The sequence below is a fragment of the Ursus americanus genome, chromosome X (assembly GCF_024610735.1).
Source record: "Ursus americanus isolate L20-20 chromosome X, mUrsAme1.1.p, whole genome shotgun sequence".
Taxonomy (NCBI): Eukaryota; Metazoa; Chordata; class Mammalia; order Carnivora; family Ursidae; genus Ursus; species Ursus americanus.
In genome coordinates this window covers 15320374-15392462 of record NC_142164.1, presented here as the reverse complement: position 1 = coordinate 15392462, position 72089 = coordinate 15320374, and the positions used below count along the sequence as shown (strand labels likewise).

The following is a 72089-nucleotide window of genomic DNA, read 5'->3' as shown; positions in this document are numbered from 1 at the left end:
GGCTTTAGAGTAGGCAAAGCTTTTGAAAACAATGAAAGCCCTGACCATGAAGGATAGAATGATTAGACTTAATTAAACCGAGAACTTCTTTTCATCAAAAAGACACTTCTACTAAGAAAGTGACATACAGGGCATCTGAGTGGCTAAACTGGTTAATGTCTGCTTTCGGCTCAGGTCATGGTCCCCGGATCCTGGCATGGAGCCCAGCATTTGGCTCCCTACTCACTGGGGAGGCTGCTTCTCCATCTGCCTCTCTCTCCTGCTCGTGCTCTCTGTTGCGCTCTCTCTCTCTCTCTCTCTCTCTCTCTCTCTCTCTCTCTCTCTCTCACGTGTGCCTGGATTCTACCTCTAATAAATAAATGAAAATTAAAAACAGAGAGAGAGACATGGGGCACCTGTATGGCCCAATTGTTTAAGCATCTGACTTTTGATTTTAGCTCAGGTTATGATCTCAGGGTGGTGAGATCAAGCCCCATATTGGGCTCACACTGGGCTGGAAGCCTAATGGAGATTCTCTGTTTCCCTCTCCCGCTACCACACCCCTCCCCCACTCGTGTGTCCACACTCTCTCTCTTTTAGAAAAAAAAGAGTGTGACCAAAAAACAAAAAAAACAGATCAGGAAAAGACACACAAAATTATATATTTAAATATGTGTTAGAATGAATATATATTGAACTACAAATCAATTTTAAAAATACAAGTATCTCAATAAAATATAGGTGAAAGTCCTGGAAAGGCTCTTCATAAAAGACATATATGAATGGCCAATAAACCACATTATTCAGTACAAAATTCACATTTAGACATAATGAAAGATCCCTGCACAGCCCCCAGGGTGACTGAGATTAAAGACTCCCTATATAGCAAGTGTACGTGAGTACAGAATGCAACCAACTCTCACACATTGTCAGCCCCAGATTCCCACCTTGATGACCAAGGTCACACATAAAAGGTTAGAAATAGAACCCCTGCAAGACTGACATACAGAAATCAAGGAAAATGACTCCACCCCAGGGTGAGCATCCAAGTAAGAACAGGCCACCCCACAGTGCATTAGAGCAGCCAACTACGACCTCACCACAAAGGCTGAGACAGAACACACTAGGGACAATCCACCCCTTGAGGCAGAGCCAGAGCCCCCAAAATGCTCCCCAGCCACAGCTGAGTCAGCAGCCAGGAAAGAGTAGCCCCCCCTACATCAGGGAGGGGAAGTGCCCAAGGAACCCTCCTCACCCAGGGCTGAGAGAGCTCTCAAGGCACAATCCTCCTGCTGGCAGAGATGGACCCTGAGGAAGAGTCTCAGCTCCCCAGACCTCAGAGGGAGCTTCCAGAAAGAGCCCAAACCCCCAGTGCTGAGAAGGCGCCCACGGTGAAGTTCTCCCCCTGCCCCTCGGCTCACACAGAGCCCCCCCTGGGAGAGTTTCCCTCTCGTCTTGAAGCATCAGAGGAACAGCACCCCCATTGGAAGGGACGGAGCACCCACGAAAGTCTCCGCGGGACTAAGAGTCCCCACCAGGGACCAGCGGAACAGCACGAAAGCCCAGCCCCAGCATGGCTGAGACAGAGCACCCAAGGCAAAGTGCGCCCTCGTGCCGAGCTAACCCCCAAGGAGAGTGTCTCACAGGCTGAGGCAGAAGCCCGCAGGGAGAGGAATCCCAGGGCTGAGGTGATGCACCCGAGGAAACATTCTCCCCACAGAGCCTGACATGAGAGCCAGGAAACATCCCCGCTCCTCCCCCACGCCTGCCCCGATCGCCGGAGCCCCTGCCGCCCCCCGAATCCCCACCCTCTGTGTTAGGACTCAGCACCCAAAGACGACCCCTCACCAGCGCTGAGAGCATTACACAAGGAACATCCTCACAGAACTCAAGGCACCACCAAGGACAGATTCCTCTCCAACATGGCGGAGAGAAGCCGCCCCGAAAATGCCTCGCCCTGTGCTGAGATCAGAACCCAACCACGTGTCTCCACAGACCGAGGCAGATTCCCCAGGAAGACACCGCAGCCAAGGGAGAGGCACCTGCAGGGCACAGAGACAGTCCCCAGGGAGATGAATCCGCACTCCCACGATTAAAATACAGACCTTGTTCCCGGAGCCTGGAAGCAACTCACACAGTGGCAGTGAAGTTGTGGCGCCTCTCAGGTGGAACTTTCTAGAAATGTGCCCCCTGGGAGTTGCTGGATATACGCCCCCTAGGGGGTCTGGGAGGGGTACGCACAGGGAGGTGTCTGACCAGAAGGCTCATCTATTATTACTGCCCCAGGGAGGGAGGTGTAAGGGCAGCTGGGGGCCATGGGGATGTTGCTGGCCACACCGTCCTGCAGCAGCCTGCCCCCCCCTCCCCCGAGAAGCTGTGTGCGGTGCGGAGCCTGGTGCTGGAGAAGCCCCATGCTTCCTGGGAGCCGGCTGTGCCAGAAGCAGGAAGCAAGTCTTCCCTGGACGCCTCTCTGGCGCCCCCTACAGGCAGAATTCGGTCACACACGGCACAGGAAAAACATTTATAGGAACCAGAATACTTTTTACATATCAGCGAAAGGGTTCGGTTTGAAGCTGAGAGCGGAGCAATCAAATACTGGCTGACTGTTTTAACAGAAGTAGAGGTGGATTATTTGGTCATCATAATCCTGAGGAAAGCTTAAGACCATTTGGTAAAAATTTGACTACACAAATCCACTTTGGAAGTTGTTCTTGGAGGAGAAACATATGATGTATTTCTTGCACATAAAATGAAAGCAAGACTGCATTGCTCACCGTCATCCCATCTATTCAACACTCCCCACAGCAGTCCTGCCTGGCACCTTAAGATGGTTAACAGGGCTGTGCCCACAGAGGAAGCTCTCAGATTGTTCAGTGACAGATGAGCCCCAGGAGAGGTGCTTTTCAGGGAGTCACCAGGCACATCAAATAGTGACAATTGTCTGGGAATAGAGATTTGTGGGGGACTCCAATCAGTTTAGTCCCCTCCAGTGGCCGACAGGTCGCTGGTGTTCAGAGCTTTGTAGACATGAGGTCATTGATTTCAAGGCCACCATGGAGCTGAAGAGAGGGCGGTGGGAACAGTTCTGGTCACAACAGCCCAGAGCTGACTGTCACTGTACGGATGGAGCCATCCTTCTTGAGTGAATGCTCTTCCAGTTGTTGCTGGGCATGGGTGAATTTGCACAGTTCCAAAACCAGTTATTAAGACAGGGTTTGCCTGTGTTCTCATTGCCTGTATGCTAGAGTGAATTTTCACAGGTCTTCCTCCACCAATGCAGAAGTGCCTCCTCTTACAGGTTACATTTTAAATAAGTTTTATATCCACTGCATCTGACTGTAAATTATTTATATTGCTTTCCTTTTTCTTCTGGAAAGGATCTACCATACACAGTACCCGCATACTGTGAAAACTACCTGTAAACCAGGCCTCCCGGATTGCTTCTCTAGCCAACCGGTTCCTTGAAATGCACATGAGGACGTGGGTGCAGATTCAGAGAATGTTATTGGTTTTTCATTTTGTGTAACAAATTACCCAGATTTGGTGGCTTCAAAAGTTCCCCCAAACACGGTGGCTGAAACAACACCCATTTCTTCTTTCTTCTATCACATTTCTGAAGCCCCGAATTCGGGTTCATCTTGACTGTGGTCTCTGCCTCGGGGCTTAAAAAGCTGACTCACGAGTGTGGCCAAGCCAAGCTGTCCTGTGAAAGGCCAGGGGTGACAGTGGCCTCCACACTCGGTCAGCATTGTTGGCACAACCCAGATTCCTGCCACGTGTGAGTATCGTCCCTGGGTTCTCGACGGCCGTGAGCTGCAGGCCACTCTCACCTTTCAGAGCCTGCCGTCAGGTCCCCCCTCGGGTGGCCCCGTCATCTTCAGGGTGGCGAGGGCACAGACCCCATCGTCCCCATGCAAAACTCTCCTTACTTGCAAACGTGTAGTTTCACACAGGAAGGTCGGCAGAAGGTGTCAAAGTAGAGAACAACGCGGTTGAATATTTTGGAATGAATTTGGTGGTTGATGTGTTTGTGCACAAAATGACTGACCTCTTAAAAGATCCCAGGAGATGACTGAACGTCCCAGTGCTTTCCTATTTTACAATTGAATTGAACTCAGAGGTCAATATGACGTTGGGGGTCATAATTCTATTGTAGACTGTTGATAGAGCTGCTAACTTAGCTGGTTATAAAGAACACTTCTGTGTCATCCTTCTCTTTAAAATTAGAATCAAATGTTTCATGCTTCTAGGAAAATACTTTAAATGTGGCACGTGTTGAGAATAAAAGAAGCAAAATGTGTGTTCTTGCCTCTTGATTATACACCAGATGTGGCTCTTCCCGACCAACATTTCTGATTATTCTGTATGTCCACACTAAAGATAACGTCACGACAGTAATTGACTTGGCTGAAATGAAGAGAAAAAGCTGGCTATAGCCTAGCGGATAAACATGTTTATACATTATAAGACGATGACATTGGGCTAAAATGCTCAGGCCAGGGACACGGTACGGGACCGAGTAGGACAGGTACATACAAGCGTACAGAAAGGCTATTATGCCTGCAAGCGTGATTGTGCCAAATTTGTATCTTGATGGGCTCATTTTTTGATGATAACAACTGGCCGAGTAATATTCTCTATGTCTGTGAGAAAACTATATTTAAGTACAAACTGAGACATGATAAGGCATCAGACCAAATGCAATCAGGACAGTATTGCACACCAATTAGAGACTTCCACCGAAATTTTTTAACATTTATTTATCTATTTGAGAGAGAGAGAGAGAGTACATAGCTGTGAGTGGGCGTGGGGGCGGGGGGGGTGGCAGGGGCAGAGGGAGAGGGTGAGAGAGTATCTCCATCCAACTCCCTGCTAAATGCAGAGCCTGTCCCGGGGTTCCATCTCATGACCCTGAGATCATAACCTGAGCCAAAACCAGGAGTAGTGCATTCAACCGACTGAGCGCCCAGGCACCCCGAGACTTGTACAAATGTTTAAAAGATATGATATCAAATGACATAAAGGCATTATACCAAAGCAAAAGCATATTGTGAAATGGACTACAGTTATCTTATGTAACTTATGTAGGTGGGATGGTATTATGAACAAAGCAGAGAAAGGTAATTTAGCTCTACAACCATAAATCATGACTGTATATAAAGCCGTTTGCTTAAAGGAAAGTCTATTCCCTTGCTTGCATGAATGAAAGAAAGTAACTGAAAGTGTGTTTGATGACCGTGTAGCCATAGCAAAGATGGGAACATATTTCTTGAGTATCCGGTGAAGGGAAGATAAATATAGACCTTAGAAATGCACAAATCACCAGATGCAAGTTTCAGTTTCAAAGGGGAAAGAGTACATATCAAATAGAAAATAAGGAGATTACAAATGTACTAATTTCACATTTGAAACAGAGATATTCCTGATTAAATGAAATGCCCTCGAGGCTTGGAGTTTTTAACGAGGAAAATGTTACTTTGCATGACTACATCCGATTTACAAAAGGAATCTACTAGTGTGATTCATAAATGTGCTGACGATATAAGTTCTTTAGAAATTTTATCGATAGTAATTAGTTTAAGGCAGAGTCAATGTCTAGACCCTGAAACACATCAAAATCGTATATGGATCTTATAAATCTGACTCATGAGTTTTCCTTTGTCCACTCTTGTCCAAACGTACAAGTAGCTTTGAGATTTTCTGAACACCAATCACAGCAGCATCCTGCAAAAGAACTGTCAGGAAGCTTAAGTTAAATAGAAATCATTAGAGATCATTAATTGGCAAGAGAAGTTGGCGCAGACGAAAATTTGCTCATCAAAAATGACTTTGGCAACAAAGCATACTTTGAAAATACGATTGATCGGTTTGCTACCACGAAAGCCAGAAAGTCAAATTATAATAAACTCTGTTTGGGTACAAGAATATTCAAATTGAAAATAAAATTGTAAGTTAAGCTACACCTACTTTTCATTTTTACAATATCTTTTCAATGACTTTTGAAAATATATTTACTTACTTATTTTAATTCCAATATAATTAACATAGTGTTATAATAGTTCCAGGTGTACAATATAGTGATTCAATGAATTTACACATTACTTAATGCTCATCATGGTAAGTGGGCTCCTAATCCCCTTCACCTATTTCACCCACCTCTGCACCCCCTCCCCTCTGGTAACCACCACTTTGTTCTCTATCCTTAAGAGTCTGCTCTTTTGTCTGTCCCTTTTTTCTTTGTTCATTTGCTTTGTGTCTTAACTTGTACATACGAGTGAAATCATATGTTATTTGTCTTTCTCTGCCAAATGAACAAAGAAGAGGTGGTACATACTACTGAGGGTCTTACTTTAGATGGCTGACACAGTGCCGCTCTGAGGAGGTGGCATTTAAGGAGAGAGGAGAAGGGTGACAAGACTTGGGAAGGGGAGTTGAGGCAGTGGGAAATCCAGCTGCAAGGGCCCCTGAATGGGCGCAGGATGCCACATGCAGGGAAGCAGGAGGCAGGGGTGGCTGCAGCGCAGGGATGGGGGAGAGGTGGGGGGTCCCAGGTGTGCTTGGCCAGCTGCACGGCTCTTTTCAACTGCACCTTCCGCGATTGCACTTGTCTGTCCTTCCCGGCTGAATGGTTCAATGTCATGGTTAAAGCAGTTTAAACAGGGGTCTGTGCATCCCACTGCTGCCCACACGAGGGACTTTTGCTAGAAGGGGATAACTCTATTTCTCTCTTTAAGTTCCCTGACCATCATGTTTAGTGATTATGTGAATTTAATAATGAACCCGTGGAAAGTCGGCTTGAACCAGATGATCAGGTGTAGGTGGAGGCCTGCTGCACATCCAAGGGCACAATAATGCGGGACCCTGATTTTCGATCTTCAGAGATGATCTACTTGTTATGCGAAAGCTCTTTCCTGAACCATCAGGGTAAGTTGTCCTAGAGGCAGGACTGGGAGATTAACATCCCAAGGTTAATTTCACACCCCTCATCAAGGCTCCTAAAACCATTCTCTGGCTCCAGAGGCCCTGCTGCTTGTCTGTTCCCGATCATTAGAGTTGGCCTTACCACTTCCTGAGAGGGCCACCATGCCTGTCCCCTCACCTGCCTTGGCCTGAATCTCCTCACGACACAAGGGCTAAATAATCTCTACTCCAAAAATCCTGTGCAGGAGTGGAAGAACTCAGACATTCTGAGTGTGCTCAGGGCCTGGACTCAGTGGCACCCAGAAATTTGTGGGTTCATGCTGAGGGTGATGAGGAGTCATCTCTGGCTTCCTTAATGCTGTGTGACCACTACAGGGAGTCGAACTTTGGGGAACCCAGAGTACAAGAGAGACACTGTCAATGTGCAGAGAGCTACACTACAGGCTGACATGCTCTTGGGGGGCAGGACCACCATCCCTAAGCGGATGTGGGCTTTAACTTTCAGCAGACTCTCTGATGTTAATGTGAACTGGTTTCCTGAGTCAGTCCCCTTGGAGGGAGACGTTGTTGTTCTAGGTGCAGGCGTTCAGAAGTAAGGCCATCCTTTTTTCCTTGATCCACTCCGTGTTGCAGAAACAGTCTGCCTAGGAGCACTCAGCCTTCTGTGCTGGTCTCTCGAACCCAGGAGGCCTCATGCTGTACTTGGAGATCAAAGAGAGTCTTGCCGTGCACTTCACGAAAATTAAAAAAGGAAAAGTTCACTAAGTTGAGGTCAAGAGTCCAGAAGGTGGAGCTCTCACACCCTACCATCTGTGGCTAATTGTGAATCCAACAGGAAGAGAGGACCCTTGCAAATTCGTACTACTTGAGCTACTGCTTTGTAATCACAGCAGAAGGAAGAAAGCTTTTCCTCCTTGCCCAAGCCGCCCAGCCAATGAGGAACAGTCACAGCTCAACCAATGAGGGACAGTCATAGCTTAACCACTGAAGAACAGTCACAGCCCCGCCACGAGGGACCCTCAGCCAAGCCAATGAGGGACAGGCACAACCCAGCCAATGAGGGACAGTCAAGCTCAGCCAAAGAAGGACAGTCAGAGCCTATCCAATGAGGGACATTCACAGCTTACCCAGTGAGAGACAGGCATACTTCAGCCAATGAGACACTGTCCCAGTTCAGACAATGATGGGCAGTCACAGCCCATCCAATGAGGACAGTCACAGCCAAGCCAATCAGGGAAAGGCACAGGCCATCCATTAAAGGATAGTCACAGCTCAGCCAATGAGGGACAGCCACACCCTAGCTAATGAGGAGCACTCAAGCTCACCCAACGAGGGACAGTCACAGGTCAGCCAATGAGGGACAGACCCACCCAACCATTAAGGAATAGTCACATCTCAGACAATGAGGGACAGTCACATCTCAGACAATGAGGGGCAGTCACAGTTCAGCCAATGAGGGACAGTCAGAGCATAGCCATTGAGAGATGGTCATAACTCAACCAATGAGGGACAGTCACAGCCCAGCCAATGAGGGATAATCACATCAAGCCAACGAGGGACGGTCATGCTCAGCCAATGAGAGACAGTACCAGCACAGTCAAAGAGGAACAATCACAGCCAAGCCAATGAGGGAGAGTCACAGCCCAGGCAATCAGGGAACGTCAAGCTCAGCCAATGAGGGAAAGTCACAATTCAGCCAGTGATGGACAGAGCCCAGCCAATAAGGGACATTCACAGCTCAGCCAATGAAGGACTGTCATGCTCAGCCAATGATGGACAGTCACAGCTCAAGGAAAGGGGGACAGTCACAGCTCAGCCAATGAAGGATAATCAGAGCCCAGCCAGTGAGGGACAACCACACCCAATCTAATGAGGGATAGTCAAGATCAGCCAATGAGGGATAGTCACAACTCAGCCAAGGAGAGAGAGTCATAGCCTAGTCAATGAAGAACAGTCAACCTTAGGCAAAGAGGTACAGTCACAGCTCAGCCAATGAGGGACAGTCATAGCACAGCCAGTGAAGCACAGCCACACCCAAGCCAATGAGGGACAGGCACAGACCGTCCATTCAGTAATAGTCACAGCTCAGCCAAGGAGCAACAGTCATAGCCCAGCAAATGAGGAGCAAGGAAGCTCAGCCAAAGAGGGACAGTTACACTAAGCCAATGAGGGAAAGTAACTGCCTAGCCATTGAGGGATAGTGACAGCTCAACAAATGACGGACAGACACACCCAAGCCAATGAGAGACAGTCATGTTCAGTCAAATAGGGATAGTTACAGCTCAGGCAATGAGGGACAGTCACAGCCTGCCAATGAATGATAGTCACAGCCCAGCCAATGAGGAACAGCAACATCCAAGCCAACGAGGGACAGTCATGTTCAGCCAATGAAGGACAGTCATATCCTAGCCAATGAGGAAGAGTCAGAGCCAAGCCAATGAGTGACAGGCAAGCTCAGCCAAGTTGGGACAGTTACAGCTCAACGAGAGAGGGACAGTCACAGCCCAGCCAATGAGGGACAGCCACACCCAATCAAATGAGGGACAGTCAAGCTCAGCCAATGAGGGACAGTCACAGCTCGGCCAATGAGGGACAGTGACAACTCAGCCAATGATGGACAGTCACAGCATAGCCATTGAGGGACTCTCACAGCCTTGCCAATGAGGGACAGTCACATTCTAGCCAATGAGATACCACTCTATTTCTAAAACCCAGCTTCTTCCAGTGGACCCTTCTTTACAGCTGCCCCCTCTCCTCTAACAAGAGCCGTCCTGTCTTTTGTTCTCTGGGCCCAGCGTGTGGTTTTGTGGTAGCTTGCTTGTCCTGGATTTTTATTCTCTGCTTTTCCCAAATAAATGCATTTTGCTGGCAAAATAGCTGACAGTTTTATTTTTAAGGTTCACAACTTCTTCAATTGGGAAGGAAAAGTCCTCGCCCTTGTTAGTCTTCAGATCTCAATTTACTAAGGAATTCAGGTTCCCCTTTTGAAACAAGGGCGCGGTATTGCACCCTTCTCAAGAGCACACGCCATGGAGTGAGGGACTCCCGGGTTTCACTCTGGCTTCAGCTCCCAGGCAGCTGTCTGACCTGGAGCAAGGCCATGCTCTCTGGGGGCTCAGTGTCCTCAGGTGTTCAGTGGAAATCGAGGCCTCTGCCTCATAAGGAGGCTGTGGGGTTCAGGGGAGCAGGATGGGAAGAAGCCATAGCCCACCTTGACACGTTTGAGGCACTCTGGGAAGGTTCTCCTCAGGCTCAGTGCTGCCTGTAGGAGACAGTCATGGCTCAGTACCTCAGGGATGTGAAGGATCTGGGCCAGAGAGAAGTGCCCGGTGGGTCATTCACTGATGGTGAGTGATGTCATTTGAGGAACACACAGAGAGCAGACTGCCCTCTGGGCCAGGGATCCCCTGAGGGACAGAAGTTTAGGCCTGTCTGACAGGTAGCTCTTCCTGGGAGTCCTCAGGGCTGAAGAGCTAAGGCAGCGGCTGAGGTAGATGAGAGCTAGGCCCTCCCGCCCCTGGCAGCTCCTGTCAGGGAGGGAGAGTGAGCAGAGAATGTCCCAGATCCAGAGTCAGATGACCAATAAGGACCAAGGCAGAGTGTGGGCCAGGGGCAGGCAGAGGCTGTGGAGTTCGGGGGCAGCACTTGGCCGAGGAGTGGAAAGAACTTGGCTGGGTGATGGGTATTAAGGAGGGCACGTGTTAAAATGAACACTGGGTGTTATACCCAACTAATGAATTGTCGAACACTACAACAAAAACTTATGATGTACTATATGCTGACTATCTGAACGTAACTAAAAAGAGAGAGAGAGAGAGAGAGAGAGAGAGAGAGAAGAAAAATAAATTGAAGAAAACAAAAGATAAAAAATAAATGAACTAAATGAAAATAAAAAAAAAAAAAGAACTTGGCTTCAAGCCAGAGCTGGCTGAGTGGTTGGTCTAGGTCCTTCCTTATTTGCACGTAACCTGAGGATATATACCTAACCTCTTTGTGTTTCCACATCCCCTCCTGCAAACTGAGGCTCCTGACAGCATCAACCTCCCAGGCCTGTCATGAGGATTAGAAATAATTCATTCGGTATTTGCTAGAAGCCATTTAAGTGCCAGCTGCTTATCTACGTGTGAAGGAACAGTGAACTGGACACTTTTTTCATAGCTCTTCCATGAGACACTAGACAAGCAGAGCAACTGTCAGGTAGTGGTAAGTACTCTGCCCAAACTTGAAATAGGATGGAGAGATGCAAAAGGGTGGACAATACTTTTGATGAGGCGGTCAGGGAAGGCCTCCCTGAGGAGACATCTAATGTGAATCAGACTAAAGGGCCTTGGGAGTTAGTCCTTTCTGGCCCTGACCCCTGCAGAACACCCTCTTCCCCAAGGTGGGAGGAAAATGAACAGGCATGGGCTTGAGCTGGTCTTCATGGGGCGTGAGGCTCATGTCTGTGGCTTCTAGCCTGCTCCTCATCTCTTGTTCCTGAATTTCTGCCCTGCTCCAGCATCAGATCAGGATGCGGCCTGACAGAGACCGCCAAATGAGCAAGGACCATTGCATGAAATCGTTTCCATGTAACAAATCCATACTAGCACACGCATCAACATGCATGTGCATGGACACATACAGACACGTGTCCATACGGTCTCCTACTGGTTCTCCTCAGGATGAAGCATCTCTGATACAGATTTGATACTGAGAGTGGTTCCAGAAAAACAGAATCTTGAACGTGAGACCTGTGAGTTGTTTCTGGGTTTCTGTAATTCCTTCTCTAATCTGATTCATAGAAAGGCATTATTGACCCTTTATCCAGTGGTAAATGGCACTGGTAGCTCATGCAAGAAATGATAAAGGAGTTTCTCGAATGATCACACTTAGAGACCTGTAGTCAAGACCAAGCGTCTGGGTGACCACGTGTGTGGTAGCAGTGAGCACTGTGGTCAAAATGAGGAGTATAGTGGAAATGAATGGTTGCTTCTAAACGTGCTGAAAAACTAGGGGACAAAATGTACATGCTCAGGTCCTTAAAGACCCAGCTAAGGTGCACAGAAAGGACCCGAAATAGTCTATGATTGCCTTGAAAACAAAGCATTCTCTTCTGTAGCCTAAGAGCTGAGATTCGGGGAAAGCCAACAAAAAATCTAATCCTACAAGTGGCTGAAACAAAACACACACTATATCCCCACCTCACATGACATTTTAAGTTAATGTGATGGCACCAACTGGGAAGGAATGGGATGCTGGAACTTAGAATGGGTCATATCTGCAGACTCTGGTGCAACTGGGTCTCTTGAACCCCAAAATTCTGTGAAATGCCTTTGCAAAGAGAAACATACTTTCCACTCCCGTCTGCAGAGGTTATTTTCCCTTTGTCTGCAGACATAGATGGTCTCCCCTGAGGGAAGTGCCATGGAGGGCACTGCTGATCCTGCTTCCAAGTGACACCCACCACCTCTCAGTCATTCTAAACTCTCTAACTACACTCAAGTTCCCCCATGCCCCAAAAGTGAGGTACAAATTGTGACCCATGAGGAGTGGCAATATTCACCAAAAGATCTACATGATTTTTTCAAATATGTTTACGTAAGAGCATGGAGAATTTGCGTAGAAATATTTTTAAGAGTGCTGTTTGCAGGTAGAAGGAAAGTAATTGTGAATAAGATCAGATTTATGTATACGGGATCATTAAGGGAGGATGTGGATTCAACGTTATCATTTTCAGAGTTAGGGATGCCTCTCATACTTTGCTTGGTTGGTTGACGAAAGAAGTCCAAAGTGGCCTATTGAAAATTAAGGAGAAATGCCAACAACTTCCTTGGTGGACTTCACAGGAAGATACCGTTAAGCAGACTAGAGTGTTACCCTGAGTTTATCATGTAGAAGTGATTACGTGGGTTGGGAAGTCCAGAAGACACGACATTCACCAAGGTGGTGGTAGGCTATTTTCTAAGGGGAGCCCACGCATCTGTAAAGAACTCTGTGTGACTCTTCTCTTCTCTGTTGGTCAGAAATTACGGTGGGCTTGCCCTTGAGGAAGGACCATGCTACACTGCCAAATATTTATGCTGTTAATTGTTATCCCAACCTTCCCCTGCGGACCTGTGGCCAAGTACTACCATGACAGTACACAGTGAAAAGTTTAGACAGTAATCAGAATTCTTGAAGATTACTCAATACTGGATCAGAATGACACTAATTCCAGGAGACCCAAAGCATCACGGTGGTCCCCCTGGCACAGTGAGGGTCATTAATGGATTTTTATTTCGGTACTGTCTCTCAGTGGTCTCAGGTTTTCTGCTAACCCACACAGTGCTGATTGGTGGCACCATCAAGAATTTGGAAGATGCATGGTGCTAATTCTGCACATGTCCTTTTCATCTTACCTATTTGGCCTGTTTTAACCAAGTTGAAAGCAAAAAGACTATTAATGAGATGCAATGAAAAATGGAGGCTCTAACAGCTAGGATAAATGAGGCAGAAGAGAGAATTAGTGATATAGAAGACAAAATGATGGGATCCCAGAAGAAGGGGGGGGCACAGAAGGTATACTGGAGTGGATTATAGTGCAGAACTTCCTTAATCTTGGAAAGGAAACAGGCATTCCAGTCCAGGAAGCACAGAAAATCCCCCTCAAAATCAATAAAAATAAGTGAACACCCTAACATATAATAGTGAAACTTGCAAATCTCAGAAACAAAGAGTAAATCCTGAAAGCAACCTGGGACAAGAGGTCTGTAACCAGAAGCGTAGAAACATTACACTGGCAGAAGACCTATCCTCAGTGACCTAACAGGCCAAAAAGGACTGGCATGATATACACAGCATGCTGAATGAGAAAAAAAAAATGCAGCCAAGAGTACTTTATCCAGCTAGGATGGCATTCAAACTAGAAGGAGAAATAAAATCTTCCAGGACAAACAGAAAGTAAAACAATTTGTGATCAGTAAACCAGCCCTGTAAGAAATATTAAAACAGATCCTTTAAGCAAAGAGAGAGCCCAAAAGTAACATAGACCAGAAAGGAACAGAGACAATATATAGAAACAGTGACTTTACAGGTAATACAGTGGCACTAGATTCATATCTTTCGATAGTTACCCTGAATGTAAGTGGGCTAAGTGCTCCAATCAAGAGACACAGGGTATCAGACTGAAAAGCAGCAAGACCCATCATTCTGTTGTCTGCAAGAGACTCATTTTAGACTCAAAGACACGTCCAGATTGAAAGTGAGGGGGTGGAAAACCACCGATCATCCTAATGGACATCAAAAGAAAGCTGGGGTGGCAATCCTTCTATCAGACAAATTAGATTTTAAACAAAACACTGGGTATTAAGGAGGGCACGTATTGCATGGTGCACTGGGTGTTATACGCAAGTAATGAATCATGGAACTTTACATCAAAAACTAGGGATGTACTGTATGGTGACTAACATAACATAATAAAAAATTATTATTAAGAAAACCCCAAACACTGTAATAAGACATGAGGAAGGACACTATATCATAATTAAAGGGTCTATCCAACAAGAAGATCTAACAATTACAAGTATTTATGCCCCTAATATGGGAGCAGCCAGTTATACTAAGGAATTAATAACAGAAGTAAAGAAACACACTGATAATAATACAATAATAGGACGGGACTTTAACACCCCACTAACTGAAATGGACAGATCATCTAAGCAGAAGATCAACAAGGAAACAAGGGCTTTGAATGACTTGCTGGACCAGATGGACTTCACAGACATATTCAGAGCATTCCATCCTAGAGCATCAGGATAGACATTCCTCTCCGGCACACATGGAACATTCTCCAGAATAGATCCCATCCTGGGTCACAAATCAGTTCTCCACTGGTACCAGAACTTTGGGATCATTCTCTGCATATTTTCAGGCCACAATGCTTTGAAGCTTGAACTCAATCACAAGAAGAAATTTGGAAAGAACTCAAATGCATGGAGGCTAAATATCATCCTAGTGAGGAATGAATTGGTGATCTCGGAAATTAAAGAAGAATTTTAAAAATTCATAGAAACAGGGGCGCCTGGGCGGCTCAGTCGTTAAGTGTCTGCCTTCGGCTCCGGGCGTGATCCCAGAGTTCTGGGATTGAGCCCCGCATCAGGCTCCCTGCTCCTCTGGGAGCCTGCTTCTTCGTCTCCCACTTCCCCTGCTTGTGTTACCTCGCTCGCTGGCCATCTCTCTCTCTCTCTGTCAAATAAATAAATAAAATCTTTAAAAATGTTTTAAAAAAATAAAAATTCATAGGAACAAATGAAAATGAAAACACAAATATTCAATACCTTGAGGATGTAGCAATGGCGGTCCCTAGAGGGACGTATATATCATTGCAAGCAATTCTCAAGAAACAAGAAAGGTCTCAAATACAAAACCTAACTTTTCACCTAAAGGATCTAGAGAAAAAAAAATTAAGGAAAGCCTAAATCCAGCAGGAGAAGAGAATTAATAAAGATTACAGCAGAAATCAATGAAATAGAACCCGAAAGAATAGTAGAAGAGATCAATGATGTAGGAGCTGGTTCTTTGAAAGAATTAATACGATTGATAAGGGCACATGTTGTGATGAGCACTGGGTGCGATAGGCAACTAATGAATCGTTGAACACTACATCAAAAACTAATGATGTACTGTATGCTGGCTAACTGAACATAATTAAAAAACAACAAAGACAACAAAAATAAAGTAAAATACAGCATGTACATTCAAAGTTTAAAACAGACAAACAAACAAAAAAAAAAGATTGATAAACAGCTGGACAGACTTATCCAAAAGAAAAGAGAAAGGACCCAAATAAATAAAATCATGAATGAAAGGAGAGCTCATAACCAACACCAAAGAAATACAGTTATAAGACCATATTATGAGCAACTATACACCATCAACATAGGCAATCTGGAAGAAATGGATGCATTCCTAGAGACATATAAACTGCCAAAACTGAAACACAAAGAACTAGAAAACCTGAACAGACCCACCACCACCAAGGAAATTGAAGCAGTAATCAAAAATCTCCCAACAAACAAAGAGTCCAGGGCCACTTGGCTTCCCAGGGACATTCTACCAAACATTTAAAGAAGAATTAACAGCTATTCTTCTGAAGCTGTTTCAAAAACATAGAAATGGAAGGAAAACTCCCAAACTCTTTCTATGAGGGCAGCATTACCTTGATCCCCAAACCAGATAAAGACCCCCACAAACAAGGAAATTTACAGACCCATGTCCCTGATGAACATGGATGCAAAAAGTCTCATCAAGATACTAGCCGATAGGATCCAACAGTACATTAAAAGGATTATTCACCATGACCAAGTGGGATTTATTCTTGGGTTGCAAGGTGGTTCAACATCTTCAAATCTATCAATGTGGTATGCTATATTAATAAAAGAAAGGACAAGAACCATATGAGCCTCTCAATAGATGCAGAAAAAGCATTGGACAAAGTGCAGCATCCTTTCTTGATTAAAAGTCTTCACAGTGTAGGGATAGAGGGAACATACCTCAATATCATAAAAGCCATATATGAAAAGCCCACAGCGAATATCATTCTCAATCAGGGAAAACTGAGAGCTTTTCCCCTATGGTCAGGGACAGGGCACGAATATCCAGTCTCAACACTGTTGTTCAGTATATTACTGGAAGTCCTAGCCTTAGCGATCAGACAACCAAAAGAAATAAAAGACATCTGAATAGGCAAAGAACAAGTCAAACTCTCAATTTTTGCAGATGACATGATACACTATGTGGAAAACTGAAAAGACTTCACCCCAAAATTGCTAGAACTCATACAGGAATTCAGCAAAGTGGCAGGATATAAAATCAATACACAAGAATCAGTTGCATTTCTATACACTAACAATGATACAGAAGAAAGAGAAATTAAGGAGTCGATCCCATTTACAATTACCCCTCAATACCAGAAGATATGTACGAATAAACCTAACCAAAGAGGCAAAGGGTCTGTACTCAGAGAACTATAGAACACTCATGAAACAAATTGAGGAAGACACAAAGAAATGGAAAAACATTCCATGTTCATGGGCTGGAAGAAGAAATATTGTTAAAATGTCTACACTACCTAGAGCAATGTCTACAATCAATGCAATCTCCATCAAAATGTCAACTTCTTTCACAGAACTGGAACCAATAATCTTAAAATTTGTATGGAACCAGAAAAGACACTGAATAAGGCAAGGAATGTTGACAAAAGAAAACCAAAGGTGGTGACATCACATTTCTGGACTTCAAGCTCTATTACAAAGCTGTAATCATCAGGACAGTATGGTACTGGCACAAAAACAGACACACAGAACAATGGAACAGAAGAGAGAACCCAGAAATGGACCCTCAACTCTATGGCCAACTAATCTTTGACAAAGCAGGAAAGAAGATCCAATGGAAAAAAGACAGTCTCTTCAACAAATGGTGTTGGAAAAATTGGATGGCCACATGCAGAGAAGAATGAAATTGGACCATTTCCTTACACCATACACAAAAATAGACTCAAAATGGATGAAAGACCTAAATGTGAGACACGAATCGATCAAAATGCTAGAGCAGAACACATGTAGGAACTTCTGTGTCCTTGGTCGCAGCAACTTCTTGCTGGACCCGTCTCCAAAGGTTAGGGAAACAAAGTCACAAATGAACTATCTGGATGTCATCAAGATAAAAAGCTTTTGCACAGTAAAGAAAAAAGTGGACAAAACCAAAAGACAACAGACAGAATGGTAGAAGATGCTTGCAAATGTCTTATCATACAAAGGGCTAGTGTCCAAACTCCATAAAGAACTTATCAAACTCAACAACTAAAGAACAAATAATCCAATCATGATATGGGCAGAATACATGAACAGACACTTCTCCAAAGAGGGCATACAAATGGGTAACAAGCATACGAAAAAAATGCTCCGCATCACCTGGCATCAGGGAAATACAAATCAAAACCACATTGAGATGCCACCTTACACCAATGAGAATGGCCAAAATTAGCAAGACAGGAAACAACAAGTGTTGGAGAGGATGTGGAGAAACGGGAAGCCTCTTACACTGTTGGTGGGAATGGAAGCTGGTGCACCCACTCTGGAAACCAGTATGGAGGTTCCTCAAGACATTAAAAATAGAGCTACCCTACAACCCAGCAATTGCACCACTAGGTATTTACCACAAAGATGCAGATGTAGTAAAAAGAAGGGGCACATGCACCTCAGTGTTCATAGCAGCAATGTCCACAATAGCCAAACTGTGGAAGGACCCGAGATGCCCTTCAACAGATGAATGGATAAAGATGTGGTCCATACATACAATGGAATATTACTCAGCCATCAGAAATACCCACCATTTGCATTGACATGGATGGAACTGGGGGGTATTACGTTAAGTGAAATAAGTCAAGCAGAGAGAGACAATTATTGTATGGTTTCACTTCTATGTGGAACATAAGGAAAAACATGTAGGACCACTGGGGAAGGGAGGGAAAACTGAATGGGAAGAAATCAGAGAGGGAAAAAAGAATGAGAGACCCTGGAATTTGGGAAACAAACTGATGGTTACAGAAGGGAGGGGGCAGGGGGTGGGGTAACTAGATGATGGGTATTAAGGAGGGCATGTGTTGTGATGAGCATTGGGTGTCACATGCAACTAATGAACCATTGAACACTACATCAAATCTTAGGATGTACTGTACGCTGGCTAACTGAACATAATAATAATAAAAAAGAATATCCATCAAGTAAAGCAAATAAATAAATAAATAAACAAACAAACAAATAAATGAAATTGCAGATGTCTAACTTCACATTTGAAATGGAGATATTTCAAATTATATGATGTGTCCCCAAGGCTTGGAATTTTTAACGAGAAAAATGGTACTTTGTATGACTACATCTGATTTACAAAAAGAAGCGAGTTATGTGATTTTACGTAAGTGTGCTCACAATATAAGTTCTGTAGAAGTTTCATTGATAGCCATTAGTTTAAAGCAGAGACAATATCTAGACTTTGTAACACATCCGAATTGTGTTTGTATCTGATAAATCTGACTCACAAATTTTCCTTTGTCTACTCTTGTCCAATGTAGGAGTACCCTTGAGATTTTTATTGAACAACACTAATCACAGAAGCATCCTGAAAAAGAACTTTCAGTAAGCTGAATTTAAATAAAAATCATTACAGACCATCAGTTGGCAAGAGAGGTTGGTGCACATGGCAGTTTGCTCATCAAAAAGGACATTGACAAAGAAGTATAGTTTGAAAATATGTTTGATGAGTTTGCTATCAGGAAAGCCAGAAAGTCAAATTATACTAAATTCTATTTGGGTACAAAAATGTTCAAATCCAAAATAATATTTTGAGTTAAAGTACACCTACTTTTTAATTTTACAAAATCTCTTTAATGACTTTTGGAAATATATTTTTACTTACTTATTTTGATTCCAATATACTTTATTTTTTTCAGGTGTCTTTGCATTTTATTATCTTTATTATGTTACGTTAGTCACCATACAGTAGTTCATTAGTTTTTGATGTAGTGTTCCATGATTCATTATTTGTGTACAACACCCAAGTGTTCATTGCAATACATGCCCTCCTTAATACCCATCACCGCCAAAGGATCCTCCCACCCTCCTCCCCTCTGAAACCCTCAGTCTGTTTCCTGGTATCCATAGTCTCTCATGGTTCGTCTCCTCCCCTGATTTCTTCCCCTTCATTTTTCCCTTCCTTCTCTTAATGTCCTCCATGCTATTCCTTATGTTCCACATATGAGCGAAAACATATGATAATTGTCTTTCCCTGCTTGACTTATTTCACTTAGAATAATCCCCTCCAGTTCCATCCATGTCAATGCAAATGGTGGGTACTCATTCTTTTATATGTCTGAGTACTATTCCATTGTATATATGGACCACATCTTCTTTATCCATTCGTCTGTTGAAGGGCATCTCGGGTCCTTCCACAGTTTGGCTATTGTGGACATTGCTGCTATGAACCTTGGGGTGCATGTGCCCCTTCTTTTCACTACATCTATATCTTTGGGATAAATATGCAGTAGTGCAATTGCTGGGTCGTAGGGTAGCTCTATTTTTAGTGTCTTGAGGAAGGTCCATACCGGTTTCTGAAGTGGCTGTACCAGCTTGCATTCCCACCACCAGTGTAAGAGGCTTCCCGTTTCTCCACATCCTCTCCAACACTTGTTGTTTCCTGCCTTGTTAATTTTTGCCATTCTAACTGGTGTAAGGTAGTATCTCAAGGTTGTATTGATTTGAATTTCCCTGATGGCTATTGATGTTGAACATTTTTTCACGTGTCTGTTAGCCATTCGTATGTCTTCTTTGGAGAAGTATCTGTTCATGTATTCTGCCCATTTTTGACTTGATTATTTGTTTTTTGGGTGTTGAGTTTGATAAGTTCTTTATAGGCCTTGGATACCAGCCCTTTATCTGTAGTGTGATTTGCAAGTATCTTCTCTTGTTCCGTGGGTTGCCTCTTTTTTTTTGTTGACTGCTTCTTTAATTAACATAGTGTTATATTAGTTCCAGGTGCACAATATAATGATTCAGCGATTCTATACATTACTCAGTGCTCATCATGATAAGTAGACTCTTAATCCCCTTCACCTATTTCACCCACCCCCACCTCTCACTTTTGGAAATCACCAGGTTGTTCTCTATCTTTAAGAATTTGTTCATGTTTTGTCTCTTTATTTCTTTGTTCGTTTTTTATGTCTTGTACATATGAGTGAAATCATGTTACCCGTCTTTCTCTGACAAATGGATAGAGAAAACGTGGTATATACTACTGAGGGTCTTACTTTAAATAGGGTTACACAGTGCCTCTCTGAGAAGGTGGCCTTTAAGGAGAGAGGGGAAGGGTGACAAGACTGACAAGACTTGGGAAGGGGAGTTGAGGCAGTGGGAAGTCCAGCTGCAAAGGTCCCCAAATGGGCGCAGGATGCCACGCGCAGGGAAGCAGGAGGCAGGGCGACTGCAGCACAGGGATGGGGAGAGAGGTGTGGATCCCAAGTGTACTTGGACGGATGCACAGCTCTTTTCCACTACCCCTTCCGTGATTGCACATGTCAGTCCTTCCCAGATGAATGGTTCAATGTCATGGTTAAAGCAGTTTAAACAGGGGTCTGTGCAGCCCACTCCTGCCCACACAAGGGACCTTTGCTAGAAGGGGATAACTATTTCTCTCTTTAAGTTCCCGACCATCACGCTTAGTGATTACGTGAATTGGATAATGAACCCGTGGAAAGTCGGCTTGAACCAGATGATCAGGTGTAGGTGGAGGCCTGCTGCACATCCAAGAGCACAATAATGTGGGACCCTGATTTTTGACCTTCAGAGATGATCTACTTGTTATGTGAAAGCTCTTCCCTGAACCATCAGGGTAAGTTGTCATAGAGGTAGGACCGGGAGATCAACATCCCAAGGTTAATTTCACACCCCTCATCAAGGCTCCTAAAATCATTCTCTGGTTCCAGAGGCCCTGCTGCTTGTCTGTCCCTAATCAGTAAGAGTTGGTTTTCCCACTTACTGAGAGGGCCATCTTGCCTGTGCCTTCACCTGCTGGCCTGAATCTCCTCATGACAGAAGGGCTGAATATTCTTTATCCCATGGATGTTAAGGAGGAGTGGAAGAACTGAGACATTCTGAGTGTGCTCAGGGCCTGGACTCAGTGGCACCCAGAAATTTGTGGGTTCATGCTGAGGGTGATGAGGGCTGATCACTGGGCTCCTTAATGCTGTGTGACCACTACATGGAGACAAACTTTGTGGAGCCCAGACTACAAGGGAGACACTCTCAATTCACAGAGCTATGCCAACATACTCTTGGGGAGGCAAGAACACTGTCCCCAAGGGGATGTGGGCTTTAGTTTCCAGCAGACTCTCTGATGTTAACATGAACTGCTTTTCTGTCAGTCCCCTTGAAGGGAGACTTTGTTGTTTTAGGTGAAGATGTTTAGAGGTAAGGCCTTCCTTCCTTCCTTGATCCACGCCATGTTGCCAAAATTGTCTGCCTAGGAGCACTCAGGCTTCTGTGTTGTTCTCTTGAACCCGGGAGGCCTTGTGCTGTACTGAAGATGACATGCAGTCTTGTCATGCACTTTATGAAAAATAATATAGGGAAATTTCACTAAGTTGGGGACAAAAGTCCAGAACGGTTGCTCTCACACCCAAACCTTTGTGGCCAATTGTGATTCCAACAGGAAGAGAAGAATCATGAAAGGCCATACTACTTGAGCTACTGCTTTACTAACCTAGCCGGAGGAAGAACGATTTTCCTCCATGCCCCAGCAGCAGCAGAAACAATGAGGGACAGGCACAGCCCATCGAATAAGGAAATGTCAAAGCTCAGCCAGTGAGAAAGAGTCACAGCCCAGCCAATGACAGAAATCAAAGGGTGACAGTCACATGCCCAGCCAATCAGCAATAGTCACAGCCCAGCCAATGAGGGACCGCACACCCAATCTAATGAGGAACACTCAAGCTCAGAAAGTGAGGGTCAGTCACAATTCAGCCAATGACAGACAAAACCCAGCCAATGATGGACATTCACAGTGTAGATAATGAGAGAGAGTCAAAGCGCAGGCAATGACAGACTGTCACAGCTAAGCCAGTGATGGATCATCACAACTCAGCCTATTATGGACAGTCCCAGCTTAGCCAATTAAGGACAGTCAAGTTTAGCCAATGAGGGACAGTCATAACTTAGCCAATGAGGGATAGTCACAGCCCAGCCAAGGAAAACAAGTCAACCTCAGCCAATGAGAGACAGTCGCAGTCAGGCAATGAGGGAGACTCACACGTAAGCCAAAGAGAGACAGGCACAGTCCATTCATTAAGGGATAGTCACAGCTCAAACAATGAGGGATAGTCATAGCCAGGCCAATCAGGGACAGTAAGCTTAGGCAACAAGAGACAGTCATGGTTCAGCCAATGAAGGACAGCCACAATTCAGCCAATGATGGACAGGCAGAGCCCAACCAATGAGGGACATTCACAGCTTAGACACTGATAGAGAGTCGTATCACAGCCAATGAGAATTCTCACAGCTCAGCCAATGAGGGATAGTCACACCTAGGCCATGAGGGACAGCCACACCCAAGCTGAAGGACAGTCATGATCAGCAAATGAGTTACAGTCCCAGCTCAGCCAATGAAGAGCAGTCACAACCAAGCCAATGAGAAATAGGCACAGCCCATCATTTAAGGGATAGTCACACTCGTACAATTAGGGATGGTCACAGCCCAGTCAATGTGGAACAGTCAAGATCAGCCAAAGAGGGACAGTAACAGTTCAGACAATGAGGGACAGTCACAGCCCAGTCAATGAGGGACAGTCAAGCTCCGCCAATGAGGGACAGCAAAGCTCAGATTATATGAACAGTCACAGCCCAGCCAATGAGGGGCATTCACAACGTAACCATTCAACGATACTCAACTATAGTCACAGCCAAGCCTATGAGAGACACCCACACCCAAGCCCGTGGGGGACAGTCAGCTCAGCCAATGAGGGACAGTCACAGCCCAGCGAATGAGGGACAGTCAACCTCAGGCAATGAGGGACAGTAACAGGGCAGTCAAAGAGCGATTGTCAAGGTCAGCAAATGAGAGACAGCCACACCCAATTTAATGAAGGACAGTCATAGCTCAGCCAATGAGGGACAATCACAGCTCAGAAAAGGATGGACAGTCAGAATTCAGCCAATGAGGGACATTTACAGCTTAGCCGATGAGAGAGCATTACAAGCCACCAATGAGAAACTGTCACAATTTAGCCAATAATGGATAGTCACAGCCCAGCCAATGAGGGACAGTCAGACACAGCCAATGAGGGACAGTCAGAGCCCAGCCAATGAGGGACATTTACAGCTTAGCCATTGAGACATCCTTATAGCCCTGCCAATGAGAGATTGTCACAGCTCAGGCAATAATGGAAAGTCACAGCTCAGTCAATGAGGGACAGTCAAAACTGAGCCAATGCTAGACAGTCAGAGACCAGCCAATGAGGGAAATTCATTGCTTATACAAGGACGGAGGGTCATACCCAACCAATGAAAGACTGTCACAATTCAGCCAATGATGCACACCACAGCTCAGCCAATGAGGGACAGTTAGAGCTCAACCACTGAGGGACAGCCAGAGCCCAGCCATTGAGGGATATTTACAGCTTAGCCAATGAGACATCGTTATAGCCCAGCTAATGAGAGACTGTCACAGCTCAGGCAATAATGGACTGTCACAGCTCAGCCAATGAGGGATAGTCAAAACTAAGCCAATGATGGACAAAGACCAGCCAATGAGGGACATTCACAGCTTACACAATGAGAGTCATAGCCCAGCCAATGAGAGACTGTCACAATTCAGCCAATGAAGGACAGTCAGAATTCAGCCAATGAGGGAGCATCAGAGCCCACGCAATAAGGGACATTTATAGCTTATCCAGTGAGAGAGCGGCATGGCCCAGCCAATGAGAGACTGTCACAGCTTAGCCAATAACGGAACGTCACAGCCCAGTCAATGAGGGACAGTCACAACCCAGCCAATGAGGGACAGTCACAGCCCAGCCAATGAGTGATAGTCATGGCCCAGCCAATGAGGGACAGCCACACCCAAGTTACCAGGGACAGTCAAGCTCAGCCAATGAGGGACAGTCACAACCCAGCCAATTTGGGACAGTCAAGCTCAGCCAATGAGAGACAGTCACAGCTTAGTCAATGAGAGAGTAATAGAGCAGCCAATGAGAGACTGTCACAGCTCAGCCAATGATGGACAGTCACAGCTCAGCCAAGGACGGACAGTCATGACCCACCAATTGAGGGACAGTCAAATTCAGGCAAAGAGGGAGAGTAAGAGCTCAGCCAATGAGGGAAAGTCACAGCACAGCTAATGACACTGTCAGAGCCCACCATGTGAAGGATAGTCACAGCTTAGACGGTGAGAGAGAGTCATACCCCCTAGCCAATGAGAGACTTTCAGAGCTCAGCCAATGATGGACAGCCACAGTGCAGCCAATGACGGACAGTCACAGCTCAGTAAATGAGGGGCAGTCATGGCTTGACCATTGAGAGATAGTCACATCTCAGTGTATGAGGAACAGTCACAGCCCATCCAGGAACAGCAAAGCTCAGCCAAAGAGGGGCAGTTAGAGCTCAGCCAATGTGGAACAGTCATAGCCCTGCCAATGAAGGATAGCCACAGCCCAAACAATGAGGGACAGTCACACTTCAGCCAATGACTGACAGTCAGAGACCAGCAAATGAGGGACATTCACAGCCTAGACTATGAGAGACAGGCACAGCCCAGCGAATGAGAGACTGTCACAGCTCAGCCAGTGATGGACAATCACACCTCAGCCAATGAGGGACAGTCACAGCCCAGCCAATGAGGGACAGTCAAGCTCAGCCAATGAGCGATAGTCAAAGCCAGCCAATGAGTGAGAGTCACACCCAAGATAATGAGGGACAGTCAAACTCAGCCACTGATGGACAGTCACAGCCTATCCAATGAAGGACAGTCAAGCCCAGTCAATAAGGGACAGTCACATTCAGCCACTGAGGGACAGTCAGAACCCAGCCCCTAAGGGACATTTACAGCCTGGCTAATGAGAAAGCATTATAGCCCAGCCAATGAGAACCTGTCACAGCTCAGCCAATAATGAAAACTGATAGCTCAGCCAATGAGGGACATCAAAACTGAGCCAATGATGGACAGAGACCAGCTAATGAGGGACAGTCACAGCTCATCCCATGAGGGACAGTCATAGATTAACCACCGAGTGACAGTCACAGCCCAGCATATGAGGGACATTCACAGCCCATCCTGGAACAGTCCAGCTCAGCCAAAGATGGACAGTTACAGCTCAGCCAATGAGGGACAGTCACAGTCCAGCCAGTGAGGGACAGTCAGAACATAGCTCATGTGGGACATTCACCACTTAGCCAATGAGAGAGCATCATACTGCAGCCAATGAGAGACTGTCACAGCTCAGCCACTGATGGACAGTCACAGCTCAGCAAATGAGGGACAGTAAAACCTCAGCCAATGAGGGACAGTATAACCAAGCACAGGAGGGATAGTCAAGTTCACGCAAAGAGGCACAGTCACAGCCGGCTCAATGAGGAACAGTCAAGATCAGCCAAAGAGGGACAGTCACAGCTCAGCCAATGAGGGACAGTCAGAATTTAGCCAATGAGGGAGAGTCAGAGCCCACGCAATAAGGGACATTTGCAGCTTAGCCAATGAGAGAGCAGTGTAGCCCATCCAATGAGAGACTGTCACAGCTCAGCCAACGAAGGCCAGTCAATACTGAGCCATTGAGGGACAGTCACAGCTCAGCCAGTGAGGAACAATCACAGCCCAGCCAATTACGACAGTCAATCCATCATTGGCTGGGCTGTGACTGTCCATCATTGGCTGCGCTATGACTCTCTCTCATTGTCTAAGCTGTGAATGTCCTTCACTGGCTGGGCTCTGACCTTCTGTCCTTGGCTGAATTATGACTGTCCCTCATTGGCTGGGCTATGACTCTCTCTCATTGTCTAAGCTGTGAATGTCCCTCATTGGCTGGTTTCTGACTGTCCTTCATTGGCTCACATTTGACTATCCCTCACTGGCTGAGCTGTGACTTTCCATTATTGGCTAAGCTGTGACAGTCTCTCATTGGCTGGGCTATATCGCTCTCTCATTGGCTAAGCTGTAAATGTCCCTATTGGGTGGGCTCTGACTCTCCCTCATTGGCTGAATTCTCACTGTCCCAAATTGGCTGAACTGTGGCTGTCCCTCATTGGCTGAGCTTGACTGTCTCTCATTGGATAGGCTACGAATCTCTCTCATTGTCCAAGCTGTGAATGTCCCCCATGGGCTGGCTTCTGACTGTCCATCACTGCCTCAGTTTGACTGTCCCTCATTGGCTGAGCTGTGACTTGCCATTATTGGCTAAGCTGTGACTTTCCATTACTGCATGAGCTGTGACAGTCTCATTGCATGGGCTAGAACACTCTCTCGATGGCTAAGCTCTAAACGTCCCTCATTGGCTGAGTTGCGATTGTCCCTCATTAGCTGAGCTGTGACTGTACCTCATTAAATTTGGTGTGGTTGTCTCTCTTTGGCTGACCTTGACTGTCGCTCATTGGCTGGGCTATAACTGTCCCTCATTGGCTGAGCTTGACTGTCCCCCATAGGCTTGGGTGTGGCTGTCCCTCATAGGCTTGACTGTGGACTATCGCTGAATGGCTAAGCTGTGCATGCCCCTCATTGGCTGGGCTGGGACTGTCCCTAATTGTCTGAGCTTTGCTGTCCCTCTTTGGCTGAGCTTATGGAATTCAGTAGGTTTATTATCTACCTCAACATCCTAAAGTGACAATTTCAAAAAAGGCCTGGAATAATCTTTTAAAGTCAAAGTTCTGGTTCTAACTTGGCAGCCGTACCTTGAGCGGCTGGGGTAATATAATTTAGAGGATGTCAATCCTCTACCTCATTAGCAAGTATATTGAGCTCTCTCTCCCATAGCCAATGACTCACATCTTTATTAATGAAGGGATGGCAATGAGAGGGGCTCCTCTCACTATTATTCTTATGTATTCAGTAGCCAACTTTTGCTTCTTGTCCCCACAACATTAGGCTTCTCTGCACTGGAGGTCTTTTTCCAAAGGAGAAAGGCTTTCCACAAGAGCCCTAACAATGACTCCATTGAAATGGAAACAGACACTGCCAAGGGTTCAGGCCAGAGTGCTCCTCTCCCTCAGTCATCAGGCAAACATGGCGTTCCTGCACAGCGTGGGGAGATGGGACCCGACTGGTAAGGACACAGGGCTGCAACGACACGAGACCCTGAGGAGGACTATGTCCACGGTGTGTGGGTTTTTCTTAGCACGCTCATGGTTGTGATTAAAGTCAAAGGAAAATTAAAACAACTCAGTGGAGGCAGGACAGCTAATGGTCGGGTCCACTGGTAAGGAAGGTGTGAGTCATCCTCTCAGGCCAAGCCTTATGACCAGCGGAGGCGCTGTCTCAGGCAAAAGGAAAAGAAATGGAGAGTGTATGGGGTGCAGGCTGGCTCGGTCAGTGGATCACAACACTCTTGATCTCGGGGTTCTAAGTTCGAGCCCCATGTTGGGTGTAGAGATTACTTAAAATGTAAAATTAAAAGAAAGAAATTGCTAGTGTAGAAGATGCTATAAATACCAGCGACAGGCCTGTGACCTGCTGAGGAGCTAGGATATAGTGTCAACCCATGACTTAACGACATTCCCCCTCTTCAGGGGAAAACAAACAAACGAACAACAAATTATCCTTTTAAATGCATTGCCAAATCAAACTTTACTAACAGGAATTTATAACATTAAAGTTTCAATGGTATTTCATAGCCTCCAGAAGACAATTTTTTAGCTAACTTGTGCTCGGAGGCATCAACAATTTCCGGTAGCATTCCAGGATGGCCAACTGGTTATGCTTTCTCAATGATCACTGCGGTAATAGGATTAGAAGACTTGGGAGTCTTCATCTTTGTTGAGAAACTCCTCATATTCTATTTTTTCTAGTAAATTCCCAAGGCGACTTACTAAGTCTTGCCTTTTAAATCTGAAAATAGAGAAACAAGTCATTAACCAAAGGATATCCAAAGGATCTATGATGCAGGAGGCTCTGTAGAAATGCAAAAAGAAGATCAATTTAAAAGAGAACAGAAAACACATCTGCAAGGCAAGGGACAATCCAGCAAATTCAGAGGGCCAGTTCAGGGTCAAGGTCCACCTCAAACTCTGGTGTGAACAGAAGGCTCTTCAAGCTTGGAAGAAGGATAGACTCAAACACTATCAATCTAAATAACTGGAGACAACGTGAACTGTGAGTGAGGACCAGGGTTTGAGAAACGCCAGGCAGGCCCGACCCCACCCCTCACCCAGCAGCGCACTGGCCCCACCGGGAAACATACTGCACAGTTCCTCCCACACTCACCTTGCCGCTTCCTTCATGGCGTACACAACAAAATTTTTCTGCACTTCTGGAGGTCCTTCCACCCCTTCAAGCAATTTGGAGATTCTTTCATATTCTGGGGATATGTAGAGAAAAAAAACCTTCAACATCTCTAAAGTACAAAGAGGAGGTAGAAGTCAGTCTTGGAGTCTCAGCCATCATTCAAGGGCTAGAACGTTACAGAGAACCTGTGCTTTCCATGCTTACATTCAGACATCCGGACACAGCCACCAGTGGAATCTGGTACACAGTAACCACTTAAGAAATACAAGAGAACAGGACAAAAAGGTGTATGGGGACATTTCAGTCAAAATAAAGAGGAGCCATTCTAATTGTGAAAATCCAATTCTGGCAAAGGATGAGCCTCAAGAGGTTGGTTGAATCTAGTCTGAATCATAGAATGGGAAAGACTTCCTGTGGTTTCAAGGACAGAAGTGCTTATTCTACTTACTTCCTCCAAGCTGTCGAATTTCCATCTTTAATTGCTCTTTGATTTCCGTATTGATTTTCACCGGAATCGGCAGCTGATCTGGCATATCTCCAGACACAGACGTTGCTGTGACCTTGAGGTCATCTGCAGAGAGACAGCTGGGAATGATTCCTCCCACCAGGGCATGACCACCAGCTTTGTGAATCAGCCCACCCTTGCTGACGCTGGTCAAGTCCTGAGACAAACAATCCAACTTACCGTGTGGAATACCGTCTCCTGCCATATTCATAAGCTCCGGAGGAACAGATGTTGACCAGAAGCCAGCAGGTGGGGATAGACCACCTTCCCTCCCCTCCCCGTGGGTAATGTGAACTACAGGTGCACCCGGAAACCTAACTGACCGAGGAGCTGCAATGACGTGCATTTCAGCGACCCCCCCCCCACACACATCCATGTGCTCCACAGTCTCTAAAATTTTCATTTCATAGCAGGTGAATATACCAGATAATTGTATCAGACCTGAAATTCTGACCTCAGGAATGATAATACAGCAAGGCAGCTCTTCTATTCCTGACACTACATATACCCTCAGAGATAGACGTGGACAGTGTAACCAATTAGCAAACATTCACAGAGCCCTGGCACTCGTGACTTCATGTTGCCTGGATGCACTCTACGAAGTGGCAAGCTGAAGGTGTCACTTGATGTCGGGATGCCTGATATTGGCACTCCATCACCAGAAATCCCAGTCAGCAAATGGATCTTTGTCATCTGGGTTTTGTCTCAAAAATGAATATTGGCACTCCCAGTTGGACACGTCTACTTCATTCACTCATCCTCTGTGCCAAGCATCAAGCCAACAGTGGGGATCAGCCATGAACCAGACAGAAGAAACCCTCTCCTTTTGGAATGCATAACCTCTGTGGACGTCAGCAGGTAAATGTGCAATGAACAAAGGTGATAAGAGGGTTTGAATTCATGTGAGGAAGGAAGGAAGCAGGGTTGTGAGTGAGAGCAGGAGGGAAGCCTCCATGACGGTGTGGTCAGGCAGGGCCCTCTGAGGAGGTGACCCCTGGGCAGAGCCAGGAGCAGGAGACAGAGGCGGCCTGTGCACACGCAGAGGAGGAGTTCTAGCTGCCGGGAGGACAGGGCAGGATCCCTAGGAGGGGACGAGCCGGGGCCATGGAGCACAGTTCAGAGGGAGAGAGAACAAGAAGGTCACAGAGAGGACACATGATGGCAGGAGAGGATGGCAGGGCCAGGTCATGCAGGGCATGGAGACCAGTGTCGGGAGCTCAGACTCTGTTCTGAGCACTCAGGGGAGTTGATGACCATATGCATGTAATGGTCTGATTTCTGTGTGGCCACAGTCACTCTCGGTTCACGGGAACCCATGAGCTGTATGGGGTCAAGTGGAAAAGCAGGATGCGAGCTCAGCAGCCAGGCGAGCAGCTTGCTCAATCCCGAGGCGGTGTGCGATGAGGGACAGTGTAATGGTGGGACTCTGGAATGATGACGGTGTTAGGAGGAGAGAAGGAAGGACAGAGAGGAGAATGAGGGTGTATCTTTCTATGAAGAAACCAGTAGAGTCAAGTGGTGGGGAAGCCAGCAATGTTTCCGTGAAGGACAGAGTGACCACCTGGTCCAGCGTGGCTGAGAAATTAAGGCAGCATCACCAAAAGCCAGTGACCTTGATGGGAACTGCTCCCGTGGCGTGGAGGAGCCAGAGGCCAGGCTACCCTGGCTCAGGTCACGGAGGGGAGGGGAGGCCTGGCATTCTCACCATCTTCCATGGACACGGCTGAGCCCCCGGTGTGGGATGGTCCCTCTCCTTCCTCCTCCACTGACAGCAGCCGCATGCTCAGCCTTTTCTTAATCGGAGATGGAGTGATGGATTTCCCAGGACGTTTCACTTGGCTTTTGGGCCCAACAGCGGACTCCTCTCCTTTCTCACTCATCGCTTCCTGAGGAGCAACAAGAAACATGTCCCATTAATGAGAAAACTGCAACCCTTCCGAAACAGTATGGCAGTTTCTCAGAGAGTGAAACTAGAACTACGTCATGAACCAGCATTTGCAGTACTAGGTATTTACCCAAAGGGATACATGACCTCAAGGGAGAAGGGCTTCCCGCCTGGCACCCTCCATGGTACCCGCCTGCAGAAGTGCAGAGAGAGCCCTTCTCCCTCTCACAGCTGCTCTGCAGTCTCTTAATTGTTAAAAGTGGAGTCTGGGCACCGTGGGGAAGCGCTGGCAAATGGACGTTCTTCACACTAAGATCCAAATCTCATAAGAATATTGCCTTTTTAAGAGAAGATGTCAGGCTATGGGCATAGTGATTGTGAAAAGTGGTCGTTGCCGGCTGGTACAATTTCTGCTATTTCCAAATGCATCTTGTCTTTGCTCTTTTACTTGCCATGGTGAACACAATTTGCATAGGTTGCTTTCAATCGCAGGAGCAGAAACCTCTCCTGTGTTTAGCTAAAATGATACAAGAAACCAACAGCTAAGTGGACATTAGCATCAAATGAGCTGAATCCTGTATGAATAATATGACCAAACGTTGGCTCCCTTCCCCAGGTTCTCTTCTGCTTCTTAGAAGCCACTTCATCCCAGTTCTGGCTCCTCCTCATGATTGCAAAGTGGCTGCCAGGCTCCTCAGTTACGTGCTACTCAAGTCCTGTGTAGCAGGAGAATGCGGCTACATCCTTCCCTAGCGCTCCCAGAAGACGTCCTAAGGTTTGCAGGGTGCAATCCTTTTGTGCACATGTCCACCTCCAGCAATCATTTTGCTCTCCGGGGCACCATTCAGAATGTGCCAGTTTGGTGGGCTCAGCCCCCAGATAGCAAATGCATAGACTGAAAGATACCACCCTCAATAGGCTTGATCATGGCCTCACACAGAGTCCTGCATTCAGTCATCAGAATATCATTTCTTCTCGAGCAGGCAAACACTGGCAACCCTGCCAATAAACCCCAATCCTTAATGTCATGCACACCGTGTTCTCTAAAGAAAATGAAATCAAAGAAGTACTTCTTAGCAACACAACAAAAGGTCCTTCAAAACTGTACAACATACTCTAAATCAATACTTATTAGTGAACTCTAGGAGAACATCACATGACCGATTCTGTGCGACACACGTGGAATGACGAACAGAGAGGAAAACTTACAGCTTTACATTTTGTTAGAGAAGAAACATTGCTGCAAATGAATGAGGTCTGTCCATGGAAGAAGGTGTAAAAAGACTACAACAAACCCCAGGAAAGTAGAGTGAGGTCTATGCTGTGTTCTGACACTCGTGTCTCCCACAACCATGCATTGAAATCCAACCCCCCAGGGGAGCTGGTATTAGGAGATATTAGGGTCCCTTGGCAAGTGCCGAGGTCCAAATGGTGGCCCACTCCCGAATCGGATCAGTGCTACAGAAAGGGGGCTGCAGAGAGAGCCCGAGCCCTCCCACCACAGAGGGCAGAGCAACGGTGCCTGGCTTGAAACAGGCCGCGGACCTTCTCTCGATCGCCCTGGTGCCGGCAGCCTGGTCCTGGTATCCTGGCCTCCACGGCCCTAGGCCACACATTTCTGTCCTTGTCATCTTCCCAGTTTCTGGCATGTTGCTATGGCAGCCTGCACAGACTGAGACGGCTCCTTGGCATGATTATCAATGACAATTCATCCTCAGATAAAAAGTACTAGCCACCAAGCAGGAGAGCGAGCCCTGCATCCAGAGAAGAGCTCTGTGACAGACAGCGGGAACACCCAGACTGACTTTATAGCAAATTTGGAAACAGATGAAATAGACTCTTTTCTAGAACAATGAAACATTCCAAAACTCACCAAGAAGAAACAGAAAATCTGAAGGCTCCTGTATGGGGTACGACGTTTAGCACCAAATGACGAGCCTTTCTATCCTGAAGGCTGTCCTGACGAGTCCTTCAAACATTCACGAGGCAAATAAGACCAGACTTACACAAACTCTTTTGGAACAGAGGAGAAAGGGTGTGAGTTCCCTGCTCATTTTATGAGGCCAAGATAAACATGTTACCAACATCTACCAAAAACACTGCAAGAAAGAAAACGAAAGAACCACATCTCTCTCCTGAATATAGACGCACAACACAATTGGTTAGCAAGTGAAATTAAACAGGACATAAAAATCCAAAGGTCATGTGTCTTGCTGGAAGGAAGATTCGTTTCACCCTGGAAAATTCATCAGTGAAATGCGCTACATAAACAGCAAAAACCAGAAAAAAGACACAGGGCCGCTTTCATAAATGGGTTGACGTTGGATTCACGGTAAAAATCATCAGCAACTCAGGTGAAAGGCAACTTCTTAAACCTAAGAAAAGATACCTCTCCCGCCCCAAAAATGTACACAAGTGCCGTATTTAATGGTGACAGAAGACAAGGCTGTCCGTTGTGTTTTCAAGAACATACCGGAGGAGAAGTGAGGTTGTAATTGTTCATAGTTGACATGTTTTTGTACATAGAATATCCAAAAGGAATTAAAATCCTGAGAATTAATAAGTGTACAAGCGTCAAGCTACTGGATAAACAGCAAGAATCAAAAACACGTGTATTTCTGTGTAATAACAAACCAGTTAGAAAAAGATATTTCGAGTACCATTAAAGCAGTGTCAAGAACATCAAGGGGCACCTGGCTGGTTCAGTCAGTGGACGGTGGGACTGTCGATCTTGGGGTTGTATGTTCGAGCCCAACATTGGGTATAGAGATTAATTAAAAATAAAAAATCTTAAAAAAAAAAGAAACCCATAGGATAAACCTAGCAACAGGTGTGCTGAGCACGACACGTGAAATATAATCCTCATGGACAGAAATGAAAGGCCTCAGTAAATGGAGAGAAATACATACCATGTGGATTGGAAGACTCATTACGTCATTATTGTCATTTCTTCCCAGAAAAAGTATCGCATCATATTTAACATATAAGTAAATATTTAAAATTTAAATGAACCCATCCTGTTCCTTTTGGGGGAAATACCTGAGCTGATAGTAAACAGTATGTGGATATCAAAGGGCCTAGAACAGCTGAGACCACATTTAAGCAAAAGCAGCAGGTTGGAAGGCGCGCACTGCCAGACAGCAGACGTACCGCGACGGAAGGGCAGCGACAGCTCTGTGGTGTTGGAGCAACGGTGGGCGGATACTCCAGTGCCACAGGACAGAGTCGAGACATACATCTGGAATCAGCAGGTGCTAGATGGCTGACACGGGGACCTGCAAGCCTTTGTGGTCCTTTCAGTAAGTCCACCTGCTCCCTACGGGGAACTGCACCTCTGCTCTGATCCCCTTCCCATCCATACAATTTGATCTCCGGTGAACAGGAGTTCTAGAAGGAAACTTGGGATATCACCTTCGTGGCTTTAGAGTAGGCAAAGCTTTTGAAAACAATGAAAGCCCTGACCATGAAGGATAGAATGATTAGACTTAATTAAACCGAGAACTTCTTTTCATCAAAAAGACACTTCTATTATGAAAGTGACATACAGGGCATCTGAGTGGCTAAACTGGTTAATGTCTGCTTTCGGCTCAGGTCATGGTCCCAGGATCCTGGCATGGAGGCCAGCATTTGGCTCCCTACTCACTGGGGAGGCTGCTTCTCCATCTGCCTCTCTCTCCTGCTCGTGCTCTCTGTTGCGCTCTCTCTCTCTCTCTCTCTCTCTCTCTCTCTCTCACGTGTGCCTGGATTCTACCTCTAATAAATAAATGAAAATTAAAAACAGAGAGAGAGACATGGGGCACTTGTATGGCCCAATTGTTTAAGCATCTGACTTTTGATTTCAGCTCAGGTTATGATCTCAGGGTGGTGAGATCAAGCCCCATATTGGGCTCACACTGGGCTGGAAGCCGAATGGAGATTCCCTCTGTCACCCTACCACTCCTCCTCCCCCACTCGTGTGTCCACGCTCTCTCTCTTTTAGAAAAAAAAGACAGTGACCAAAAAAAAAAAAAAAAGATCAGCAAAAGACACACAAAATTATATATTTAAATATGTGTAAGAATGAATATATGTTGAACTACAAATCAATTTTAAAAATAAAAATATCTCAATAATATGTGGGTAAAAGTCCTGGAAAGGCTCTTCATAAAAGACATATATGAATGGCCAATAAACCACATTATTCAGTACAAAATTCATATTTAGTCATAATGAAAGATCCCTGCACACCCACCATGGTGACTGAGATTAAAGACTCCCTATACAGCAAGTGTTTACGAGTATAGAATGCAACCAACTCTCACACATTGTCAGCCCCAGATTCCCACCTTGATGACCAAGGTCACACATAAAAGGTTAGAAATAGAACCCCTGCAAGACTGACATACAGAAATCAAGGAAAATGACTCCACCCCAGGCTGAGCATCCAAGTAAGAACAGGCCACCCCACAGTGCATTAGAGCAGCCAACTACGACCTCACCACAAAGGCTGAGACAGAACACACTAGGGAAAATCCACCCCTTGAGGCAGAGCCAGAGCCCCCAAAATGCTCCCCAGCCACGGCTGAGTCAGCAGCCAGGAAAGAGGAGCCCCCCTACATCAGGGAGGGGAAGTACCCAAGGAACCCTCCTCACCCAGGGCTGAGAGAGAGCGCTCAAGGCACAATCCTCCTGCTGGCAGAGATGGACCCTGAGGAAGAGTCTCAGCTCCCAGACCTCAGAGGGAGCTTCCAGAAAGAGCCCAAACCCCCAGTGCTGAGAAGGCACCCACGGTGAAGTTCTCCCCCTGCCCCTCGGCTCACACAGAGCCCCCCCCTGGGAGAGTTTCCCTCTCGTCTTGAAGCATCGGAGGAACAGCACCCCCATTGGAAGGGACGGAGCACCCATGAAAATCTCCCCGGGACTAAGAGTCCCCACCAGGGACCAGCAGAACAGCACGAAAGCCCAGCCCCAGCATGGCTGAGACAGAGCACCCAAGGCAAAGTGCGCCCTCGTGCCGAGCTAACCCCCAAGGAGAGTGTCTCACAGGCTGAGGCAGAAGCCCGCAGGGAGAGGAATCCCAGGGCTGAGGTGATGCACCCGAGGAAACATCCCCCTCACAGAGCTTAAAATGAGAGCCAGGAAACACCCCCTGTGCCTCCACACCCCCCACTGAAACTTCGAATCCCTGCTACGCCCCAAACCCCCTCCGCCCCGCTTAGGACTAAGATAGCACCCAAAGATGCGTCCCTGAACCAGCCGGGAGAGAATTACACAAAGAACATCCCTCACGGAACTCAGAGACACCACCAAGGACAGATTCCTCTCCAACATGGCGGAGAGAAGCCGCCCCGAAAATGCCTCGCCCTGTGCTGAGATCAGAACCCAACCACATGTCTCCACAGACCGAGGAAGATTCCCCAGGAAGACACCGCAGCCAAGGGAGAGGCACCTGCAGGGCACAGAGAGAGTCCCCAGGGAGATGAATCCGCACTCCCAGGGTTGAAATCCTGACCTTGTTCCCGGAGCCTGGAAGCAACTCACACAGTGGCAGTGAATTTGTGGCGCCTTTCAGGTAGAACGTTCTGGAAATGTGCCCCTGGGTGTTGCTGGATATACGCCCCCTAGGGGGTCTGGGGGGTGTGCACAGGGAAGTATCTGACCAGAAGGCTCATCTATAATTACTGCCCCGGTGAGGTAGGTGTAAGGGCCGCTGCAGGCCATGTTGTGATGCTGGCCACACTGTCCTGCAGCAGCCTGGCCCCCCGAGAAGCTGTGCGAGGTACGGAGGGTGGTGCTGGAGAAGCCTAACGCCTCCCCCCCACCCCATTCCACTGTGCCAGCTGCCCAGAACCAGGAAGCTAGCTTTCCCCCCGGCACGTCTCCGGTGCCCCCTACAGGCAGAACTCGGTCACACACGCCACATGAAAATTTTTTTTTTAGTTTCAAATTGTAAGTTTATTTCATTCAGGATTACACTTCTTTGTACAACTGAGCACTCAAGGCTCTCTACATAGGAGATGATTAATAAATATTAGAGTAATGAATTTATATATATAAAATACATGAACTTTAGGAAACAGGGAACTACTTAAAAAAAAAAAACACCTTATTTGTGGAGCACCTGAGTGGCCCAGTGGGTTAAGCATCCAACTCTTAATTTCAGCTCAGGTCATGATCTCAAGGTTGTGAGATCAAGCCACTCTTAAGATTTCTAGGAACCAGAATATTTTTTACATATCAGCGAAAGGTTTCGGTTTGAAGCTGAGAGTGGATCAATCAAATACTGGCTGACTGTTTTAACAGAAGTAGAGGCAGATTATTTGATCATCATAATCCTGAGGAAAAATTAATCGCATTTGGTAAAAATTTCTCTACAGAAATCTGCTTTATAGGTTATTTTTGGGGGAGAAACATATGAAGTATTACTTGCACATAAAATGAAAGCAAGACAAGATTGCTCACCGTAATCTGATTTGCCTGTGTTCTCATTGCCTGTGTGCTAGAGTGGATTTTCACAGGCCCTTCCTCCACCAATGCAGAAGTTCCTCCTCTTGCAGGCTACATTTTAAATAAGTTTTATATCCACTGCATCTGACTGTAAATTATTTATATTGCTTTCCTTTTTGTTCTGGAAAGTATCTAGCATATGCAGTACCCGCATATTGTGAAAACTACCTGTAAACCAGGCCTCCTAGACTGCTTCTCTAGCCAACTGGTTCCTTGACATGCACATGAGGACGTGGGTGTAGATTCAGAGAATGTTATTGGTTCTTAATTTTGTGTAACAAATTATGCAAATTCAGTGGCTTCAAAAGTTCCCCCAGGCTGAGAGTTAAGATGGCAGGGGAGTAGGGGTCCCCTTTTTAGCTGGTCTTCTGAGTTGAGCTGGATAGGTACCAGACCATGCTTAACACCCACAGAATCAACGTGAGATGCAGGAAGATACATCTGGACCTCTATAAACAAACATCACCAGCGCTGAGTATTGAGGTACGAATCGGGGAGCTGTGAAGCCACGCACAGATATCGGAAGATAAACGGAAGGGGGAGAGAGCCCCTGCATTCGGGCGCCAGGAAGCGGTAGCCACCTGCACTGGGGAGCGGGCCGGACTCATGGACCGGCACCCGTGAGAGAGCAGACTGAGACCGTGAGCCGGGGAACGTGCACAAGCAGTCTGAAAACTGGAGTTCCGGAGCACATGGGCATGGCTGGCAGCTGGCGGTATTAGAAACACAAAGGACAGAGACGAGCCGGCCCTGGAAGTGAGGGACTGGACGCCAGCTGTGGGGCACACATCCCGGGATGCTGCAGGGTTGAGCAGCACCAACAAAATAAGAGTTAAAGTGGCCAGAACATCAGTGGAGAACGGTCCGTGATCCCTCTGTTCTGAGACAGAAGCTGGGATTCGGCTACTGCTGCTCTGACTCTTAGAAGAGGCACAGAAAACCGCCAGGGAAAGCCGCCAGAGAACAAAAGCCTGGAAATACCAGCTCACAGTGTACCCATCCCCATCCCCCCTCGTAGGGGACGCGGAGACCCTACCCAAACAGGGTTGCCTGAGTACTGGCGCAGCAGGCCCCTCCCCCAGAAGGCAGGTTGAAAAATCAAGAAGCCCACATCCCTAAGGTCCCTATAAAAAAAGTGCGCACTGCCTGGGTCCTGGTCAATAATTTGGGCTCTGAGCAACCCGTAACCTCTCCTCATCAGAATGACGAGAAGGAGAAATCCCCACCCCCAGCAAAGAAAAGACAATGAGTCTGGGGCCTCTGCCACAGAACTAATGGATATGGATATAACCATATTGTCAGAAATGGAGTTCAGAGTAACAATGGTCAAGATGATGTGTAGGCTTGAAAAAACTATTAATGACAATATAGAATCTCTAAGGGCAGAAATGAGAGTGAATCTGGCAGAAATTAAAAATGCTATGAATCAAATGCAGTCAAAACAAGATGCTCTGACGGCCAGGGTGAATGAGGCAGAAGAACAAATCAGCAAATTGGAGGAGGGGTTAGTAGAAGAGAAAGCTAAGACAGAAACTTGGCTCAAAAAAATCCAATCTCAAGATTGTAGGTTACGGGAGATTACTGACTCAATGAAACGTTCCAATGCCAGAATCATCAGCATCCCCGAGGGGGTGGAGAAAAACAGAGGTCTTGAAGAGATATTTGAACAGATTATAGCTGAAAACTTCCCTAATCTAGCAAAGGAAACAAACATTCGTGTCCAAGAGGCAGAGAGGACCCCTCCCAAGCTCAACCATGACAAACCTATGCCATGTCACATCATAGTGCAAGTCGCAAATATTAGATCCAAGGATACAATATTGAAAGCGGCCAGGACAAAGAAATTTCTCACATACCAAGGGAAAGGTATCAGAATTACGTCAGACCTGTCTACACAGACCTGGAATAAGAGAAAGGGTTGGGGGGGCATTTTTAAAGCTCTTTCAGAGAAAAACATGCAGCCAAGGATCCTTTATGCAGCAAGGCTGTAATTCAGAATTGATGGAGAGATAAAGACCTTCCAGAATCGCCAGTCACTGACCAACTTCGTAACCACAAAACCAGACCTCCAGGAGATATTAAGGGCGGTTCTATAAGAGTAAAAAGGCCCCAAGAGTGATACAGAACAGAAAGTCACAATCTAGGGGCGCCTGGGTGGCACAGCGGTTAAGCGGTTAAGCGTCTGCCTTTGGCTCAGGGCGTGATCCCGGCGTTCTGGGATCGAGCCCCACATTAGGCTCCTCTGCTATGAGCCTGCTTCTTCCTCTCCCACTCCCCCTGCTTGTGTTCCCTCTCTCGCTGACTGTCTCTATCTCTGTCGGATAAATAAAGAAAATCTTTAAAAAAAAAAAAAAGAAAGTCACAATCTATAGAAACAAAGACTTTACTGGCAACATGGCATCATTAAAATCATATCTTCAGAAGATATGAACAGTCACTTTTCCAGTGAAGACATACAAACGGCTAACAGACATATGAAAAAATGTTCAAAATCATTAGCCATCAGGGAAATTCACATCAAAACCACACTAAGATACCACCTTACGCCAGTTAGAATGGCAAAAATTGACAAGGCAAGAAACAACAATTGTTGGAGAGGATGTGGAGAAAGGGGATCCCTCCTACATTGTTGGTGGGAATGCAAGTTGGTACAGCCACTCTGGAAAACAGTGTGGAGGTCCCTTAAGAAGTTAAAAATTGGGCTACCCTATGACCCAGCCATTGCACTACTAGGTATTTACCCCAAAGATACAGACGTAGTGAAGGGAAGGGCCATATGCACCCCAATGTTCATAGCAGCATTGTCCACAATAGCCAAAGCGTGGAAGGAGCTGAGATGCCTTTCAACAGATGACTAGATTAAGAAGTTGTGGTCCATATATACAATGGAATATTACTCAGCTATCAAAAAGAATGATTTCTCAACATTTGCTGCAACATGGACGGCACTGGAGGAGATAATGCTAAGTGAAATAAGTCAAGCAGAGAAAGACAATTATCATATAATTTCTCTCATCTATGGAACATAAGAATTAGGAAGATCGGTAGGGGAAGAAAGGGTAAGGAAAGGGGGGTAATCAGAAGGGGGAATGAAGCATGAGAAACTATGGACTATGAGAAACAAACTGAGGGCCTCAGAGGGGAGGGGGGTGGGGGAATGGGATAGGCTGGTGATGGGTAGTAAGGAGGGCACGTATTGCATGGTGCACTGGGTGTTATACGCAACTAATGAATCATCGAACTTTACATCAGAAACCAGGGATGTACTCTATGATGACTAACATAATATAATAAAAAAAACATTAAAAAAATAAAAAATAAAATCATATCTCAAAAATCAGTCTCAATGTAAATGGCCTAAATGCTCCCATAAAGCGCCACAGGGTTGCAGATTGGATAAAAAGACATGACCCATCCATTTGCTGTCTACAAGAGACTCATTTTGAACCTAAAGATACATCCAGACTGAAAGTAAAGGGATAGAATATCATCTTTCATGCCAATGGACCTCAAAAGAAAGCTGGGGTAGCAATTCTCATATTAGACAGATTGGATTTTAAACTGAAGACTATAGTTAGAGACACAGAAGGGCACTATATTATTCTTAAAGGATGTATCCAACAAGTGGATATGACAATTATAAATATATATGCCCCCAACAGGGGAGCAGCAAGATACACAAGCCAACCCTTAACCACAATAAAGAGACATATAGATAAAAATACATTAATAGTGGGGGACCTCCACTATCAGAAATAGACAGAGCACCCATGCAGAAAATCAACAAAGAAACAAGAGCTTTGAAGCCATACTAGACGAGATGGACCTCATAGACATATATAGAACACTACACCCCAGAACCAAAGAATACTCATTCTATTCTAATGCCCATGGAACATTCTCAAGAATAGACCATGTTCTGGGTCACAAAACAGGTCTCAACTGATACCAAAGGACTGAAATTATTCCCTGCATATTCTCAGACCACAATGCTTTGAAATTGGAACTTAACCACAAGGAAAAATTTGGAAGAAACTCAAACACTTGGACACTAAGAACCATCCTGCTCAAGAATGATTCGATAAACCAGGAAATCAAAAATCAATTTAAACAATTTATGGAGACCAACGAGAATGAAAACACAATGGTCCAAAACCTATGTGACACTGCAAAGGCAGTCCTAAGGGGAAAATACATAGCCATCCAAGCCTCACTCAAAAGAATAGAAAAATCTAAAATGCAGTTTTTATATTCTCACCTCAAGAAGCTGGAACAGCAACAGAGCAACAGGCCTAATCCAAGCACGAGAAAGCAGTTGATCAAGATCAGAGCAGAGATCAATGAATTAGAAACCAGGAGCACAGTAGAGCAGATCAACAAAACTAGAAGCTGGTTCTTTGAAAGAATAAATAAAAATGACAAACCACTGGCAAGACTTATCCAAAAGAATAGAGAAAGGACCCAAATTAATAAAATTATGAATGAAAAGGGAGAGGTCACAACCAACATTAATGAAATTGGAAGGATTATTAGAAACTTTTATCAATAGCTCTTATGCCAATAAATTAAGCAATCTGGAAGACATGGAGGCCTTCCGGGAAACCTATAAACTACCAAGACTGAAAAAGGAAGAAACTGATTTTTTAAAAAGACCAATTAATTATGAAGAGAATGAAACAGTGATTAAAAACCTTCCAAAAAACAAAACACCAGGGCCTGACGGATTTCCTGGGGAATTCTACCAAACATTCAAAGAAGAAATAATACCTATTCTCCTAAAGCTATTTCAAAAAATAGAATCAGAAGGAAGGCTACCAAACTCATTCTATGAGGCCAATATTACCTTGATCCCCAAACCAGGCAAAGACCCCATTAAAAAGGAGAATTACAGGCCGATTTCCCTGATGAATATGGAAGCAAAAATTCTCAACAAGATCCTTGCTAATAGAATCCAACAATACATTAAAAGGATTATCCATCATGACCAAGTGGGATTCGTCCCTGGGATGCAAGGGTGGTTCAACATTCACAAATTGATCAGTGTGATAGATCATATCAACAAGAAAAGAATCAAGAACCATAAGAGGTTCTTATTGATGAGGTTGAAGCTGGGGGCATCACATGGCCGGATACAGCATGCTTTCCTGATTAAAACCCTTCAGAGTGTAGGGATAAAGGGTACATTCCTCAATTTCATAAAAACCATCTATGAGAAGCCTTCAGCAAATATCATTCTCAATGGGGAAAAGCTGGAAGCCTTTCCCTTAAGATCAGGAACACGACAAGGATGCCCACTCCTGCCATTATTATTCAACATAGTACTAGAAGTCCTTGCAACAGCAATCAGACAACAACAAGGGATAAAAGGTATCCAAATCGGCAAAGAAGACGTCAAACTGTCTCTTTTCGCAGATGACATGATACTCTATATGGAAAACCCAAAAGAATCCACTCCCAAGCTATTAGAAGTTATAGAGCAATTCAGTAATGTGGTGGGATACAAAATCAATGCTAAGAAATCAGTTGCATTTCTATACACGAACAATGAGACTGAAGACAGAGAAATTAGGGAATCCATCCCATTTACAATAGCACCAAAAACCATACGTTACCGTGGAATTAACCAGAGACGTAAAGGTTCTCTATTCTAGAAACTACAAATCACTCTTGAAAGACATTGAAGGCACAAAAAGATGGAAAAATATTCCATGCTCATGGATCAGAAGAATTAACATAGTTAAAATGTCCATGCTACCCAGAGCAATCTACACTTTCAATGCCATCCCGATCAAAATACCAATGACATTTTTCAAAGAACTGGAACAAACAGCCCTTAAAGTTGTGTGGAACCAGAAAAGGCCCCGAATCACCAAGGAATTGTTGAAAAGGAAAACCAAAGCTGGGGGCATCACATGGCCGGATTTCAAGCTGTACTACAAAGCTGTGATCACAAAGACAGCATGGTACTGGCACAAAAACAGACACATAGACCAAGGGAACAGAATAGAGAACCAAGAAATGGACCCTTAGCTCTTTGGGCAACTAATCTTTGACAAAGCAGGAAAAAACATCCAGTGGAAAAAAGACAGTCCCTTCAATAAATGGTGCTGGGAAAATTGGACAGCTACCTGCAAAAGAATGAAACTTGACCACTCTCTCACACCATACACAAAGGTACACCTGCTTTTCGTTTTTACAATATCTTTTCAATGACTTTTGAAAATATATTTACTTACTTATTTTAATTCCAATATAATTAACATAGTGTTATAATAGTTCCAGGTGTACAATATAGTGATTCAATGAATTTACACATTACTTAATGCTCATCATGGTAAGTGGGCTCCTAATCCCCTTCACCTATTTCACCCACCTCTGCACCCCCTCCCCTCTGGTAACCACCACTTTGTTCTCTATCCTTAAGAGTCTGCTCTTTTGTCTGTCCCTTTTTTCTTTGTTCATTTGCTTTGTGTCTTAACTTGTACATACGAGTGAAATCATATGTTATTTGTCTTTCTCTGCCAAATGAACAAAGAAGAGGTGGTACATACTACTGAGGGTCTTACTTTAGATGGCTGACACAGCGCCGCTCTGAGGAGGTGGCATTTAAGGAGAGAGGAGAAGGGTGACAAGACTTGGGAAGGGGAGTTGAGGCAGTGGGAAATCCAGCTGCAAGGGCCCCTGAATGGGCGCAGGATGCCACATGCAGGGAAGCAGGAGGCAGGGGTGGCTGCAGCGCAGGGATGGGGGAGAGGTGGGGGGTCCCAGGTGTGCTTGGCCAGCTGCACGGCTCTTTTCAACTGCACCTTCCGCGATTGCACTTGTCTGTCCTTCCCGGCTGAATGGTTCAATGTCATGGTTAAAGCAGTTTAAACAGGGGTCTGTGCATCCCACTGCTGCCCACACGAGGGACTTTTGCTAGAAGGGGATAACTCTATTTCTCTCTTTAAGTTCCCTGACCATCACGCTTAGTGATTACGTGAATTGGATAATGAACCCATGGAAAGTCAGCTTGAACCAGATGATCAGGTGGAGGTGGAGGCCTGCTGCACATCCAAGGGCACAATAATGCGGGACCCTGATTTTTGACCTTCAGAGATGATCTACTTGTTATGCGAAAGCTCTTTCCTGAACCATCAGGGTAAGTTGTCATAGAGGCAGGACCGGGAGATCAACATCCCAAGGTTAACTTCACCGCCCTCATCAAGGCTCCTAAAACCATTCTCTGGCTCCAGAGGCCCTGCTGCTTGTCTGTTCCCAATCATTAGAGTTGGCCTTACCACTTCCTGAGAGGGCCACCATGCCTGTCCCCTCACCTGCCTTGGCCAGAATCTCCTCACAACAGAAGGGCTAAATAATCGCTACTCCAAAAATCCTGTGCAGGAGTGGAAGAACTCAGACATTCCGAGTGTGTTCAGGGCCTGGACTCAGTGGCACCCAGAAATTTGTGGGTTCATGCTGAGGGTGATGAGGAGTGATCGCTGGGGTCCTTAACGTTGTGTGCCAACTACATGGAGATGAACTCTGGGGAACCCGGAGTATAAGGGAGACAGTCTCAATGAGCAGAGAGTTATGACACAGGCCGATGTGCTCTTGGGGGGTGGGAACACCATCCCTAAGGGGATGTGGGATTTAGCTTCCAGCAGACTTTCTTCCTTGATCCACTCCATGTTGCAGAAATTGTCTGCCTAGGAGCACTTAGCCCCTGGGAGCTCCTGTCAGGGAGGGAGAGTGAGCCGAGAATGTCCCAGATCCAGGGTCAGATGACAAACAAGGAACAATGGGAGACTGTGGGCCAGGGGCAGTCAGAAGCAGTGGAGTCAGAGGGCAGCCCTGGAGGAGTGGAAAGAACTTGGCTTCAAGCCAGACCGGTCTCTGTTTCGTTGGTCCAGGTCCGCCCTTATTTGCTCATGACCTGGGGCTATGTACCTAACCTCTGTGTGTTTCCACATCACCTCCTGCAAACTGAGCCTCCTGACAGCATCAAACGCCCAGGCTGGTCGTGAAGATTAGAATGAATTCATTTGATATTTTGTAGAAACCATCTAAGTGCCAGCTGCTTATCTAGGTGGGAAAGAACAGTGAACTGGACACTTTTCTCATCGATCTTCCATGAGACACTAGACAAGCAGAGCAACTGTCAGGTAGTACTAAGTAGTCTGCACAAACTTGAAATGGGATGGACAGATGCGAAAAGGTGGGCAGTAGTTTAAATAGGGTGGTCAGGGAAGGCCTCCCTGAGGAGGCATCTATTGTGCATCAGAGTAAAGGGCCTTGGGAGTTAGTCCTTTCTGGCCCTGACCCCTGCAGAACACCCTCTTCCCCAAGGTGGGGGGACAGGCATGGGCTTCAGTTGGTCTTTGTGGGGCGTGAGGCTCATGTCTGTGGCTTCCAGTCTGCTCCTGATCTCTTGTTCCTGAATTCCTGCCCTGCTCCAGCATCAGATGAGGATGCAGCTCGACAGAGACTACTGAATGAGCAAGGACCATTACATGAAATCCTTTCCCTATTAACAAAAATCCAGAAGACAGGACATTCACCAACATTCTGGTAACTATTTTCTAGGGGAAGCCCAGGCATCTGTAAAGAGCTCTGTGTGGCTCTTCTCTTCTCTGTTGGTCAGAAATTACTGTCGGCTTGCCCCTGAGGAAGGACCATGCTACACTGCCAAATATTTATGCTGTTAATTGTTGTCCCAACCTTCCCCCGATGGACCTGTGGCCAGGTATTGCATGACACTGCAACACGGAAAGGTAAGATAGAAATCAGAATTCTTGAAGATTACTCAATACTGGATCAGAATGACACTAATTCCAGGAGACACAAAGCATCACTGTGGTCCACCAGGCACAGTAATGGAGGTCAGGTCATTAATGGAATTTTACCTCAGTACAGACTCTTCATGGTTCTCGGATTTTCCGTTAATCTACCCAGTGGTAATTGGTGGCACCATTAAGAATTTGGAAGATGCATGGTGGTGATTCTGAACATTTCCCTTTCATCTTACCTATTTGGCCTGGGCAGAACTTATAGATCTTGGAGAAGGACAGCCAGTTATAAACTTAGGTGGTTGTTGACTTCAATTACAGCAGCTGTTTCATTTGTGGCTCCATTGCGTTAGCCATCGACACATTCCTGGGCATCTGGTATATCTATTTGGTTGAGCAAATGCTTTTTTTCTCCTTTAGAAAATATCCCCAGAAAGAGTTTGCCTTCAGCTGGAAAGGGCACCACCACTTCCTACTTCAGGCTTCTATCAGCTCTCTGAGCCAATGCCAGAAACTGTTCCTTAGGGACCTTGATCACCTTCCCCTTACAATGGACATGGAACTATTCCTTTCATTGATGTCATTATTCTGATTGAGAAGTAGAAGCTAATAGACACATTGGCAACACACTTGAAAGACAGACATAGAAATTAATGCCCACACAAAATCAGAGGCCTTGCCACTTAGTAAAATGTTCAGAGATTTAGTAGTCTGGGGCAGGACAAGATTGTGCTTCTCCAGTGAACAGCAAATTGACAAATCTCAACCTTCTTACCATTAAAAAAGGGAGACAGCAAAGAGGTGGCCTACGAAGTGCTGGTGGTAACACATATGTTTATGGTTTTGTGGTACTATGACCACCCGAAAAGTGACCTGAGAATCGGCCAGCTTGGAGTGAGGCCCAGAAGAATAAAGTTCTCTGAGGTTACACCTATGGCCTCATGGGGAGCTCCCTGTGACCGCTTGACTGGAAAAGAGAAAGCATCATGACTGATTCTCAGCTGGGACATTGCGATATGCAGGCACTTGTCCATATTAGTGTTCTAATAGTGCCTAGTAAGTCACCCCATATTTAGCAGTGTGAAATGACACAAAAGTATGATCAAGGAGTTCCACAGGTCAGAGGTCCAGGCAGGCTCGATTGGGTTCTCTGCTTCGGGTCTCATGCAATTGAACTCAAGGTGTTGGCCATGCTGGGTCATCAACTGACTGCTTCCAAGCCCTTTCAGTTTATGGGAAGCTCTAGTGTCTTAAGGCTGTAGGACTGAGGTTCCCATTCCCTTGCTGTCTCTCGGTTGAGGCCACTCTGAACTCCTAGGACGACCCCCATACCTCCCTAGATGCACCCTTCCATCTTCCAAGCAGTAATGCAGTGTCACGGTCATGGAAGGAGGGATGCAGTTCGTGCATGGACCATAAACAGGAACTTGCACTCACCAACACCGATGCTGTGGCAGGTATGGCTGACTGCTCCATCTGCCAGCAGTGCTCACCAACCCTGAGCACCTGAGCCGGCACCATACCCCCAAGTGGTCAGTCGGCTAACTACCAGTTGGCAGACTGATTATTTTGCTTTCCTTTCATCAGGGAAAGGTAGCTCTTTGTACTCAAATAGATGCTGATTGTGGAAATGGATCTTCCTTCACACCCATAGATATTTGAGAAAACCAACATTTATGGATTTAGAGAATGCCTTAGCCACTGTCATGGTATTCCACACAGCACCACTGATAAACAAGGAAATTGCTCTCAGGGCACATGCTTATGGAATTCAGTAGGTTTATTATCCACCTCAACATCCTGAAGTGACACTTTCAAAAAAAGTCCTGGAATGATCTTTTAAAGCCACAGTTCTGGTTCTAACTTGGCAGCAGTACCTTGAGGGGCTGGGGTAATATAATTTAGAGGATGTCAATCCTCTTCCTCATTGGCCAGTATATGGAGCTCTCTCTCCCATAGCCACGATTCTCATCTTTATTAATGAAGGGATGGCAATGTGAGGGGCTCCTCTCACTGTTACTCTTTTTTTTTTTTTTTTAAAGATTTTATTTATTTATTCGACAGGATAGAGACAGCCAGTGAGAGAGGGAACACAAGCAGGGGGAGTGGGAGAGGAAGAAGCAGGCTCATAGTGGAGGAGCCTGATGTGGGGCTCGATCCCATAACGCCGGGATCACGCCCTGAGCCGAAGGCAGATGCTTAACCACTGTGCCACCCAGGCGCCCCTCTCACTGTTACTCTTATGTATCCAGTAGCCAACTTTTGCTTCTTGTCCCCACAACTTTAGGCTTCTCTGCACTGGAGGTCTTTTTTTTTTTAAAGATTTTATTTATTTATTTGACAGAGAGAGAGAGAGACAGCCAGAGAGGGGAAACACAAGCAGGGGGAGTAGGAGTGGAAGAAGCAGGCTCCCAGCGGAGGAGCCTGATGTGGGGCTCGATCCCATAACGCCAGGACCACGCCCTGAGCCGAAGGCAGTCGCTTAACGACTGAGCCACCCAGGAGCCCCTGGAGGTCTTTTTCCAAAGGAGAAAGGCTTTCCACAAGAGCCCTAACAATGACTCCATTGAAATGGAAGCAGACACTGCCAAGGGTTCAGGCCGGAATGCTCCTCTCCCTCAGTCATCAGGCAAACATGGGGTTCCTGCACAGCGTGGGGAGATGGGACCCGACTGGTAAGGACACAGGGCTGCAACGACACAAGACCCTGAGGAGGACTATGTCCACGATGTGTGGGTTTTTCTCAGCACACTCATGGTTGTGATTAAAGTCAAAGGAAAATTAAAACAACTCAGTGGAGGCAGGACAGCTAATGGTCGGGTCCACTGGTAAGGAAGGTGTGAGTCATCCGCTCAGGCCAAGCCTTATGACCAGCGGAGGGGCTGTCTCAGGCAAAAGGAAAAGAAATGGAGAGTGTATGGGGTGCAGGCTGGCTCGGACAGTGGAGCACGGACTCTTGATCTCGGGGTTGTGAGTTCGAGCCCCATGTTGGGTGTAGAGATTACTTAAAATGTAAAATTAAAAGAAAGAAATTGCTAGTGTAGAAGATGATATAAACACCAGCGACAGGCCTGTGACCTGCTGAGGAGCTAGGATGTAGTGTCAACCCATGACTTAACGGCATTCCCCCTCTTCAGGGGAAAACAAACAAACGAACAACAAATTATCCTTTGAAATGCATTGCCAAATCAAACTTTACTAACAGGAATTTATAACATTAAAGTTTCAATGGTATTTCATAGCCTGAAGAAGACAATTTTCCTAACTAACATGTGCTAGAAGGCATCAACAATATCCGGTTCCGTCCTAGGATAGCAAACTGGTTCAGGTCACACATTGATAACATCATAACGGAATTACAAGTTTGGGGTGTGATTATCTTTCTTAAGAAGGTGGTCAGATTCTAATTTTGCTAGTGCCTTCTACAGGTGCCTTATTAAGCCTTGTCTTTTAAATCTGAAAATAAAGAGACAATTCATTAACCAAAAGACACCCAGAGAACCCATGATGCGAGAGGCCTTGTGGGGGACAGAAAGGGAGCTTACAATCTACGTGAGAATAGAAAATCGTGGTAAGGGACAATAGTACAAATAGAAAGTGCGTCAGTTCAGGGTCAACACCTACCTCAAACTGGTGTGAAGAGAAGTCTCCTTGAACTTGAAAGAGTGAGTGAGACTCAGATAATGTCGATCTAAATATCAACAGAGAAAACATGAAATCTGAGTAAGGATCATGGTTGAGAAAGAGCAGGAAGGGTCCGACGCCACCCCTCACCCAGCACCACATTGCCCCACTGTGCTACAGAGTTCCTCTCTATACCCACCTTGCTGTTTCCTTGACGGAATATAACACAAATTTTTTCCCGTAATTCACGAGGTCCTTGCACTCCTTCAAAAATTTGAAGATTCTTTCATATTCTGGAGGTATTTAGAAAAAAAAACCTTCAACATCTCTAAAGTACAAAGAGGAGGTAGAAGTCAATCTTGGAGTCTCAGCGATCATTCAAGGGCTACAATGTTACAGAGAACCTGTGCTTTCCGTGCTTACATTCAGACATCCGAACATAGCCACCAAGGGAATCTGGTACACAATAACCAGTAAAGAAACACAAGAGAAGTCCATTGGCATGAAAGATGGTACTCCATCCCTTTACTTTCAGTCTGAATGTATCTTTAGGTTCAAAATGAGTCTCTTGTAGACAGCAAATGGATGGGTCATGTCTTTTTATCCAATCTGCAACCCTGTGGCGCTTTATGGGAGCATTTAGGCCATTTACATTGAGACTGATTATTGAGAGATATGATTTTAATGATGCCATGTTGCCAGTAAAGTCTTTGTTTCTATAGATTGTGACTTTCTGTTCTGTATCACTCTTGGGGCCTTTTTACTTTTATAGACCCCCCCTTAATATCTCCTGGAGGGCTGGTTTCGTGGATACGAAATTGGTCAATGACTGGTGATTCTGGAAGGTCTTTATTTCTCCACCAATTCTGAATGACAGCTTTGCTGGATAAAGGATCCTTGGCTGCGTGTTTTTCTCTGAAAGAGCTTTAAAAATGCCGCCCCAACCCTTTCTCTTATTCCAGGTCTGTGTAGACAGGTCTGACGTAATTCTGATACCTTTGCCTTGGTACGTGAGAAATTTCTTTGCCCTGGCCGCTTTCAATACTGTATCCTTGGATCTAATATTTGTGAATTGCACTATGACGTGACGTGGCGTAGGTTTGTCATGATTGACCTAGGGAGGGGTCCTCTCTGCCTCTTGGAAACAAATGTTTGTTTCCTTTGCTAGATTAGGGAAGTTTTCAGCTACAATTTGTTCAAATACCTCTTCTAGACCTCTGTTTTTCTCAACACCCTGGGGGATGCTGATGATTCTGACATTGGAACATTTCATTGAGTCAGTAATCTCCCGTAACCTACATTCATGAGAATGGATTTTTTTTGAGTCCAGATTCTATTTTAGCTTTCTCTTCTACTAACCCATCCTCCAATTCACTGATACGTTCTTCTGCCTCAAAAGAAAGCTGGGGTAGCAATTCTCATATCAGACAGATTGGATTTTAAATGAAAGACTATAGTTAGAGACACAGAAGGGCACTATATTATTCTTAAAGGATGTATCCAACAAGTGGATATGACAATTATAAATATATATGCCCTCAACAGGGGAGCAGCAAGATACACAAGCCAACTCTTAACCACAATGAAGAGACATATAGATAAAAATACATTAATAGTAGAGGACCTCAACACTCCACTATCAGCAATAGACAGAGCACCCATGCAGAAAACTGACAAAGAAACAAGGGCTCTGAATGCCATACTCAACGAGTTGGACCTCATAGATATATATAGAACACTACACCCCAGAACCAAAGAATACTCATTCTAGTCTAATGCGCATGGAACATTCTCAAGAAAAGATCATGTTCTGGGACACGAAACAAGTCTCAACCGATACCAAAAGACTGAAATTATTCCCTGCATATTCTCAGACCACAATGCTTTGAAATTGGAACTCAACCACAAGGAAAAATTTGGAAGAAACACAAACACTTGGAGACTAAGAACCATCCTGCTCAGGAATGATTCGATAAACCAGGAAATCAAAAATCAATTTAAAGAATGTATGGAGACCAACGAGAATGAAAACACAATGGTCCAAAACCTACGTGACACTGCGAAGGCAGTCCTAAGGGGAAAATACATAGCCATCCAAGCCTCACTCAAAAGAATAGAAAAATCTAAAATGCAGTTTTTATATTCTCACCTCAAGAAGCTGGAAAAGCAACAGAGGGACAGGCCTAATCCATGCACGAGGAAGTAGTTGACCAAGATTAGAGAAGAAATCAATGAATTAGAAACCAGGAGTACAGTAGAGCAGATCAACAGAACTAGAAGCTGGTTCTTTGAGAGAATTAATAAAATTGACAGACCACTGGCAAGACTTATCCAAAAGAATAGAGAAAGGACCCAAATTAATAAAATTACGAATGAAAAAGGAGAGGTGACAACCAACACCAATGAAATTGGAAGGATTATTAGAAATTTTTATCAACAGCTTTATGCCAATAAATTAAGCAATTTGGAAGAGATGGAGGACTTCCTGGAAACCTATAAACTACCAAGACTGAAAAAGGAAGAAACTGATTTTTTAAACAGACCAATTAATTATGAAGAGATTGAAACAGTGATAAACAACCTTCCAAAAAACAAAACTGCAGGCCCGGATGGTTTTCCTGGGGAATTCTACCAAACATTCAAAGAAGAAATAATACCTATTCTCCTAAAGCTATTTCAAAAAATAGAATCAGAAGGAAGGCTACCAAACTCATTCTATGAGGCCAATATTACCGTGATCCCCAAACCAGGCAAAGACCCCATCAAAAAGGAGAATTACAGACCGATTTCCCTAATGAATATGGATGCCAAAATCCTCAACAAGATCCTGGCTAATAGAATCCAACAGTACATTAAAAGGATTATCCATCATGACCAAGTGGGATTCATCCCTGGGATGCAAGGGTGGTTGAACATTTGCAAATCAATCAGTGTCTTAGATTTTATCCAGAAGGAAAAATTAAAAAATCATAAGATCCTCTCAATTGATGCAGAAAAAGCATTTGACAAAATAAGGCATGCTTTCCTGATTAAAACCCTTCAGAGTGTAGGGATAGAGGGTACATTCCTCAATCTCATAAAAACCAACTATGAAAAGCCTACAGCAAATATCATTTTCAATGGGGAAAAGCTGGAAGCCTTTCCCTTAAGATCAGGAACACGACAAGGATGCCCACTCTCGCCACTATTATTCAACATAGTACTAGAAGTCCTTGCAACAGCAATCAGACAACAACAAGGGATAAAAGGTATCCAAATCGGCAAAGAAGAAGTCAAAATGTCTCTCTTCGCAGATGACATGATACTCTATATGGAAAACCCAAAAGAATCCACTCCCAAACTATTAGAAGTCATAGAGCAATTCAGTAATGTGGTGGAATACAAAATCAATGCTGAGAAATCAGTTGCATTTCTATACACGAACAATGAGACTGAAGAAAGAAAAATTAGGGAATCCATCCCATTTACAATAGCACCAAAAACCATACATTACTGTGGAATTAACCAGAGACATAAAGGATCTATATTATAGAAACTATAAATCACTCTTGAAAGACATTGAAGAAGATACAAAAAGATGGAAAAATATTCCATGCTCATGGATCGGAAGAATTAACATAGTTAAAATGTCCATGTTACCGAGAGCAATCTACACTTTCAATGCTATCCCGATCAAAATACCAAGGACATTTTTCAAAGAACTGGAACAAATAGTCCTTAAATTTGTATGGAACCATAAAAAGCCCCGAATTGCCTAGGAACTGTTGAAAAGGAAAAACAAAACTGGGGGGCATCACAATGCCGGAATTCGAGCTGTACTACAAAGCTGTGATCACAAAGACAGCATGGTACTGGCACAAAAACAGACACATAGACCAAGAGAACAGAAGAGAGCACCCAGAAATGGACCCTCGGCTCTTTGGGCAACTAATCTTTGATAAAGCAGGAGAAAACATCGGTGGGAAAAAGACAGTCTCTTCAATAAATGGTGCTGGGAAAATTGGACACCTGCATGCAAAAGAATGAAACTCGACCACTCTCTCACACCATACACAAAGACAAACTCCAAATGGATGAAAGACCTCAATGTGAGACAGGAATCCATCAAAACTCTAGAGGAGAACATAGGCAGCAACTTCTACGACATCGGCCACAGCAACCTTTTTCGTGACACATCTCCAAAGGCAAGAGAAACAAAAGATAAAATGAACTTGTGGGACTTCATCAAGATAAAAAGCTTCTGCACAGCCAAGGAAACAGTCAATAAAACTAAGAGGCAGCCCACGGAATGGGAGAATATATTTGCAAATGATGCTACAGATAAAAGACTGGTATCCAAGATCTACAAAGAACTTCTCGAACTCAATACACAAGAAACAAATAAACAAATCAAAAAATGGGCAGGAGATATGAACAGACACTTTTCCAATGAAGACATACAAATGGCTAACAAACACATGAAAAAATGTTCAAAATCATTAGCCATCAAGGAAATTCAAATCAAAACCACACTGAGATACCACCTTACGCCAGTTAGAATGGCAAAAATAGACAAGGCAAGAAACAACAATTGTTGGAGAGGATGTGGAGAAAGGGGATCCCTCCTACATTGTTGGTGGGAATGCAAGTTGGTACAGCCACTCTGGAAAACAGTGTGGAGGTCCCTTAAAAAGTTAAAAATTGAGCTACCCTATGATCCAGCCATTGCACTACTGGGTGTTTACCCCAAAGATACAGACGTAGTGAAGAGAAGGGCCATATGCACACCAATGTTCATAGCAGCAATGTCCACAATAGCTAAATCGTGGAAGGAGCCGAGATGCCCTTCAACAGATGACTGGATTAAGAAGTTGTGGTCCATATATACAATGGAATATTACTCAGCAATCAGAAAGAACGAGTTCTCAACATTTGCTACAACATGGACGGCACTGGAGGAGATAATGCTAAGTGAAATAAGTCAAGCAGAGAAAGACAACTATCATATGATTTCTCTCATCTATGGAACATAAGAACTAGAATGATCAGTAGGGGAAGAAAGGGGTAAAGAAAGGGGGGGTAACCAGAAGGGGGAATGAAACATGAGAGACTATGGACTCTGAGAAACAAACTGAGGGCTTCAGAGGGGAGGGGGTGGGGGAATGGGATAGACTGGTGCTGGGTAGTAAGGAGGGCACATATTGCATGGTGCACTGGGTGTTATACACAACTAATGAATCATCGAGCCTTACATCGAAAACCGGGGATGTACTATATGGTGACTAACATAATATAATAAAAAATCATTATAAAAAAAAAAGAACTTCTCGAACTCAATACACGAGAAAGAAATAAACAAATCAAAAAATGGGCAGAAGATATGAACAGACACTTTTCCAATGAAGACATACAAATGGCTAACAGACACATGAAAAAATGTTCAAAATCATTAGCCATCAGGGAAATTCACATCAAAACCACACTAAGATACCACCTTATGCCAGTTAGAATGGTAAAAATTGACAAGGCAAGAAACAACAATTGCTGGAGAGGATGTGGAGAAAGGGGATCCCTCCTCCACTGTTGGTGGGAATGCAAGTTGGTACAGCCACTCTGGAAAACAGTGTGGAGGTCCCTTAAAAAGTTAAAAATTGACCTACCCTATGACCCAGCCATTGCACTACTGGGTATTTACCCCAAAAATACAGACATAGTGAAGAAAAGGGCCATATGCACCCCAATGTTCATAGCAGCATTGTCCACAATAGCTAAATCGTGGAAGGAACCGAGATGCCCTTCAACAGATGAATGGATTAAGAAGATGTGGTCCATATATACAATGGAATATTACTCAGCTATCAGAAAGAACGAGTTCTCAACGTTTGCTGCAACATGGATGGCACTGGAGGAGATAATGCTAAGTGAAATAAGTCAAGCAAAGAAAGACAATTAGCATATGGTTTCTCTCATCTATGGAACATAAGAACTAGGAAGATCGGTAAGGGAAGAAAGGTATAAAGAAATGGGGGTAATCAGAAGAGGGAATGAAGCATGAGAGACTATGGACTCTGAGAAACAAACTGAGGGCTTCAGAGGGGAGGGGGTGGGGGAATGGGATAGACTGGTGCTGGGTAGTAAGGAGGGCACGTATTGCATGGTGCACTGGGTGTTATACGCAATTAATGAATCATCGAACTTTACATCAAAAACCAGGGATGTACTGTATGGTGACTAACAGAATATAATAAAAAAAATTAAAAAAAAAAGAAATACAAGAGAAAAAAGAAAAAACGGTTTACTGGTACTTTCAGTCAAAACAAAGAGGAGCCATTGTAATTGTGAAAACCCAAATCTGGCAAAAGATGAGCCTCAAGCGGTCTGTCGAATCTGGTCTGAATCATAGAATGGGAAAGAATTCCTATGGTTTCACTGGTAAAAATTCTTATCCTACTTACTTTGTCCATATCGTTGAATTTCCCTCCTTAATTGATGTTTCATTTCAGCACTGATTTCCACTGGTAGTGGCAGTTGATCTGGAGCTTCTCCCGACACAGACATCACTGTGACCTCGGGATCATCTGCAGACAGACAGCTGGGAATGATTCCTCCCACCAGGGCATGACCACCAGCTTTGTGAATCAGCCCACCCTTGCTGACGCTGGTCAAGTCATGACACAGAGAATCCAACTTACCGTGTGGAATACCATCTCCTGCCATATTCATAAGCTCGGGAGGAACAGATGTTGACCAGAAGCCAGCAGGCGGGGATCTACCACTTTCTCTCCCCTCCCCGTGGGTACCGTGAACGACAGGTGCATCTGGAAACCTAACTTAAAGTGGAGCTGCAACGACGTGCATTTCAGCAACACCCCACACACATCCATGTGCTCCGCCGTCCCTAAATTTTCATTTCATAGCGAGAATATACCAGATAGATGTATCAGACCTGAAATTTTGACCTCAGGAAAAATAATACAACCAAGAAACCTCTTCTATTCTCCGCACAACACATACCCACAGAAACAGACTTGGACGGTGTAACCAATTAGCAAACATTCACAGAGCCCTGGCACTCGTGACTTCGTGTCACCTGGATGCCCTCTACAAGGTGAAAACCTGAAAATGTCACCTCATGTCAGGATGCCTTATATTGGCACTCCATCACTAGAAATTCCAGTCAGCAAATGATCTTCCTCATCTGGCTTTTCTGTCTCAGGACATCAATTTTTTTCTACACCAAGTCTGACACCTCTACTTCATTATTTATCCTCCTTTGTGCCAAGCATGTGACAAAACCTGGGAGATCGGTAGGGAACCAGACAGAGAGAACGGACAAAGACAATCCCTAACCTTACGGAACTTACATCCTCATGGGGAAGTCGGACGGTATGTGTAAAAAAGGCAAAGGCATTAACACAGTTTGACTTTGTGTTAGGAAGGAAGGATGCGAGTGAGAGCAGGAGGGGAAGCCTCCATGACTGTGTGGTCGGGAAGGACCCTCTGAGGAGGTGACCCCTGGGCAGAGCCCAGCACAGGAGATAGAGGCGGCCTGTGCACATGCAGAGGAGGAGTTCTAGCTGCCATGAGGACCATGCAGGGTCCCTAGGAGAGGTCTAGCCAGGGCCATGGAGCACAGTTCAGAGGGAGAGAGAGCAAGAAGGACACAGAGAGGAACCATGATGGCAGGAGAGGTTGGCAGGGCCAGGTCATGCAGGGCATGGAGACCAGTGTTGGGAGCTCAGACACTGTTCTGAGTGGTCAGGGGAGGTGATGACGGGTTACAGGATAGGCATGTCACCATCTGATTTCTGTGTGGCCACGGTCACTCTGGGTTCACGGGAACCCATGGGCTGCACAGGGTCAAGTGGGAAAGCAGGATGCGAGCTCAGCAGCTGGGGAGCAGCTTGCTGCGTGATGAGGTGGTGTGCGATGAGGGACAGTGTAACGGTGGGACTCGGGAACGATGACAGTGTTATGAGGAGAGAGAGAAGAGAAGAAAGAATAATGAAGGCATATCCAATAAGGAGAAGAAAATGGGTAGAGTGCGGAGTTTGGGAAACCAGAAATGCTTCCATGAAGGACAGAGTGAACACCCGGTCCAGTGTGGCTGAGAACTTAATGGCAGCATCACCTGAAGTCAGTGACCCTGATGGGAACTGCTCCCGTGGGGTGGAGGAGCCAAAAGCTGGGCTGCCCTGGGTCAGGGCAGGGAGGGGAGGGGAGGACAGGCATCCTCACCATCTTCCAAGGACATAGCTAAACCCCTGGGGTGGGATGCTCCTTCTCCTTCCTGTTTCACTGACAGCAGTGCCATGCTCAGCATTCTCTTAGATGGAGGAGGACTCATGGGTTCTCCACGACGTTTCATTTGGTTTTCAGGCCCAACAGTGGACTCCTCTGCTTTATCACTCATCACTTCCTAAGGAGGAACAAGAAACAAATTCCATTAATGACAAAAACGTAACCACGCCCAAACTGCAGTCTATATTTGTATATGCGACATGCAACTGCATCAGTAATATGAGTTTTCCTAGAGGCCAAGGTTTACCCCGCCCCACAAACACTCTGTTCTCAGTCAACCCAGCCTAATTTCCATGATGTCTGTGGGGGAAATGGAGGAAGCTAATATTCCAGTGTAGTCCAAAGGCGAATATTGTGCATGATGAATCGGATTGCTTGCAGAGGAGAGGTAGTCCACGATGGTGGAGGAGTAGGAGATCTTAGTTTCCTGTAGTCCATGGAATTCAGCTAGATAGCTGTCAGTCATTCTGAACACCTATGAACTTAACCGGAGATCTAAGAAAAGGATAGCTGAACTCTACAAATAGAAAAGCGACCACTTTCTGCAAGGTACGAGGTGCTAAGTGAATCTTAGGCAATGTATGGGAAGATAAACCGCAGGGGGAGGGAGCCTCCATCAGCTAGTGTAGGAAAGTAATATAGCAGCAGAGAATAAGATCACAACTTTTAGAACTGTGCTCCAGTGGGGGACATCCACGCTTGCAAGGTGCTCAGGTGGTGAAGTTGGGCAGAACCCTAGGTGGGAAAGTGTGGTCTCAGGATCCTCAGGGTCACAGGATGACTGGGGGTGCCTGACTGCAGCAGAGTTCCCAGGCATCAAAGCAGGGAATCCAGCCACAATCAGTGAGCTCAGGAGTGGATTCTCAGCTTGGGGTTTCCGTATACTATGAACCAGGGCACAGTCAGGCAAGTGGTCCCCAAGCAGGGGCCCAGCGATTGGCAGGACCATCACAGCACCCTCCTCCATCCCCCTGGAGGAACGGCACAAGTGCACCCTGCAGGAGTCTGCACGGTTTGGAGACTCAAAACAGGGTCGTGTGTCTGACATAGAAACAATCAGTCACAGGCCAGGTGAGCACAGAGTGCAGATGGAGACCAGGGAGACATGAGTGGTTGACTGCTTTTCCCTGAGGGCACACTGAGGAGTGGGGCCCTGAGCTCTGGGCTCCGGGGCTGGAGATTGGGAGGCCGCCATTTTCATTCACATCCTCTAAAGCTGCGCAGAAAGCCTTCAGGGAACAAAAGCCTCGTAGAGCAAACCTGAGCACTTTAACTTAGTCTGCCCCCTTGAATGGGCGGTGCAATTCCACCCAGGGCAAAGACACCTGAGAATCAGTGCAACAGGCCCCTCCCCCAGGAGATCAGCAAGAACATCAGCTAAGACCCATTTTCCCATCAGAGAGAACTGCAAAACTCCAACACTAGTGGAAAATAGGGTATAGAATTCATGGTTTTTTCCCCACGATTCTTTAGTCTTTAAATTTTAATTTTTTTCTCTTTCCTTTTTCAAACCATTTCTTAATTTATCAACTCTTTTCTTAAATCTTTTTGAATTTTTATTTTTACAGTTACATTCTATCTTTTCATTCTATTTAATTTTATGTTGTACATGTATATATATATTTTTTCTTTCTTTACAATTTTGGGATGCAATTTTCTCTAACAAACAGACCAAAATACACCCAGAATCTAGTGTATGGTTCTGTTCTCTTCACCTGTCTGATCATATTCTCTCTTTGTTTTTTCTTTTTCTTCTTTTTTTTGTTACTGCCTTTTTAGTTTTCATCTTAACAGCTACATTATATGCTATCAATGTATTTAATTTTATTTTTGAATATATATAAGTTTTCCTTTCTTTACAATTTTGAGATGTAGTTTCTTCTAACAAACCAACCAAAATGCACCCAGGATATAGTGCATTCCTCTGTTCTGTTCACCTATTTGTTTATATTCCTTCTTTTTTACTGTCTTTTAATGTTCATTTGCAAAGTTACATTCTATTCTTTCCTTGTATTAAATATTATTTTTGTACATATATAAGTTTTTCTAATGCTAAGCGAAATAAGTCAAGCAGAGAAAGACAATTATCATATGGTTTCACTCATTTATGGAACATAAGAAGTAGGAAGATCGGTAGGAGAAGAAAGGGAAGAAGAAAGGGGGAGGTAAACAGAAGGGGGAATGAACCATGAGAGACTATGGACTCTGGGAAACAAACTGAGGGCTTCGGGGGGTGGGGAATGGGATAGGCCGGTGATGGGTATTAAGGAGGGCACATATTGCATGGTGAACTGGGTGTTATACGCAACTAATGAATCCTCAAACTTTATATCAAAAACTAGGGATGTACCGTATGGTGACTAACATAATATAATAAAAAATATTATTATAAAAATATAAATAAAAGGAAAGGAAAAAAATAAGTTTTTCTTTCTTTACAATTTTGGGATTTCGTTTTCTAACAAACAGACCAAAATACACACAGCAGGGGGCACCTGGGTAGCTCAGTCATTAAGCGTCTGCCTCCGGCTCAGGTCATGATTCCAGGGTCCTGGGATCGAGCACCCATAGCGGGCTCCCTGTTCAGTGGGAAGCCTGCTTCTCCCTCTCCCGCTCCCCCTGCTTATGTTCCCTCTCTTGCTGTATCTCTGGGTCAAATAAATAAATAAAATCTTTCAAAAAAAATACACACAGGATCCAGTGGATTGCTCTATTCTGTTCACCTATCTGATTATATTCTCTCATTTTTAAAATTTTTGTTTTCGGTTTCAGGTCTCTCCTGATTTGTTTAGCGTGTATTTCACTGGGGTCACTGTTGCCATTTAGTATTTTGTTCTCTCGCTCATCTACTCTTCTCTGGACAGAATGCCACAGCAGAAAAACTCACCTCAAAAGAGAGAACAAGAGGCAGTACTAATCAGTATGGACATATGTAAGAGGTCAGAACTAGAGGTCAAAATAATGACTATAAAGATACCAGCTGTTCTTGGAAAAAGCATAGAAGGCACTAGAGAAACCCTTTCTGGAGAAATAAAAGAACTAAAATTTAACCACGTCGAAATAATAAAGATTATGAATGAGATGCAATAAAAAATGGAGGCTCTAACGGATAGGATAAATGAGGCAGAAGAGAGAATTAGTAATACAGAAGATAAAATGATGGAGAATAAAGGAGCTGGGAAAAAGAGAGACAAACTACTGGATCAGGAGGGGAGAATTCAAGAGATAAGTGACACCATAAAGTGAAACAATATTAGAGCAATTGGGATCCCCAAAGAAGAGGAAAGGGGGGGAAGAAGGTATACTGAAGCCAATTATAGTGGAGAACTTCCTTAATCTGGGGAAGGAAACAGGCGACCAAGTCCAGCAGACACAGGGAAACCCCCTCAAAATCAATAAAAATAGGTCAACACCCCGAGATATAATAGTGAAACTTCCAAATCTCAGAGACAAAGAAAATCCTGGAAGCAGTTCGGGACAAGAGTTCCATAAACTACAAGGGTAGAAACATTAGACTGCCAGCAGACCTATCCACAGACACCTGTCAGACCAGAAAGTACTGGCATCATATATTCAGGGTGCTAAAGGAGAAAAAATATGCAGCCAAGAATACTTTATCCAGCTAGGATGGCATTCAAAACAGGAGAGATAAAAAAAACTTTCCGGAGAAATAGAAACTAAAACAATCTGTGATCACTAAACCAGCCCTGCAAGAAATATTAAAACGGATCCTTTAAGCAAAGAGAGAGCCCAAAAGGAACATGGATCAGAAAGGAATAGAGACAACATATGGAAATAGTGACTTTACAGGTAATACAATGGCACTAAATTCATATCTTTCAATACTTATTCTGAATATAAATGGGCTAAATTCCCCAATCAAAAGACACAGGGTGTCAGATTGGATTAAAAAGCAAGACCCATAGATATGCTGTCTGCAAGAGATTCATTTTAGACCCAAAGACACCTCCAGATTGAAAGTGAGGGGGTGAAAAACCACTGATTATGCCAATGGACATCAAAAGAAAGCTGGGATGGTAATCCTTCTATCAAACAAATTAGATTTTAAACCAAAGACTGTAATAGGACATGAGGAAGGAGACTATATCATACTTAAAGGGTCTATCCAACAAGATCTAACAATTACAAGTATTTATGCCCCTAACATGGGAGCAGCCAATTATATTAACCAATTAATAACAAAAGTAAAGAGATACACTGATAATAACACAATAATAGTAGGGGACTTTAACACCCCACTCACTGAAATGGACAGATCATCTAAGCAGAAGATCAACAAGGAAACAGGGGCTTTGAATGACACACTGGACCAGATGGACTTCACAGACATATTCAGAGCTTTCCATCCTAGAGCATCGGAATAGACATTCCTCTCCAGTGCACATGGAACATTCTCCAGAATAGATCCCATCCTGGGTCACAAATCAGTTCTCCACTGGTACCAAAAGTTTGGGATCATTCTCTGCATATTTTCAGGCCACAATGCTTTGAAACCAGAACTCAATCACAAGAGGAAATTTGGAAAGAACTCAAATACACGGAGGCTAAAGAGCATCCTACTAAGGAATGAATGGGTCAACCAGGAAATTGAAGAATTTTAAAAATTCATGGAAAAAAATAAAAATGAAAACACAACTCCTTTGGGATTCAGCAAAGGTGGTCTTAGGAGGGAAGTATATAGCAATACAAGCCTTTGTCAAGAAACAGGAAAGGTCTCAAATTCACAATCTAAATTTTCACCTAAAGGAGCTGGAGAAAAAACAGCAAAGAAAGTCTAAATCTAGAAGGAGAAGAGAATTAATAAAGATTAGAGCAGAAATTAATGAAATAAAAGGAGCACAGGGAAAAGGAGGGAAAACTAAACAGGAAGAAATCGGAGGGGAGGGCAAACCATGAAAGACTCCGGACTCTAGTAAACAAACTGAGAGTTACAGCAGGGAGGGGGGGGTTGGGGTATGGGGTAACTGGGTATTGGGTATTAAGGAGGGCACTGTTGTGATGAGCACTGGGTGTTATACACAACTAATGAATTGTTGAACACTACATCAAAAACTAATGATTTACTATATGCTGGCTAACTGAACATAATAAATTTAAAAATGGATTTAAAAAAACCCAAAGTAGGGGCGCCTGGGTGGCACAGCGGTTAAGTGTCTGCCTTCAGCTCAGGGCGTGATCCCGGCGTTATGGGATCGAGCCCCACATCAGGCTCCTCTGCTATGAGCCTGCTTCTTCCTCTCCCACTCCCCCTGCTTGTGTTCCCTCTCTCGCTGGCTGTCTCTATCTCTGTCGAATAAATAAATAAAATCTTTAAAAAAAAAACCCAAAGTAACAGTTGAACAGATCAATGAAACTAGAAGCTGGTTCTTTGAAAGAATTAATAAGATTGATAAACCCCTGGCCAACTTATCCAAATAAAAGAGAAAGGACCCAAATAAATAAAATCATGAATGAAAGAGGAGAGATCACAAGCAACACCAAAGAAATACAAACAGTTATAAGAACATATTATGAGCAACTATACACCATCAACATAGGCAATCTGGAAGAAATGGATGCATTCCTAGAGACATATAAACTGCTAAAACTGAAACACAAAGAACTAGAAAACCTGAACAGACCCACCACCACCAAGGAAATTGAAGCAGTAATCAAAACTCTCCCAACAAACAAGAGTCCAGGGCCACTTGGCTTCCCAGGGACATTCCACCAAACATTTAAAGAAGAATTAACACCTATTCTTCCGAAGCTGTTTCAAAAACATAGAAATGGAAGGAAAACTCCCAAACTCTTTCTATGAGGCCAGCATTACCTTGATCCCAAGACCAGACAAAGACCCCACCAAAAAGAAGAATTACAGACCCATATCCCTGATGTATATGGATGCAAAAAGTCTCACCAAGGTACTAGCTAATAGGATCCAACAGTACATTAAAAGGATTATTCACCACGACCAAGTGGGATTTATTCCTCGGCTGCAAGGGTGGTTCAACATCTTCAAATCTATCAATGTGGTATGCTATATTAATAAAAGAAAGGACAAGAACCATATGAGCCTCTCAATAGATGCAGAAAAAGCATTGGACAAAGTACAGCATCCTTTCTTGATTAAAAGTCTTCACAGTGTAGGGATAGAGGGAACATACCTCACTATCATGAAAGTCATATATAAAAATCCCACAGCGAACATCATTCTCAAAACTGAGAGCTTTTCCCCTAAGGTCGGGGACAAAACAGGGATGTCCACTATCATCACTGTGGTACAACATAGTACTAGAAGTCCTAGCCTCAGTAATCAGACAACAAAAAGAAATAAAAGGCATCTGAATTGGCAAAGAAGAAACCAAACTCACTCTTTGGAGATGACATGATACTCTATGTGGAAAACCCAGAAGACTCCACCCTAAAATTGCTAGAACTCATACAGGAATTCAGCAAAGTGGCAGGATGTAAAATCAATGCACAGAAATCAGTTGCATTTCTATACACTAACAATGAGATAGAAGAAAGAGAAATTAAGGAGTTGATCCCATTTACAATTGCCCCCCAAACCATAAAATACCTAGGAACAAACCTAACCAAAGAACCAAAGGGTCTGTACTCAGAAAACTATAGAACACTCATGAAAGAAATTGAAGAAGACGCAAAAACATGGAAAAACGTTCCATGCTCATGGACTGGAAGAAAAAATATTGTTAAAATGTCTATGCTACCCAAAGCAATCTATACATTCAGTGCAATCCCTATCAAGATATCATCAACTTTTTTCTCCACAGCTGGAACCAATAATCCTAAAATTTGTATGAACCCAGAAAAGACCCCAAATAGTGAAAGGAATGTTGAAAAAGAAAACCGAAGGTGGCAACATCACATTTCCGGTTTTCAAGCTGTATTACAAACAGTGTAATCATCAGGACAGCATGGTATTGGCACAAAAACAGACATACAGATCAATGGAACAGAATAGAGAACCCAGAAATGGACCCTCAACACTATGGCCAACTAATCGTGATAAAGCAGGAAAGATCTAATGGAAAAAAGTCTCTTCAATGAATGGTGTTGGAGAAATTGGACAGCCACATGAAGAAGAATGAAACTGGACCATTTCCTTAAAGCATACACAAAAATAGACTCAAAGTGGATGAAAGACCTATGTGTGAGACAGGAATCCATCAAAATGCTAGAGGAGAGAACAGGTAGCAACCTCTGTGACCTTGGCTGCAGCAACTTCTTGCTAGACATGTCTCCAAAGGGAAGGGAACAAAGTCAAAAACGAACTCTTGGGAATTCATCAAGATAAAACGCTTTTGCCTAGTAAAAGAAACAGTGGACAAAACCAAAAGACAACTGAAACATTGGAAGAGGATATTTGCAAATGTCTTACCAGATAAAGGGCTAGTATCCAAAGTCTATAAAGAGCTTATCAAACTCAAAACCCAAAAAACAAATAATCCAATCAAGAAGTGGGCAGAAGACATGAACAGACATTTATTCAAGGAAGACATCCAAATGGCCAACAAATACATGAAAAAATGCTGAACATCACTGGGCATCAGGTAAATAAATATAAATCAAATGCACTGTGAGATACCACCTCACACCAGTCAGAATGGCTAAAATTAGCAAGTCAAGAAATGGCAGATGTTGGCAAGGATGCAGAGAAACGGGAACCTTCTTACAGTGTTGGTGGGAATGGAAGCTGGTGCAGCAACGCCAGAAAACAATATGGAGGCTCCTCAAAAACTTGAAAATAGAGCTACCCTATGACCCACCAATGGCACTACTGGGTATTACCCCAAAGATACAAATGTAGTCATACAAAGGGGCATCTGCACCCCAGTGTTTACAGCAGCAATGTCCACAACAGCCAAACTATGGAAAGAGCCCAGATGTCCATCAACAAATGAATGGATCGAGTAGATGTGGTGAATATGTATACAATGGAATACTACTCGGCCATCAAAAAATGAAATCTTGCCATTTGCAATAATGTAGATGGAAGTAGAGCATATTTTGCTAAGCAAAATAAGTAAATCAGAGAAAGACAATTATCATGTGATCTCACTCATATGTGGAATTGAAGTTACAAAACAGAGGATCATAGGGGAAGAGAGGAAAAATAAAACAAGATAAAATCAGAAAGGGCGACAAATTATAAGAGACTCTTAATCATAGGAAACAAACTGAGGGTTGCTGGAAGGGAGGGGGTGGGGAGATGGGGTAACTGGGTGCTGGACTTTAAGGAGGGCACATGATGCAGTGAGCACTGGGTGTTATACAAGACTGATGAATCATTGACCTCTACCTCTGAAACTAATAATTCATTGTATGTTAATTAATTTAATTTAAATTAAGAAAAAAAGATTGCTTGCAGAAGGTGAACCTCTCTTCCAGAATTGAATAAACACATGATTACCTCTTTGAGGAAGAGTAAACCATTCTATGTCAACACTTTCAGGTCAGGGGACGAAAATCCCTTTTTTCTCCCCGATTTGATTTAATGCAACATTATCAGTACCTCCTGAGTCTTCACAGAAGGCCCCTTGTAGACGGTGAGGGGAGAGGATTTCAGAATCTTTCATCCCCTCGCTTCCAATGGCAGGGAATTCAAATATGTCAGTCTAGGAGTCACATGTTGGGCACTTTTCCATGTTGCTCATAGATCAAATGGGACATATCTGTATGACAGACTAGCTGTAAGGTCTTCTCCTCCAAGGATAACCCCCACATTTGCCCCACTATATTGGAATCAACTGGCGATACAAATACCTTTTCTGAACCATGGACAGTTCCCATTAAGGAGGACTGCAAAAGGGGGAAATGATTTTCATGGAGCATCTCAGACCAGCCAGGTCTTCTTCTAAATGCTTTCCTTGTACTGACTCACTTAGTATTTCACAGAGGTATAACTGTGACAAAAACTCAGGGACAAAGTAAGGAAGAGATGTGGGGACAGAAGGGACCTGCAAGCCCAAAGATTCCCAGGATTGGTGGGAGGGTTTGGCCAGACAGGTGCTTCTCCAGGTCACTCGCAGGCACCCTTCAGTATCTGTTCACGAAAATCCCTTTGCTTGGAACAGACCATCTTATGAAAGTGTCGAGATGAGGAGGGTGTTGTCGGCATCGAGAGTGGCCAGAACAAGATCTGAAGGTCACTGAAATCCCTGACATGAGGCCTCATGTGCTATGGTCAACCATGTTGCAAAGGAACCTAGGAAACAGGAGTGACTGGTGAAGAAGCCTTTCGGTCTGCTCAGTACTCCTTCCCTCACCCTGCAATTGATACGCTTGTTTATCAATGGATCTCTTGTGAAGGTGGTGAGTGTGAACCCACTTTTCTGAGAACTACCATTCCCCAAAAACTACTTTCGTCACGTTCTAACTACAAAATGTTCATTGTATTTCACTTTAAATACAAAATTTTAATTGCATTTGCACCGAAAATGTTGACATCAGGGCCTGGACTAAAGCGGCCATGCTGAGGGTTGAGCAGCCCGGGAGGCTGGTCTGTGCTCAACCTGACTCCAGCCCAACCCAGGGACCACCCCTCCTTGGCTCTCCCAGCACTCCTGCCTGGCACCTTCCACTGTATTAGCCGAGATAAAATAGAGACACTGATAGAAAAATAAAGCTTACCAAAAGTTTACTAGAGAAGAAAGAGAAAATCTGAGAAGTCCCGTATCTGGTAAAACTATGAACAGAAAATTAAAAACCTCCTCTCCAGAAGGCTTCCCTGAGGAGTTCTCCAAACATTTAGGGGGAAATAACATCTGTGTGACACAAACTCTAGGACTAGTTCCCAACTCTTTTACGACGCCAATATAAACCTGACACCAACATCTGACATGAGAAGAAAGGAAAATTACAGGCCAAGATGTCTTTCCTAAAAATACAAACAAAAATTCTACACAGAAGATTAGCAAACCCATAACACAAATAGAAAAAAAAAAAAGAGAGAGAGACTTCATGTCATGATGTCGTGTATTCCATGAAGGCAACATCGGCTTCAAATTTGAAAATGAGTCCGTGTGAAGCATATTTAGGAAAAAAAACAAGGAAAAATTCCATTACTAATTTTATAAATGGGTCCGAGTTCAAGAGCTACTCATGATTAAAAATCATCAGCAGGTTAGGGGCACCTGGGTGCCTCAGCTTGTGAAGCATCTGCCTTCAGCCCAGGTCAGGACACCAGGGTCCTGGGATGGAGTCCCAGTTTGGGCTCCCTGCTCAGCACGGAGTCTGCTTCGCCCTCTCCCATTGCCCCTCCCCCCACTGGTGTTCTCTCTCCCTCTCTCTCAAAACTAAATAAATAAAATGTTTAAAAAACTTATCAGCAGGTTAGACTAGACATCAGTTTCCTTAACCTAACAGAGAATACCCCCCAAAATCCCCCCAAAATCCTATAGCAAACATTATACTTAATGGTGATATACCAAACACTTTCTACCTACATTTGCAACCAAGAGAAGGATGTCTGCTATTGATTTGAGAATATATGGAAGTCATAAAAAGTGCAGCAGGGCCAGGAAAATAAACTAAGTATGAATTTTGAAAAGGAGGAAGTAAAAATGTCACTCACAGATGGAATATTTTTGTACACAGAATATCCAAAAGGATATAAAACAATTAGAGTTAATAAGGGAACAATAACCAACTTACTGGATGTAGGAGCAAGAACCAAATACCACCTCTGTTTCTATGGAATAAGAATAATAATTAGAAAAAGAAATTTAAAATACCATTGAAAAGAGTGTTAGGAACATCAAAACCCAGGGAGTAAACCTAACGAAAGGTGTGCTGGAGAACCACATGTAAAACAGAAAACCTCACCAAGAGATGCTGAAGGCCCTAGTAATGGGGAGATAGACATTTTGCATGGATTGCAAGACTCATTTTAAGGCATTATTGTCATTTCTGCCCAGAATACTTATTGCATCATACTTAAATGTAAGTAATTTTTTAATTTAAAATGTAAACATCTCCACCTGTTAATATTGGGGGAAATTCATGAGCTGATACTACAGAGTATGTGGATATCAAAGGGCCTAGAACAGCTGAGACCACGTTTAAGCAAAAGCAGCAGGTTGGAAGGCGCGCACTGCCAGACGGCAGACGTACCGCGACGGAGGGGCAGCGACAGCTCTGTGGTGTTGGAGCAACGGTGGGCGGATACTCCAGTGCCACAGGACAGAGTCGAGACATACATCTGGAATCAGCAGGTGCTAGATGGCTGACACGGGGACCTGCAAGCCTTTGTGGTCCTTTCAGTAAGTCCACCTGCTCCCTACGGGGAACTGCACCTCTGCTCTGATCCCCTTCCCATCCTTACAATATGATCTCCAATGAACAGGAGATCTAGAAGGAAACAGGATATTACCTTTGTGGCTTTAGATAGGGAAAGCTTTTGAAAAGAATAAAAGTGCTAACTATGCAGAATAGATTGATTAATTAGACTTAATTAAGGTGACAATTCCTTTTCATCAAAAAGACACTATTAAGGGAGTGACATGGGGCGCCTGGGTGGCTCAGTCGGTTAAGCATCTGACTCTTGATTTTGGCTCAGGTCATGATCTCAGGGTGGTGAGATCTAGCCCCGAGTTGGGTTCCAGGCTGACTCCACGCTGGCCTTGGAGCCTGCTTAAGATTCTCTCTCTCCCTCTCCTTCTGCCCCTCCCCCCTGCTCGTGTGCGCACACACACTCTCTCTCTCAAAAAAAAAGAGAGTCGCAAAGCAAAACACAACTGCAGAAGACACACAAAATTATATATTTAAATATATACATAAATATATGTTGAACTACAAACGCATTTTAAAAATACAAACATCTCAATAAAATGTGGGTAAAAGTCCTGGAAAGGCTCTTCATAAAAGACAGACATGAATGGCCAATAAACCGCAGTAATCAATACAAAATGCACATTTAGACATAATGAAAGGTCCCTGCATACCCATCACAGTGGCTGAGATTAAAGACTCCCTATATAGCAAGTATTTCCGAGTATAGAATGCAACCAACTCTCATACATTGTCAGCCCCAGATTCCCACTAGATGCCCAAGGTCAGAGTTAAAAGGATAGAACGCCTGCAAGACTGACATACAGAAATCAAGGAAAATGACTCCACCCCAGGCTGAGCATCCAAGTAAGAACAGGCCACCCCACAGTGCATGAGAGCAGCCAACTACGACCTCACCCAAAAGGCTGAGACAGAACACACTAGGGAAAATCCACCCCTTGAGGCAGAGCCAGAGCCCCCAAAATGCTCCCCAGGCACAGCTGAGCCAGAGCAGCCAGGGAAGAGGAGCCCCCCTACATCAGGGAGGGGAAGTACCCAAGGAACCCTCCTCACCCAGGGCTGAGAGAGAGCGCTCAAGGCACAGTCCCCCTGCCGGGCAGAGATGGACCTTCCGAGGAAGAGTCTCAGCTCCCAGACCTCAGAGGGAGCTTCCAGAAAGAGCCCAAACCCCCAGTGCTGAGAAGGCGCCCACGATGAAGTTCTCCCCCTGCCCCTCGGCTCACACAGAGCCCCCCCTGGGAGAGTTTCCCTCTCGTCTTGAAGCATCAGAGGAACAGCACCCCCATTGGAAGGGACGGAGCACCCACGAAAGTCTCCCCGGGACTAAGAGTCCCCACCAGGGACCAGCGGAACAGCACGAAAGCCCAGCCCCAGCATGGCTGAGACAGAGCACCCAAGGCAAAGTGCTCCCTCGTGCCGAGCTAACCCCCAAGGAGAGTGTCTCACAGGCTGAGGCAGAAGCCCGCAGGGAGAGGAATCCCAGGGCTGAGGTGATGCACCCGAGGAAACATTCTCCCCACAGAGCTTGACATGAGAGCCAGGAAACATCCCCACCCCTCCCCCACGCCTGCCCCGATCCCCGGAGCCCCTGCCGCCCCCCGAATCCCCACCCTCTGTGTTAGGACTCAGCACCCAAAGACGACCCCTCACCAGCGCTGAGAGCATTACACAAGGAACATCCTCACAGAACTCAGAGACACCACCAAGGACAGATTCCTCTCCAACATGGCGGAGAGAAGCCGCCCCGAAAATGCCTCGCCCTGTGCTGAGATCAGAACCCAACCACGTGTCTCCACAGACAGAGGCAGATTCCCCAGGAAGACACCGCAGCCAAGGGAGAGGCACCTGCAGGGCACAGAGAGAGTCCCCAGGGAGAAGAATCCGAACTCCCACGATTAAAATACAGACCTTGTTCCCGGAGCCTGGAAGCAACTCACACAGTGGCAGTGAAGCTGTGGCGCCTCTCAGGTGGAACTTTCTAGAAATTTGCCCCCTGGGAGTTGCTGGATATACGCCCCCTGGGGGTCTGGGAGTGCTGTGCACAGGGAGGCGTCTGGCCAGAAGACTCTGATCTATTATTACTGCCCCAGGGAGGTAGGTGTAAGGGCAGCTGCAGGCCATGGGGTGATGCTGGCCACACAGCCCTGCAGCAGTCTGCCCCCCGCCCCAGAAGCTGTGTGCGGTGCGGAGCCTGGTGCTGGAAAAGCCCCATGCCCCCCCCCCCCCCCCCCCGCCCCCAGCCTGCTCTGCCAGAAGCAGGAAGCAAGTTTCCCTGGCATGTCTCGGCGCCCTCTACAGGCAGAAAGCGGTCACACACCCCACGGGAAAATACATT

The 72089-nt window shown here is 44.9% G+C and overlaps 1 protein-coding gene across 2 annotated transcripts; it reads right to left on the bottom strand.

The window, feature by feature from the left end:
* Window positions 1-28220: 28220 nt before the first annotated feature.
* LOC148106828 (integrator complex subunit 6-like) lies at window positions 28221-71884 on the bottom strand. Of its 2 annotated transcripts, none has more exons than XM_087859578.1 (9): window positions 71663-71884; window positions 58376-58556; window positions 56593-56715; window positions 50358-50451; window positions 50159-50225; window positions 31101-31281; window positions 29339-29461; window positions 28870-28963; window positions 28221-28494 (listed from the first exon to the last, which is right to left on the bottom strand). In XM_087859578.1, the coding sequence occupies exons 1-9, from the start codon at window positions 71873-71875 to the stop codon at window positions 28395-28397; spliced, it is 1176 nt and encodes a 391-aa protein (XP_087715704.1). In that variant the 5' UTR covers window positions 71876-71884; the 3' UTR covers window positions 28221-28394. The 2 variants fall into 2 exon arrangements, with proteins under 2 accessions (XP_087715704.1, XP_087715705.1); XM_087859579.1 differs by lacking the exon at window positions 71663-71884 and adding an exon at window positions 71405-71487.
* Window positions 71885-72089: the final 205 nt, after the last annotated feature.

Excerpts from the sequence above, each read along its gene's own strand:
- LOC148106828 (XM_087859578.1), bottom strand. The coding sequence starts at position 71,875 with ATGGCCTGCAGCTGCCCTTACACCTACCTCCCTGGGGCAGTAATAATA. Across the intron at positions 56,716-58,375 it reads AGCTATGTCCTTGGAAGATG|ATGATCCCGAGGTCACAGTG; the intron begins GTGAGGATGCCT and ends GTCTGTCTGCAG. Across the intron at positions 50,226-50,357 it reads TCCGTCAAGGAAACAGCAAG|ATCGACATTATCTGAGTCTC; the intron begins GTGGGTATAGAG and ends GTTGATATTTAG.